Genomic DNA, 72,089 nt, shown 5'->3' with positions numbered 1-72,089 from the left:
AGGAGATTTTCCCAGTGAAGCTTGTTTTACAGCCTACAGTGAAGAGGGAATGGGAGGAGGGGGAGGAAACAGGGAGTGAGGTGGAGACCCCCCTCTTGCAATCAGCTTTTCTGGCCTCGGGTGATGAGGTCGCCAGTTCTCTGGGCCCAAGGAGGAGACAAATGAGAGCGAATGATGGGTTGGGTTTGGAAGATGATCACTAAAAAAGTTATGATGGCTTGTATGGCTTCCTTTTTCTTTGTGATGGCTTTAAAGAGGAAGTAAAGCCTCTTAAAAAAAAATAGCATACTAGCTCATTATGAATTACTTACCTGAGATCAAAGACCCCGCAGCGGTCCTCGGTCACCGCCTCCGTTGCCACCATGATACACAGAGTGACTTACGGGTATCACAGCTTTGGCACTGTGACTGGCTGGAGCCGCAATTACTTCACTCCTGCGCATACAAGCTGGTGCCGCCACTAACGGCATGATCGCCATTAGAAATGGCATGCTCAGTGCCCCTGCGCCCGATGTCTATGGCGCATGCACCGTAGATATCTGTGCCACTATTCTTGAAAATATCTCCTAAACCTTTTAGGCTTACCTGTAGGTTAAAGTGGTTTTAAGGGGTTTACAACCACTTTAACCATCTGTTCTTTGAACATGAGAGAGATGAGATCGGGATGGAAGAATGCGGTGGTTCTGGATTACTTGAATGCTATCAGTGCGGATATTATATGCCTGCAGGAATGTGGACTGGATGGATCAGCTGGTATTTCGGAGTGGAGAGGTGGGACGGCTGTATGGGCACCTTGTTGTCGCTCAAGGGTGGAGGGGGTGGATATCCTAACTAAAACAGTAATGTCCAGCTGGTGTCCCATGAAATCTTGATCCCAGGAAGATGTTTGTCTGTGGTGTTAGAGTATGCTGGTGAAAGGATATGTTTGATAAATTGCTATGCTCTTGCAGACAGAAGTGAGTGTAAAGACTTTTTCGAGACCCTTAGGTTGCTACTTCCTGGTAGGATGGCTATGATTGTGGCTGGGGATTTTAATTGTGTCAGAAAGAGTGATGATTGGAGAGGGACAGGGGATGGGGGTGTGGATTCTACCTCAAGGTTCCTCAATAATCTCGTTGCGGATCTTCGGTTGAAAGATGCTGCTGTTTTGGTGCAGGGCAACACACCTTCACAAACTTACTTTTCTGATAGTGAGGCAATTTCATCCCATTTTCTGATAATGTGTTAGTATCTTGTAAGGTGGAGGTGGGAGTTGGAGTGAAGTTTGGTGGTGGGTTATGGAAATTAAACTGCTCTATCCTAGAAGATGAAGGTGTGTAGGAGGTTTGAAATTTTCTTTGAGGATTTGGTGCAGGGGAAAAAGGAATGTGAAAATATATTACTGTGGTTGGATTGGATGAAGGTTAGAGTGGCAGGGTTTTTTAAGCAGATATGTGCACAGAAAGTGAGAGAGCGGAGGGATGTGGAAGAGCAGCTGATGCAGAAGATTTATTTTTTGGACCAATGCAGAAGGATGGGATTGGTGGTTGCTGTGGAGCTTGAAGAGGTCAGGGCTGAAAGAGCTGCCGTATTGAAGGAAAAGGGAAAGAAAATCATTTTTTAAGCAAAAATTCAGGACATGGAGGAAGGGGAACGGTATTCCTGCTGCTTCTTTTAAAAAAGTGGTGGATACTAGGAAAGTGATTAGGTCAATTTTGGACAGAGAGGTGGAAGTGGAAGGGAAAAGACTGATGGAGGAGGTGGTGGCTTTTTACAGAGAACTTTATAGTGAGAAAAATGTGTTTCAAGAGGAAGAGTTGGTGGAGTATTGTGAGGTGGTGGAAGGGTGTTTAGGTAAGAAAGAGGCAGCAGGTTTGATTGACCCTGTGATGGAAAAGGAGGTGGAGTGTGTCCTGAAAAAGATGCCCAAAAACAAGACCTCTGGACGAGATGGTTTTCCTGTAGAGTTGTATGTGAGGTTTTGGGTGTCTTTTAAAGAACATCTGGTGGAATTGATGAGGTTCTACATAAGTACTGGAACAATCTCCCACTCCATGAAGGAGGGGGGATTACTTTGATTTTCAAAAAGGGAGAAAGGCGAGATATTAAAAAATGGCGCCCAATTACGCTACTTAAAGTGGACTACAAGCTGTTGGCTAAGCTGCTGGCAAGTAGGTTGAGTGTGGTGGTGGGGAAGTTGGTAGGCGAATGGCTGTGCAGTCCCTGGGTGTAGGATCATGGATAATTTGGTCTTGCTACGGGATTTGTCATATTATGCCCAGATCAATAATATGCCTTTGGCCCTTTTGGGTATTGACTTAGAAAAAGCCTATGATAAGATATTGCATGCCTTTTTATTCAAAGTCTTGGAGAGAATGGGCCTGCCTGGGCCATTCTTGAAAATGTTAAGGGGTTTGTACTCTGATGTGGTGAGTCAGGTTTTAGTTAATGGGAACCTGTCTGTCTTTTTTCCGGTTTTTTCGGGGGTTAGGCAGGGGTGCCCCCTCTCGCCTATTCTCTTATTTGCGCTCTAGAGCCAATGCAGAAGTACAAGAGACTGAAAGGGATGTTTATCCCTGGTAACAATGGTGGATGTGTGTTATATCTGTGTGTTATATGGATGACATTACTTTTACCTGTACATCAGAAGCGGATGTGAAAAGAGCGGAGCTGCAGTTGAGCTTTCTTAGCAGTGTATTTTGCCTGAACGTTAATTGGCATAAAAGGCAAGTATGCGTAATGAGTGGTACGTGCAAATTGGAGAATGTCAGGGTAAAAGTGACAGAGGATATTGTAATACTGGGAATGCACTTCGAAAGAGACCTGTTAAATCAAGTCAATGCCGAAAAAGTAATGGTAAAAATTTCTAAGAAATTGGACTTTTGGAGATCTAGACGTCTGACGTTGACTGCCAAAACATTAGTTGCCAAAGCAGCAGTGTTGCCATTACGTTTGTATTTCAGCTTGATCTTTCTGCCTAGAGTCAGGTGAGTCCATAAAGTGACACGTAGCCTTTTTATTTTCCTTTGGGGTGCAAGAATGGAGAGATTTGCTTGAGCCTTGGTTATTAAGAAGACAGAATTGGGGGGGGGGGGGGGTATGAATTCCCGGATGTCCCTACCTTCCTATGTATTCATTATTGGCTAGGCCATTATAAAACCTTTGTGAGTGACGGAAAAGTAGCATGTCTGATGCGGTACTTGGCCAGTTGATCCTTGGGCCCAGACTGACTGAGATATGCTGGAAGAAGTTCTCTATCTGTAGAGTTAAAAACAAACAGAAAGAAATTTCATGGATGGCCTTCCAGAGGTGTCTTTTTTAATAGGACCTTTAATAGGACCTTCCCTAGGGCCAGAGACCTGTCTAGAGTGGAGGTATGCCCAAGAGTGGGATGTGGTGGTTTGGAGACGGTGGAGCACTTTTGATTGCTCTTTTGTCCATAGGGCAGGGGCAGACTGACCATTGGGCAACTTGGGCACTGCCCGAGGGCCCCGTGCCACTAGGGGGCCCCATCAGGGTTGCCAGCCTCAGTAAAACCAGGGACAGTATGTAAAAATTTGTGTTTTTTTCTACATCTGTCTCTGAAATGTCCCTTAACGACATCCTTTTGGTCTAAAAATCCTGAGATTATAGCTGCCCCACCTCTCCTGTACCTTCTCAGCCAATAGAAACATGTCTGTGTATACTGTGTGATTGTATACTGTGTGTGTGTGTGTGTTTGTGTATACTGTGTGGCCCTCTCTGATTGCCTGGGGGCCCCATGAGTTGTCAGTCCGCCCCTGCCATAGGGTAAGGGGGAAGCTGGCTCCTATAGTGGACGTTATTCTTTGTGCTGAAGATATGGACTTTGTGTGTTGGTTTTTGGGTTGTTGGAGGGAAGTGTGGCTAGGCAAAGGAAGGTGTGGATTTTTATGGCCATTTTGATGGAGGTGTTGTGGGATGTGAAATGTTGGGAGGTGAGAGGAAGGCCGGCTGCATCTGAGGAAGACTGTGTTAATTTGTGTCTGGCTAAACTGTATGTGGCGCTGCTGATGGATAGGAGCAGGATGGCTGTGGAGGATGCGGATGACTTTTGGAGGTGGGGAAGATGGAAGGGTGGGAGGAGGGATATGAGGATTGTATTTTACTTACCTGTGTTTATTTTTTATGTGTTTTTAATGAGTTAATAAGAAAATTACTTACCTGGATGATGATTGAAGCGCAGTACTAGAAAGAATCAGTGGTTGGTTCTTGATGAAAGAGTATTGTACGCTGGAATCTGAAGAACAAAAAAAATCTGTTCTTATCAGTTGCCAGAGGAGGCGCTGTGCTACTCCCATAGGGGAGAGCTATGCGAATCCAATCGTGTAATTGTGCCTGGAAGGGCGGTTTCAGCAGGGACTACACCAGACCACCCGACAGATATTGGAGACCAGTCAATTGTTGAGTCTGAGCCGTCTGGAAGGGTTCTCCTGGCGAGGATGGGTGCTGCATTGGGCCTGGCCAGAGGGTCTGGTCTTCTGGCCTAGATTGGTGTACTCCTAGCTCCGGTCAGTTTTTTTGGGAGAGAACACTGGCTCCTCTTTAGCAACGGGGGAGAAGTTAGTACTTCCCAAATGTAATTAGGTAGGAGTGATGGAGCAATGGTTGGCCTTATGGGTCAGGGGCTCTCCCTAAGCTCTCAGAACTTCAGGCCTTCCTGGTAGGGGTGGGGGCTGCGCTGACTGGGCTGTTGATCAGGGTTGGGAGAAAAGCCTGTGGTGATTGTGCCCCGGAAGTGGCAGATCCTGTGAGTGAGGGCCACTTTTATTTATGGCACCATGGTCACTTCGTCACACACTTTTTTTCCCAGCTGCCTCTAGGGCTGAGCCTTTTGGCTAGGACCAGAGGAATTTTTTATTCCTGGCTGAAGGGCCAGTCATTGTACTGCACAATGCCAATTTTTTACTTCTCTCACTTCCTTCTCCCCACTTTCTATTTATTTGCCCCCACGTTTGTCACTTTTATGTATTTTTTTGTTTGATGTGTTGCACGTTTTGTCACAGTGTGAATAGTAGGGTATGAGTTCTCTGGCCTATCCTGAAAGTCTTGGGAGGGGGCGGACATGGCCTTCTGGCTTGGTTTGCGCTCTCGCATGGTGTCTCCCTTCGGGGGAGCCCCACCGAGTACTTGGGTGGGTCTGTTTTGGCAGACCTTCCAGAGAAAGGGGGTCCATCTGGTTTCTGCCAGATGGATCCAGTGAAGTACCTCAGTCCCCTTCTGAAGCCTAATGCCCCAGGGGAACAGGGTAAGGTCCTTCCTAAGAAGGACCGTGTAACACCCATTGCACATTTTGAGTCACTCTTTATGTGTGTGCACTTTTTTTGGCACCAGGTGGAGTTTTTGAGTGTGTTTCCCATGCAACGATGCATGATTTTTCGAGAAAAAATAAATAAAAATATTATTAATCTATTTACAGTGAAAGCAAACTGCTTGAGTACAGTTTTAGAAAATATAGTAAATTACCTTAAAAAATAAATATAATAATTATTTGTATATTACTTATGGTAATTGACCCCTTAACCCCTAGCACAGATAGATGCCTGGAGATCAAAAGCACAAATAAATAAATACGGAAGAGAAAAAAAAAGGCAGAAAGGGGAAGGTGCCAAGCATTTACATATAAAATTCAGTATGTTCCACTTACAATTAATGAAAGACTCCTGGCTTACTAGCGTGATATAGAAGACTCTTTGTGAAGTATCCAAAAAATAGATCTATATAGGTGGGTATACTACCCTACATTCATAAAAGAAACTTCAAAATCGAATGTCCCTAAAAGTAGATGGATAAATGCATAAAATGCCAACCATGCCACCATTTTTTTTCCCTTCCATGTTTATTTATATGTGCTTTTGATCTCCAGGCATCTATCTGTGTTTCTCCCGAAGAAGCGAGACTCTTCTCGTGTAACGCGTCAAGACCTAGCACAGCTATCCCTGACTACTGACAGTCATCTTTATGACATATCCAGGTCTCATGGAAAGGTTCATTACATTAATGTAACATTTACCAATATGTTGATTCCTAATATATTTTATTTTTTCTGTTTTACATGTTGTTTTTAAATGCGAAACAAATAATTGATACATTTTAGTTGAGTTGTGCTCTTTAAAAGTCCTATTAGCTTTTTTTTTTTGCTGTTTGTAACCCTATCCTAGCTTGTTCCACTGTCCCCCTTGTCATGTAGCCCTTCGCACATATATGTATATTTTTGCTTGGGCTTCTCTATATTTTAATTATGCAGAGACCCCAACCAACAGAAACCCCTAGAAATGTAACCACCTACTGGTGTAACTTTCCAACATACACAAAAAACTGAAAATCATTTGGGTGGACTGATCCTTCAATGTATTTGGTTGAAGAAGTTTTGAAGTGTTTAATAGCAGAGATTATCTGTATATATGGCTGTTAAGGCATGCATTAGTTAGCATGTATAAAGCAACTATTCACACAGTAATTCATAGCCCATGCCTTCTCTGGAATTAGGAGGCTTATTAGGCATGCAACTTTTCACAGCACAAATACCACAGGGATTTGACATTCTGAACATATTCTTGTGTGTTATTTCTGCTCCACAGCCTGTTGTATATACCTTAATCACCTATCAGTAATAGATGTAAAGTTATGAACATTGAATTGCTCCTTTTCTCAGAGAAGGTAGGCATTTGCAGTGGCTTGAAAAAGTGTTCACACTCCTTGAAATTTTCCACTTTTTGTCATGTTACAACCAAAAACGTAAATCAATTTTATTGGGATTTTATATGATAGACCAACACAAAGTGGCACATAATTGTGAATTGGAAGGAAAATGATAAATGGATTACAATTTTTTTTACAAACAAATATGTGAAAAGTGTGGCATGCATTTGTATTCAGCCCCCTGAGTCAATACTTTGTAGAACCACCTTTCACTGCAATCACAGCTGCAAGTCTTTTTGGGTATGCCTCTACCAGCTTTGCACATCTAGAGAGTGACATTTTTGCCCAATCTTCTTTGCAAAATAGCTCAAAATCTGTCAGATTGGATATAAAGCGTCTGTGAACAGCAATTTTCAAGTCTTGCCAAAGATTCTCAATTGGATTTAGGTCTGGATTTTGACTGGGCCATTCTAATTCATGAATATGCTTTGATCTAAACTATTCTATTGTAGCTCTGACTGTATGTCTAGGGCAGGGGTGGCCAACCTGCGGCTCTCGAGCCGCATGCGGCTCTTTGATCGGTTTCCTGCGGCTCTTGCGTTCGGGCTGGTTCGGGCTGTTTCATTGCGGTGACAGGCAGCCCAAGTCTCTGCACTCCTCCGCTCCTCCCACACATCAACAGCCAATCAGCATGTAGTGTCCCCAGCCCGCCACATTTGAATACATAGGCGCTGGAGTGAGGCTGAAGGGGGGCAGAGGAAGGAGAAACACGCTGTATCTGAAGCTGATGAGATACAAAAAGGTATGGCCACAAGTGTGCAGGTTACTGATCTGTCCTCCCTTCTCCCTCTGTCTTGCTCTGTACTTTTCTTTTTTTTTTAATAACAGTTTCACCTGAACACTGATAAGATCTGCTCAGCACATTCTCTGTCTGTTGATAGTGTGACACACTGCTGGCTGTTAACCATTTCAGCTTCTTTTCACTTATTTATCCAGAGCTCTGTGTGTGCTGCATGCTTTCTGTTATGTTTTTTGGAAGAATTTACTGCTAGTTCAGGCTAGAAGACCCATTAACTGTTTATTGTTATCCTGACCAGTTCACTGTTTGTAAGACAATTTGTATTTTGGAAATTAGATGAGCTGCTGTCTTCTGTCACATGGATGTACTTTCAAAGGAAGATTACTGACCTGTGGTCTTTGTAGTGTTAAAACAGTGTGTGACATTTACAATAAATCCAGCTGAGCAAAAGTATGTGTGTATGAGGAAGGGATGGGGTGATGTTCATGTGTGCCCATGCGTATGATGTGGCTCTTTGCGGTAACTCGGTAAAAAATGTGGCTCTTGGTCTTCGTCTGGTTGGCCACCCCTGGTCTAGGGTCATTGTCCTGCTGGAAGGTGAACCTCCGCCCCTGTCTCAAGTCCTTTGCAGACTCTAACAGGTTTTCTTCTAAGCCCCTGTACACACGGTCAGAGATTTCGACAACCAAATCCGTTGGATTTTGTCCGTCGGATCTTGTCCGAAACTGTTGCATACACACCGTCGAACTAAGTTGTCAAAAAATTTGATCATTCAGAACGTGATGACGTAATTTCGTTACGATGGGACTACGTTTAGGCTAGTAGCCAATAGCTTTGATGCAGGAATTTGATCTGAGCATGCATGGCACTTGGTCCGATCAAAATTCTCTACACATGATCGGAGTATGTCCGATCGAACCAGTTGGTCGGGAAATATTTCCAACATGTTGGAAAATTGGGTCCGACGGATATTCCGACGGAATCAGTCCGATGCATACCACACACAGTCGGATTATCCGATGACACGGTCCGATAGGACACGTTCCGACGGATTCTCCGACCATGTGTACAAGGGCTTAGATTGCCCTGTATATGGCTCCAACAATCTTTCCATCAAGTCTGACCAGCTTCCCTGTCCCTGCTGAAGAAAAGCATCCCCACAACATTATCTGCCACCACCATGTTCCATGGTGGGGATGGTGTGATCAGGATGATGTGCAGTATTAGTTTTCCATCACACATAGCGTTTGGCTTTTACACCAAAAAGTTCAAATTTGGCCTCATCTGACCAGAGCACCTTCTTAGCCCTTGTACATGTTTCCTATCGGACGGCTTTGTCAGATATTCCGACTGTGTGTGGTCTGCATCGTACTGTTTCCGTCGGAATATCCGACGGACCAATTTTTCCAACTTGCCAGTAAGATTTTCCGACAAAATTCTCCTATCGGACATACTCCGATCATGTGTAGCCTACTCCGACGGACAAAGTGCCACGCATGCTCAGATCAAATTCCTAGATCAAAGCTATTGGCTACTAGCCTGAATGTAGTCCCGTCGTAACGAAATAACGTCATCACGTTATGTACAATCGGATTTTCCGACAACTTAGTCCGACCGTGTGTATGCAACATCACTTCCGGACCTCTTCCGGAATTATCTTAAACTTATGGCTTTCTTTCAACAATGGCTTTCTTCTTACCACTCTTCCATAAAGGCCAGATTTGTGGAGTGCTCAATTAATAGTTGTCCCGGGGACAGATTCTCCCTCCTGAGCTGTGGATCTCTGCAGCTCCTCCAGAGCTATTATGGGCCTCTTGGCTGCTTCTCTGATAAATGCTCTCTTTGCCCGACCTGTCAGTTTAGGTGGACGGCCATGTCTTGATAGGTTTGCAGTTGTGTCATACTCTATCCATTTTTGGATGATGGATTTAACAGTGCTCCGTGAGATGTTCAAAGCTTGGGATATTTTTTTTATAACCTACCCCTGCTTTAATATCTCCACAACTTTATCCCTGACCTGTCAGGTGTGTTCCTTGGCCTTCATGATGCGGTTTGTGCATGAAGGTTCTCTAACAAACCTCTGAGGGCTTCACTGAACAGCTGAATTTATAGTGAGATTAAATTACACACAGGTGGACTCCAATTACTAATTAGGTGACTTCTGAAGGCAATTGGTTCCACTGGATTTTAGTTAGGGGTATCAGGTAAAGGGGGCTAAATACAAATGCACGCCACACTTTTCACATATTCATAAAAAAAAATTGAAAACCATTTATCATTTTCCTTCCACTTCACAATTATGTGCCACTTTGTGTTGGTCTGTCACATAAAATCCCAGTAAATTACATTTACGTTTTTAGTTGATACTTATGCAAGGCACTGTACCTGGCACATTGTTTTTCCAGTTTTGTGTAAAAAAATAAAAAAACCCATAATAAAAAAACAAAACAACAAAAACCATGCATAGTGCATCTCTGTTTCCTGACAGACTCCATGGCAGCAACGTGTGGGTTAAGTCCCGCCTCCACTACCCTATAGGACACTACTCCCATAAATCTTTGCTCCCTGCCCATGGCCGTGTTCTTTTTTTGTCCTCCTCCGTAGGACCCATTACAGTCTTTCTACCTGAAGATTGCTCCCACACGGTTCCGTTGTTGGTTTGGCCGAATATCGACTGTGGATGGAATTGTCGCATGACTCCGTTAAGCCCTAGCTACTAGCGGGGTATGGAGTGGGCATTGGATATAAGCGCTGGAGGAAGCCAGGAGCCTAGCCACTGGCAGGCAGGCTGCGCATTCGGTCGGATAGCCCAGCTAAATAGCAGGTGACCTATTTTGCCCTGAGAAGTCCGGTATGTATTGTTCTGACCTTTGGCCTGGAGACGATCGTGTGGGAGCGGTAAGATTGTTCCTCTTTTTCATGGCAGCAGTTTGTGTTTGTTCCTTGCCTTTTGCTTCATTTCCGTTCGTTTTTTGTGTGTCCATGTATGTGGGTATAGGCATGGCGGCTGGATTAGCCTGCGTTCCAGCCGCCGCTCACTTCCTGGTTTTCGTTAGATACGTTCGTTCTGCGCATGCACGAGTACGGCACAGGAACGAGGCTTGGTTTGCGCATGCGCGATAGCGGCAAAATGACGCTATTCGCACATGCGCAGTAGCGGCACACAGGACGCGGGGATGATGTCATTAAGGCGCCCTATTTAAACATAGAAAATAGCCTACAGGCTTTGGGAATGCTTGCAGGTTATTACGTGACTTCCCCTTGTCCAGGATTTCTTCTGTGGAGGTAGGTGGCCTTCTGGGAAGAGGGGGGTGGGCGTGTGTGTGTATGGTGCTCTCAGCCTTACTTATATGTCTTTGCAGCATTTATGGAAACCCCTAGAGATATGGACTCACCTCCACCTGTATGTGGCCAGCCCTCTCATAATAGGTACTGTCTGGGGGGGAAGTAGGGGGGGGGGTCCGGTATTAGTCAGTCTGTTATCTTTCCTTATCTGTATGTCTCTTCTATCTCTGTCTTAACCCATCTAGATCAGAACAGCAACGCAGCTCAACGCATAGAGGAAGCGATTCTTCTAAGTCTTACCACCGACATTCATATTCTAAGTCTAAACATCACGGCTCACCCTCAAGATCCGGGCGCCGTAGCGAGGATAGATCTCGCTCCTCCAGGGCTCATTCCAGCCGCTCAGTTATTAATACTTGCTGGGGATGCAGATCACAAGTTCCTATTGGGAAATCCCTGTGTGACCTCTGCTTTTCCAAAGCCTCTAGTGAGAGAGGGGGTACGGACCAGCAACTAAGATCCCTTGTGGAAAAAGTGGTAAAAGAATCCCTCAAGGGGATCGGGGCCAGTCAGACCCCTGTGCCTCAGTCAGAGTCACCTCAGTCACCAGTGAGGGAGTCGCATGTTCAAGAGCTCTGGGAGTCCTCTCTAAAAAGCCACCCTTCAGCTGCTGCATCAGACAGTGAATCTGAGGAAGATAGTCCCTGTGTGGGGTTTGACTTTGCCTTACTTTCCCCCTTGGTGAAGGCAATCAGAGAGGCTTTGAACTGGGAAGATGAGGTGGCTAATCCTTCCAAACAGAGGAAGTATTTTAAGCAACTTAAAAGGGAGCGCCTTAACTTTCCATTCCTGTCTGAACTTGATCCTCACGGATTAATGGAGTAAAGTTGAGAAAAATAATAGTATGCTCTCAAAAGTCCTAAGGTTATATCCCTTTAAGGAGGATGAGGTCAAGTATCTGGAATCAGCTCCACTCGTGGATGCAGCGGTGATGAGACTAGTAAAACATGTGACCCTTCCATTGGAAGATACAGTTTCATTCAAGGATGCCTTAGATAGGCGGATTGATTCCGATTTAAAGAGAGTCTACCTCACTGCTGGTATGGCATGCAAGCCAGCATTGGCTTTAGCGGCAATGTCCAAGGCCATGGAAGTCTGGACGGACGGTGTGGATGATACCCTCAGAAACATTTCGGATGAAGTCACTAAAAACTCTCCTATCCAGGAGTTACGGCTTGCATCAGCTTTTCTGGGGGAGGCTTCGATTGACATCATCCGCCTAGTGTCTCGGGTTATGCTTTCAGCTGTAACCGCCAAACGGGCCCTTTGGCTCCGTCCCTGGCTGGCTGATCCAGCGTCTAAACAGGTGTGGTGCCGTATCCCTTTCGAGGGTTCTTCCCTTTTTGGGAATAAATTGGTTAATGCCATAACCCGGGCCACTGGTGGTAAGTCAGGGTTTCTTCCTCAGGATAGACGTTTCAAAAGCCAGAGGAGATTTTTCCCAAAAAAGCAATATCAAGAGCAGGCCAGGCAGGCCCGTAGCTATAGACCGGGTCGGGAATATTCCAGATCATGGAAGTCAAGGCAGTCCTCCTTTAAGAAATCCACCAAGAGCAGTGCGACAGGAGAGAGGGAACCAACCAAATCTTTTTGAGATTGGGCCCGCTCAGATAGGCCAGGTGGGGGCTCGTCTTCTACATTTTCGGCATGTCTGGGCGGCCTCAATCCAGGACTTCTGGACCATCAGAACGGTCTCTTCAGGCAATTCTTGGACCTTCAGCAGGTCCCCAAGACTAAAGTATGTTCCCACCTCCTTTCCGGCCTCAGAAGAAAAAAGGCAGATCTTGTTGGCCTATGTGAAATCTTTATTGGCTCAAGGCGCTGCCGTACCTGTGCCAGACGATCAACGAGGGAGAGGAATTTATTCTCCTCTTTTTATGGTCCAAAAGAAAAACGGTTCTTGGAGGCCAATCATAGACCTTACACATCTGAATCGTTTTATCAAAAAGGAAAGGTTCAAGATGGAAACCTTGTCAACAATACAACAGTCAGTCCAGTCAGGCGACTGGATGATTTCAATAGACCTAAAGGACGCTTACTTTCATGTCCCTGTGGCAGAAGATTTTCAGCAGTTTCTGCGATTTTCAGTAGGAAAACTACATCTTCAGTTCGTATGTCTCCCGTTCGGGCTTTCAACATCCCCCCGAGTGTTTTCAAAGGTGTTGTTGGCCGTAGTGGCTCTATTGAGAACCAAGGGAATTCGTCTTCACCACTATTTGGACGATCTTCTGCTGCTAGCCCAGGACAGAGACCGTCTGTTATTGCACAAGGATCAGGTTATCTCCACTCTTCAAGAATTCGGTTGGATCCTGAATCTAGAAAAGAGTCAGTTAATTCCTTCCCAGTCTCTTGTATTCCTAGGCGCACTCTTCAACACAGTGAAGGGTACCATCTCATTACCCGAAGAGAAAGTGGCAGTAATTCGGGACAGAATTCGTCCGGCCCTCTCAGCCTCCCATCTCCCGGCTCTTCAGTGCCTGAGAATTATTGGCACTATGGTGGCCACGATTCCAATGGTGAAGTGGGCCCAATGGAAGATGAGACCGTTCCAAAAAGGGTTTCTTCACCAATGGCTAGGTGACAAGACTCAACCTATCCGGATCACATCTTCAATGAGAATCTCTCTGCCCTGGTGGCTTCGGAAGGAGAACCTATTCAATTGTCATTCCATTCTCCCCATCTCATGGGTAACAATAACTTTGGATGCCAGCAACAGGGGCTGGGGCGCCCACTGTTTGACGGAAGTAGCACAAGGCACCTGGGACTTCCCTTCCAGGAGGATGGTGTCGAATATTCTAGAATTGAGGGCAGCCTTCCAGGCGCTCCTAGCCTTTCGTCATCTGGTCTCAGGAACCCCGGTCCTACTCAGACTAGACAACACAACAGCAGTGGCATATATAAGGAGACAAGGAGGTACTCGGAGTCTGTCCCTTCTTCAGGAGGTAGAGCCAATCATGTCTTGGGCTCAGAAGAACCTGGTCAACATTACAGCAACTTATGTTCCAGGAACGCAGAACGTCCAAGCGGACTTTCTGTCTCGAGTCCATCTGGACAACAACGAATGGTCCCTTCACGAGGAAGTTTTCAGGTGGATTCTAATGTTGTGGTTCTCCCCAGAGGTCGACCTATTTGCCTCCCCTTGCAACAAGAAACTGGCAAGGTATTATTCCAGGTTTTCGGGATCCTCAGGCCTACGGAGTGGATGCTCTGACGGATCGATGGTGGTTGAACAAAGCTTACGCCTTTCCTCCAACTCCTATTATTCTACAGTTCCTGCGGAGACTCAAATCAGAAGCAGTAGAGGTGATAGCTGTAATACCTTATTGGCCCAACAGGCCATGGTTTCCGCTTCTAATGCTCCTCAGTGTCAGAGATCCGATTCCCTTACCTCTCAGACCCGATCTTCTATCCCAGGGCTCGAAGCTCCATCCCTGCCCGGCCCATCTATGTCTGAGTTTCTGGTTTTTGAGAGGGGAAGGTCAGAGGCTCTGGGTTGTCCAAAGGAGGCCATTCCTACTCTCATGAGTGCAAGGAGGAAAAGTACCAACCAGGTGAATGAGTGGATTTGGTCTAGATTCACAAGTCACTTGTCTTCCAGGTCTTGCTCCAATGGTAATTTGACGGTTCAGGATGTTTTGGGTTTCTTACAGTCCGGACTAGACATTCCCCTATCTGTCAGCGCTCTTCGTGTACAAGTCTCTGCAATTTCGGCCTTTTCTGGAGTATCCTGGGCTAAACATCCCTTGGTTCAGCAATTTTTTAAAGGAGCAATTAGACTTAGACCACAGAGGAAATCTAGATTCCCCAAGTGGGATTTACCGCTGGTTCTCGACTTCTTCTCTCAACTGGACAGAACACTTTCAGTCAAAGAATTGTCCCTAATGACATCTTTTTTGGTAGCCATATCCTCAGCAAAAAGAGTCTCTGAGATTCAGTCTTTAGGATCAAAGGAACCTTTCCTCACATTTTTCCCTGACAGAGTGGTCCTAGTGCCAATGCTGGGGTCGAACCCAAAGGTTACCTCAGTCTTCCACGAAAATCAGGATATTACTCTTCCTACCTTTAATTCTGCTGGGAGTCAGGTTCCTCATCCTCTCGACATGGGAGTTATTCTGAAACGATACCTTGAGACGACAGCTTCTTTCCGGCAATCAGATTATCTTTTTGTTCTTTTTCATGGTAAAAGCAAAGGCCTTAGGGCTTCGGTCAGATCCATCTCCACGTGGGTGGTTCAGGCGATCCAGTGGGCTTATAAAGAGAAGGGCTTGGCTCCTCCTGAGGCGGTTACGGCACATTCCACGAGAAGTCTCTCTACTTCTTGGGCAGCTTCACGTCATGTGGCTCCTGAGGTTATCTGCAAGGCTGCCTCTTGGTCATCCATTCATACATTTATGGCTCACTATTGTGTCGAACCTGCCAGTTTATCTTCCGTTGATTTTGGTTTAAAGGTGCTGTCGGTGGACAGTGTTAAATAAATTTTTGTTCAGCATTTTTGCCCACCCGAGTGTGTTTGGCGAGTTATTTCCCACACGTTGCTGCCATGGAGTCTGTCAGGAAAACGGAAAATTCCTATCAAAATACTTACCGTAATTTTACTTTCCTGATGGACTCTATGGCAGCAGGAGTTCCCTCCCAAAATGGCTGGAGTACCGTATATACTCGAGTATAGGCCGACCCGAATATAAGCCGAGGCCCCCAATTTACCCCCAAAAAAACTGGCAAACTTATTGACTCGTGTATAAGCCGAGGGTGAGACATGCCTGTCCATCCCTGTGTGTGTGTCCGTCCATCCCTGTGTGTCCGTCCATCCCTGTGTGTCCGTCCATCCCTGTGTGTCCGTCCATCCATCCCTGTGTGTGTGTGTGTGTCCATCCATCCCTGTGTGTGTGTGTCTCCATCCATCCATCCATCCATCCCTGTGTGTGTGTGTCTCCATCCATCCATCCATCCCTGTGTGTGTGTGTCTCCATCCATCCATCCATCCATCCCTGTGTGTGTGTGTATCCATCCCTGTGTGTGTGTGTGTCTCCATCCATCCATCCATCCGTGTGTGTGTGTCTCCATGTGTGTGTGTGTGTGTGTGTGTGTGTGTGTGTGTGTGTGTGTGTGTGTGTGTGTGTCCAGCCTACCTGTGTCCCGAGCCTTTGTCCCGTGTCGTGCCTTGCCTTCGTCCCGTCCCGTCCCGTCCTGTCCTGTCCCGTGCCGTGCCTTGCCTTGCCTCCGTCCCGTGCCCTCTTCGTCGGCGGCCATTGTAAAATTCAAAAGCCGCGCCTCCTCCTTCGCCTGTGATAGGCGGAACACTGAATTTCCCAGCAGCCTGTGTTCCGCCTATCACGGACGTCGTATCATCCTCGTCCGTAGTACGAGGATGAGAAGATGCCCGTGATAGGCGGAACACAGGCTGCTGGGAAATTCAGTGTTCCGCCTATCACAGGCGAAGGCGGAGCCGGAGGCGCGGCTTTTGAATCAGAATGGCCGCTGTCTGTCTGCTCGACACGCTGATCGAGCGGGCAGACAGCGATGACTCGAGTATAAGCCGAGGGGGGCACTTTCAGCCTCAAAAAAGAGGCTGAAAATCTCGGCTTATACTCGAGTATATACGGTAGGTTAGTTATCGAACACGGCCATGGGCAGGGAGCAAAGATTTATGGGAGTAGTGTCCTATAGGATAGTGGAGGCGGGACTTAACCCACACGTTGCTGCCATGGAGTCCATCAGGAAAGGAAAATTACGGTAAGTATTTTGATAGGAATTTTCCGTTTTCCCAATGTTTTTTTCTTTTATGAATCCTTGTTGATGTCTACTGATCCCAGAGATGAAAGGAGATCGTCTTGTGAATCACCGCCAGGAAGGAGATCAATCTATGATCAACAAGAACATTAAAAAATTACATTTAATATGACAGTGTCGCTGTTCCATTATTCCTATTACCCTTACTGCCCTAGAGGCCTTCAACGCTTCACAGGCTCTGCAAACACTCTAGAAACATCACAAAAGTTCGGTCCCAAAAGACAAACCCCATTAAAGTCTACGGGACCCAAACAGGAAAAGTGTACCCATGAAGGCTTATATGCAAGTTATTGGCCATAAAAAGGGTATGGGGGCCTGGGTACTGCCATTGGGGACATGTACCAATGAAAAAAAAACTTTTAAAAAAGATTGTTTTTAAATGAGCAGTGCTTTTAATTATGCTTAAAGTTAAACAATAAAAATGAAACATTCCTTTAAATATACTGTCTGGGGGTCCCCTTAGTCTGCCTGTAAAGCTGCAGCAAAAACTAACACTTATAAAGAAAAAAATGACATTTAAATGTATTTTCCCTGCAAGCTTGGAGATTTTTTGAATAAATTCTTTGGCAGACTTTGGATGGAAATAACAAAGTTTTGTACCACAGTTAGCAAGCTCTATGTGAAGAAGCCAAATTATAGTACAGAGGCCAAGATTACCAATTTTTTCAGATATACAAAATTAAATTTGATGCCTCTGTCACTCAGTTGCTGAAAAATTGGTATTTGGGTGTTGGTGGGGCCTTCACCCTGTAACCTTCTAGAGGTAGCCTTGATGAAAGCAAGAATTTACCTTGCTGTAAAGAATTTAAATTTGATGCCCTGTTACACAGTTGTGGAAAAATTGGTCTTTGGATGTTGGTGGTGCCTTCACCCTGTAACCTTCTAGAGGTAGTCTTGATAAAAGCAAGAATTGGCCTGGCTGTAAAAAAAAAAAAATTTGATGCCCCTGTCACACAGCTGAGGAAAAATTGTTTTTTGGGTGTTGGTGGTGCCTTCACCCTGGTAACCTTCTAGAGGTAGTCTTGATAAAAGCTAGAATTGGTCTGGCTGTAAAAAAAAATTATTTGATGCCCCTGTCACCCAGTTGCAGAAAATATTGGTCTTCGGGTGTTGGTGGTGCCTTCACTCTGTAACCTTCTATAGGTAGTCTTGATGAAAGCAAGAATTGCCCTTGCTGTAAAAATTAGAAATTTGACACTCATGTCAAACAGGTGCAGATAAATTGGTCTTTGGGTGTTTTTGGTGCCTTCACCTCATAACCTTCTAGAGGTACTCTTAATGATAACAAGAATTGGCCTTGCTGTAAAAAAATGTGATGCTCCTGTCACACAGTTGTGGAAAAATAGGTCTTTGGGTGTTGGTGGTGCCTTTGCTCCATAACTTTCTAGTACTTTTGATGAAAGCAAGATTTGGCCTTGCTGTAAAAAATCATTCATCATGATCATTAATCAGAAACCCAGAGGATCATCTATTGGAAATCTCTCCATGTCTGTTTTCGCCCCTAGATAACGTTCCACTATATGATGCAGACACTGTTGATGGGGTATGGAAGCTGACAGCCCTGGGTGCTGAGGACTAAAAAATTTTTGAAATGCATCACTGAGGTGGCCCCCTTCTCCACCACTCCTCTTTTGACCAACAGTCAGCTAGTAACCTAAAAGAATCTGTAAAGGTGTTACTGTCCTCAAGATATTTCATCCTGTGCTCCCTGCGAGGGCTGGATGAGTTCCGAGACTTTCCTCTTGATTTTTCGCTGGAGGACTTATTTTTTTGTTATTTGTTAGTATTAAGTGTTTATAGTTTCACCCCCATAACAAATGTAGCATGAAATTTTAAATTGGATAGAGGGCTTTGGGGCAAAACTGAATATTTTTTGTAGTAACGCACTAATACATAGGCCCAGTGGCGGCTAGTGTTTTTTTTTGGGGGGGGGGGGTGCGGCAAACAATTACCTCCCCAGTCAGCAGGTAGTGCCATAATGGCACCCCCCCGGCTCCTGCTCAGTCGGGTCACCTGCACTTGGTCTTTCAGTCGGTCATTCACTTACCCAATCTAGGTTCTGGGCGGACGCCGTGTGCTTCCTCCCTCCTCCTCCTAGGCGTCCAATAGGATCGCTTGTCCTTTCAGCCAATCGGACCCGTTTCCTGATTGGCCAGGAGGAGGATCAGTGTAAGAATAGTAAATATTAATTTGCTATTGTCACACAACTGGGTGCCCTTGGAGTGCAGTGCTCTCCTCCCCAAGCCCACCCTTTTTTTGAAGCCTATCAGAGCCTCTGACTTTAATCATGTGCTTCAAAAAAACCTCACCCCAATTGGAATCCATGCGCTGAGGCCCTGCATGTAGACTAGTGGGAGGCCTGCCCCATTGTGTCATTGTATCATGAGCCAGACCAATTAATAAACATTGGAATAGTTCTATAATTCTGTTTGTGAAATGTTTACAGCCTGTCCAAAATACTTGTTGTCATATATGGGAAAGTAGACTGCATCATTTTCTCCACTATAGTGCATCAGCAAGTATTTTTATAGCTGACACACACTGCTGATTAACCTACTATGAATCACCTTTGAAGTAATTGTATTTAGTTACTTCAAAGTTAAACTCCTTTTTCATGTGGTGTTTACATTATTTTATCCAGCTCCTGAAGACATGAAAGCGCAAGCTTTGTTTTCTCCAAGAATACAAGTGAATATTGCATTATTTGCTAAAAAAGAGGATGTTTAGAAAGATACTGTTGTTAATCAAAGAACCTATTCACATCAGAGAGCTGCAGCAATGCAAACAATGTACAGTAATGTGAATTATGCGTGTTGATACGATGCAGTGCATTCATTCTGAATGGCATCCCATTTTTCCAGTGCACCACAATAACCATGCATTTTCTTACACTACCAAACCTTTTTTTTTTTTGAATAGTAGGGAAGGATTAGAGCCACAGTCTAGTTTAACTGCTATCTGGGACTTAGAAAGGAAAATTCTACATTATGGCCACTAGATGGAGCTGACAATCATAGGAACTAAGCATATTACACACATTATGGCAATTATTTATGACAGCTGTGTGAAAGTTTGAGACAAAGTATTTTGACAGTGCATAAATGGCTACAGTGATATTGTAGGATTGTTAGCTTGTTGGTACATGGGCCCACTTCCTGGCCACTCAATAGGGGTTCTGCTGGCACCTCAGGCTCTCCCACTCCTTTGAGACCCCCAGATTATCTCAGTCCCATGGACTGGCCTATTCATCCTGGCCTCTCCCATTCTCCCAGACTTGCTTAGCTGCCTCGACTCTCATAGTCCTATGGACATGGGATCTCTCCTACAGTATGGAATGCTGTCTCTTGAGTGGAGCAAACCTGTCTATTAATGGGGGCCCTGAGCTATGCCCGAGCCTATCATTATAAGAGCTGTCTTCAGCAAGACTTGGACAATGGGTTGGAGATTTCTTTCCCCTCAAAGCATTTAAAAAACTCCAAACTACGAAGCCCATTTCGGGAATACAAAAATCAAGAGAAAGCTGTAAAGACAGTTTTCTCTGCTCATAATTGATGATCAGGAATCCTGCACTCTGGAAACTTGCAAATGCTGTGTCCTTTTTACAACTATTTTTACAGTGGCAGGTCATCGCATTGTCACACCACCTATATTTATATTAAAAGGAATATCTGACTGGTTATTATTAGTTATTATTAGTTTATCCACTTTGGGAATGCTTAAAATGATGGCTTGGTGGCTAGCACTTCTGCTTTTCAGCATTGGGAGAGTGCATATGAGGTAGAGATGTAAATAAATCATATGTACACTGTAAAGAGATGCAGAGAACAGCTGTGTATTTGAATGAATAAATGAAGACAGTGCTTTATAAATGCAGACGTTTTTATTCTGGAGAATCTAATTTTGGCCAAACACCGCCAGATTGTGTTTAAGTTTTTTTTCTGTTATGCTACTTACACGATCGGAATTTCCGACGGGAAATGTTCGATGTGAGCTTGTTGTCGGAAAGTCCGACTGTGTGTATGCTCCATCAAACATTTGCTGTCGGAATTTCCGCACACAAATGTTTGAGAGCAGGTTTTCAAGTTTTCCGACAACAAACGAAAGTCCGATCGTGTGTAGACAAGTCTGACACACAAAATTCCACGCATGCTCGGAATCAAGTATGAGACGGAAACGCTCGGTCTTGTAAAACTAGCGCTCGTAATGGAGATAGCACATTCGTCACACTGCAAATTTTGAAATCTTTCAATGCAGCGCATTCTCTTCTTCTTTATAATGCTAGAATAATGAAGTTGCTTTGCTGCTGATATTCACACAGTTCTGACAAACTGATTTCTTATTATTTCTCCTGATCTCCTGAATAATCTTTCTTTTTTTTTTTTTTCTCAAGATCTCCAGAATAATCTTTTTTTTTTTGTTTTATAGTGATCTATTTTTGATTTTTTTTTTTTTCTCAAGATCTCCAGAAATTTTTAATTTTTTTTTATAGTGCTCTCCATAATAATTTTTGTCAGTTTGTGTGTCAAGTTACCACATTACCATTATTATCTTGAATGTTTAAACCTCAAAGAGGTTGGTTGGTGTCCCTTGTTAATTTGACATTGTATTTTTGAAATATACCTTCCTACTCACAAACAAACTGTTCTTTTTTAAGTAAAACACATAGCCAAGTATTTCTCAAAAACAAAATTGAAAATTAAAAATTAAATAGGGGTCATAACAAAATAAAGAGGAAGGCAATGCTGGAGAAACAGTTGGAATTGGTGAAGCCTTTGTACCCCAGGGCAGACATCAATTATTTGAGCATAATACGGTCCAGGACTCCGAAAGAATGAGAGCAGCGGCAGATGACATATGTCCTGAGGCTGTGGTATTACAACAGCTTGCGTCTTTTGCCAGACCACACCAAACCCAGGCCATCACTCTCAAGACTTCCTTGCATGCTTCCTTCCAGGCTGTGGCTGTGTTGTTGGAGTGTTGCTGGAGGTGATGGAGGAGTCATATGGTCCAACTCACAGTCATGGCTTTTATTGGTGAGTTGGCCCCTCACCCCCCTTATTTAGGGCCTGAAATATTACCTCCTCACAGATGAGGCGTTGGTCCTCCTCCATTCCTTGCATTTTACTGGTCGCCATAAAAGCAAAGGCCTCGTGGACACCAGGGGTGGTTGTAAGGACCACAGTAGCCTGCCAAACCGAAGCAGTCGCTGACTCCTCCATGTTCCTCGCCTTCCTGGTCCCTTTTGTTGAAAGGCGGAGGGGAGGAACTTGGGATTCGGTCAGGCTACTGGGCATGGCCACCTTCTGGCTGCCACTTTCCACTGCCACCTCCTGGCTGCCACTTTCCACTGCCACCTCCTGGCTGCCACTTTCCACGGCCACCTCCTGGCTGCCTCTTTCCATGGCCTCCTCCTGGCTGAGAGTTTCCACAGCCTCCTCCTGGCTGAGACTTTCCTGTATATGAAAATGGTACATAGTTTTCGTTTTTTGGTCATCAATCACACACAATTTTGAGCTCATGACTGTTGCAAATTGAATATTAACAAATAGAAAAGACTATCCTTCTGACCCCAGCATTTTTCCTTCTTGTCCATCATTTTTGGCTACTACTTTCTATTGATATGTTAACCACTTCAAGCTGGGCTCCTCCACATCCTGTGCCCTTGACCTTCTTTCTAGTGTATTTCGCACCCCTTCTCTTTCGGCGCAGTGGGAGAGCACATGGCGGAGAGACAACAGGTGCGTGAGAATAGCAGCAATGATGACTAAAGCTCAGAGCCAGAAATGTCCCAATCCAGGGGGAGATTTAAGGCCTCAAACCTGTCCTTTGTAGAGATGGTCGACATCTTGAAGAGGGCCGACTATGATGGGCAGTAGGGACTGTATGGAAACCCAAATGTGAGAAAAGCCAAGATCATGACTAAAGTTGGGAGAAGTCTGCAGAGGAATTTTGGGGTACGACGACTCAAGGAGCAATTGAGGAAACGCTGGTCAGACCTTAAAGTGAGGGAGCACGATCAGTACAGAAGGATCGGGAAACTGCTTCTAAAAAGTATTTGTTGTGAGTTCCTATTATGATTATTACTTGCATGCTGCTCCCTTTTCTTTACTGTTGTACAGTAAAATGGCAAGTTTCAGGTTAGTGGTCACAGTAATCGTTCATAGTAAACATTGCTCGCTCGCCCACTAATACAATGTTTTTGCCAGATGCAGGTTAACTACATTTGTTCATGTCTATTTGTATTAAAATAGTTTAGTACATTGTTGTCTGGATGGGTTTGTAACTATAATGAAATGCAAACTATATTAAGTGTAAGGAAAGGACACTCAGCAGCTGTTTACACATCTGGACACAGGAGCACTAGTGTGGGACACCAGAACACCCTTTTTAGGTCCAGTGGATACTAGGGGTCTCTCCATGTGTGATACTTTACCAAAAAGGTAAGTATTCCAGCTTTAGGAAAGGTAAAAAATCATGTCTTCAGCTTTAAACTCAGCCAAAACAGACAATTGTAGGTCACTTCCAAACAATGTTTCATATTCCTATTTCTTGCCTCAAATATCTGTGTGCTAAGTATACCTTTTTGTATTCACATATGGGAGAAAAGAATCTAGACATCTGAGGACACCAGGAACCCCACCCTCCTGAAGAAGGGGAACTCAACACACACCCTGAAGAAGATGTGGAGGGAGAGGTTCATGAAGTGGGCCAAATAGTGACCACAACAGGTCAGTGTCTGAGACCACAGCTTTGGGTAATAGATGTATGCCTGCATATTTATAATACATGGTGTGTTTTTTTCATTTTTAGGTGATGTGGATGTTGTGGAAGAAGAAACAAATTTCAACAGTGCAAGTGCACAAGTCCTCATCAGGGAGATAATGGTGTGCAATCGGGATTTAGAGAAGAACAAGGAAAACATCAATGATGTACAACAAAAAATTAAGAACATCATTGATTTTTTTTAGGCACAATCTAAAACACCCAAAAATTGAACAGTTTGTCATTGTATTTTTTATTTTAAAAAAGTAATTTGAAAGCCAAATTTTGAAGATGCACACAGTGAGTTAACATGTGCTATCTCCCATCACAGGATATCAATGTATGCATTTTGTGGGTGCAACACCTTCCTTGCAACTAAAGTAGATGAGAGGAAGAGGTTGCACCCCCAAAACATGTCCATTGATCCCCCATGATGGGAGCTAGCACATGTTGACATTAGGCATGGGATCAGGATGGAAATCCACATTTTCACTCCCAATTTGTGTGCATCTTCAAAATGTGGAACAGGAACTCATACGTCGCCGACACCACCACCAACAACACAATACTATTAAACCTCTTATAATTGTAATAGTATGACCCCAATTTGGGGGGTGGGACTATGTGGATGTGCTTCCCATCTATTGCCCCTCTGCAGTTGGGAAAGTCCCACTGCTGGGCAAACTGGGAGACCACAGTCTGCCATTCCTGTGGGTTTGAAGGAAACTGTGGAGTCAAACAAGAAAAATAAAAATGAGTACTTTTGCACATAACATTGCAAACAGATTAGACACAAACATTCTTGGCCAACATGAGTATAACATTTATTTTAAGGTGTATTTAAAGACAAAAGTATAAGGTCCACTTATCAGATTCCTCACCCCCTCTGATGGCCCATTGTAAAAATTTTAGGGGGGGATATGTTTTGGACAAGTAACCCTCTCCACTTCATTGAGAGCTGAATGCATAAATAATGTGTGTTACTTTGGCCAACCCCTCCTTACTTACACTATTGGCAGCCCACTGGACAGGTAAGAAGTGTCATAATCTAAAAATATGAATACACATTGTCCAATTTGAGGCACATTTTTACATTCTGCAATTACCTATCAAGATAACAAGAGAACAAAATTCGAAACAGTACCATTTGAATGTATTTGCACTACATGCTTTGGTGAATTCATCCATAAATTTGACCACAAAAGAGGTAGGTATAGTGTGTATAAGTTTGGCAAAGTCGGCAGATAGAGTATTGGTTGACTTAGCGGTTGGGGGGAGGGAGGGTTCCAAATGAGTTTTGGCCCCCCCTAAAAAAAAACCTCTTGCCCTCTGCCTGAATTTAAGGACAACAATAACATCTGGACACCGTTAGGGGGTGTTTAAGGTAAGCACTACAATGCAGTTGACAAAATACATTGTTAAGTGACTAGGCTAGGTGTGTATGGGCCCAGGATAGCATGCTGGGGAGGTTAATGAAGGCAAATATGCATGGAGGAAAAAAAAGAGCAGTAAAAGCATACAGCATGCATGAGGACAAAAAAGGACATTCACAGCAATCATGGTAAATTAGGGAATGATTAAATAAATACAATACATTAGCAAACATTAAATACATAGAATATGATGTTAAAGGATATGTGATATGTGATGTTAAAGGATAAAACTTACCTTAATATAATCCCTCTGCAAGACCTGAATAATGGCAGAATAGGTCTCTGGAATAATGATTCCCAGAGCCTGAGGGGAGATCCGAGACTTCTCCCCGTCACCAAGTACCTGTCAGAAGCCATGAATCAGACCAAGAAGTACAATTAAATCACACTTGTTTATTAATAAAAATAAAAAGGTAAATAGAGTAAGCGTATACAAAGCATAGCCAGAGTCCAATAACCGGATCGAGTAGTCAGTCAGTCCAGAGTTCAATAACCAGATCGGGTAATCAGCCAGGCCAGAAGTCAGGGATCCAAGTAGAGCAACAGCAAGAAGGATAAGGAGCCAGAAGGTATGTCAGCAATCCAGTCTTTAAACAGAACCGCAGGAGATGGTTTCTTGTGATGTGACCACGCCTGGCCGTCTGCATGGCACGGTAGGGACCGTGACAGTTCCCTCCCCTTAGGAATGCCCACAGAGCATGGAAAAGCCTATTTTTTTCTGGGCTTTCTTTGTTTTAGAAGTTCCAGCTGGGGAGACTTTCGTCGCTTGCAAGGCTCTTTCGAAAGTCTTCAGGTCCTGCTTACGGACTATGGTGCCATTTGAGGCATACTTACAGTCAGGTGGTAGTGGTGACACCAGCACAGGAACAAGTGGGGACACGTGCACAGGAACTTCAAGCGGGGATACCGGCACAGGAACTTCAAGCGGGGACACCGGCACAGGAACTGGGGACACAGGAACTTCCACTGGGGACACAGGAACTTCAACTGGGGACACAGGAATCGGAACTGCAATTGGGGACACAGGCACAGGAACTTAAAGCTGGATAGCAGGCAGAAATTCAGGAGTAGCAGGAAGGATCATAGTAGTACCCACTTGCTGAAACTTTGGCCGAGGTGGACGAGTTGGGCAGAGAGAGATAAGGTACCCTCTTACTCCACAATAGAAACAGAGTCCACAGCCTCTCCTCCGTTCTCTCTCTCCCTTAGACAGCTTGGACCGGATGGACCTGATCTCCATGGGTTCCACATCATCCAGGGTAGGAGCGGGTAAAACCTCAGGACTGTCCAGGCTTTGAGGGGTTAGGGCTTCATAACTTGGCACAGACTGGGATGGCTTGCAGTAGTATCTGTACAGGGTATTCCTGTCCCTGGGTACCCGTAGGCCACGTGAACTAGAAGCAGACTTGGGAACACTGGTTTTCTTAGAAATTGTAATTTAAGAGTCCAGAGCAGGGGTGGCCAACCAGACGAAGACCAAGAGCCACATTTTTACCAAGTTACCGCAAAGAGCCACATCATACGCATGGGCACACATGAACATCACCCCATCCCTTCCTCATACACACATACTTTTGCTCAGCTGGATTTATTGTAAATGTCACACACTGTTTTAACACTACAAAGACCACAGGCCAGTCATTTTCATCAAGTCAGTAATCTTCCTTTGAAAGTACATCCATGTGACAGAAGACAGCAGCTCATCTAATTTCCAAAATACAAATTGTCTTACAAACAGGGAACTGGTCAGGATAACAATAAACAGTTAATGGGTCTTCTAGCCTGAACTAGCAGTAAATTCTTCCAAAAAACATCACAGAAAGCATGCAGCACACACAGAGCTCTGGATAAATAAGTGAAAAGAAGCTGAAATGGTTAACAGCCAGCCGTGTGTCACACTATCAATAGACAGAGAATGTGCTGAGCAGATCTTATCAGTGTTCAGATGAAACAGTTATTAAAAAAAAAAAAAAAGTACAGAGCAAGACAGAGTGTCACGTACCTTTAAGCAGAGCCCGGAGTGCAGGGAGTGGCCTCTCATAGACCTCTGACTCGAGAGACCCTGGTAGTGGTGACAGGGGCTCAGGAGCACAGAGGGGCACAAGTGCCTGACTGGATAGCAGGTGGTAGAGGCAGAAGACCGTTGAAGGAGGAGGTGTATTGTAGTCCGGTGTCTGAATGCAGGCAAAGGTGAGATAAGGTCCAGCAGACAGCAGAAGGGTTCCTGTAGTCCAGCAACGGCATACAAGTGATTGCAGGAAGTGACAAACAACGGAGGGGTATTGTAGTCCAACAACGGATGCAGGTGCAATGGATAAGCGGAAGCGGAAGAGTCCAGTAGTCTGCGGCCAGAGGTAGAAGGCTACAAACGCAGAAGGAGTACAGCCAAATATTGCGGAGGACTGGGAGGTGTCCTGTAGTACAACAGCAAGCAACTTACAGTTGACGGATGGTGTAACAGTCCAGGTCAGGCACAGGCGGGCAGATCAGGTACAGAAACGGAATCCAGAAGAGTAGTCGGGTACAAAGCCAAAGTCGGGGGGCAGGCAGCAAACAGCAGAGTCGGGAACAAGCCGGGTTCGATACGGATCAGGATACAGGTACAGGTACAGGTACAGGTTCAGGTTCAGATTCAGATACGGATCACCAGGAAGCACAGGAACGCTGTTGATCAGGCAGCAAAGCACTGAAGCATGGCTCCAGTTTAAATAGCGCTATTGGCGCCAATTTGCGTCAAACGGCCGCGCGCGCACCCGCGCACCGCTGATCGCGGTAACGCGCCTGAAACTGGGCAAAAGATCTTCTGCGACTTTCGCCGCTCGGACGTCCGTGAGGAGGATCTTCCTGACACAGAGGGAGAAGGGAGGACAGATCAGTAACCTACACACTTGTGGTCATACCTTTTTGTATCTCATCGGCTTCAGATACAGCGTGTTTCTCCTTCCTCTGCCCCCCTTCAGCCTCACTCCAGCGCCTATGTATTCAAATGTGGCGGGCTGGGGACACTACATGCTGATTGGCTGTTGATGTGTGGGAGGAGCGGAGGAGTGCAGAGACTCGGGCTGCCTGTCACTAAACCAGCCCACTGAACCATCGGCCCAGCCCGAACGCAAGAGCCACAGGAAACCGATCAAAGAGCTGCATGCGGCTCGAGAGCCGCGGGTTGGCCACCCCTGGTCCAGAGCAAACATGAAAGCTTCCCAGCTGTCCAAGACTGGGCTCCTCTCCTGTAATAGCTGAAAAACCCATATCTTGATTAGCCCAGTGAGCAGGTTGATGGACGCGCAAACCTTTATAAAAAGTCAGAGGCATAGGTCCTAGGCTTAAGAGCAAACAACAGCTCGCAATCCATCCTAAAGTTCAAGAATGATGCACGATTCCCATCAAACTTCTCAGGCATCACAACAAACGGTTTCGGACATGCAGGTTCCAGGGTTGGGCATACTGTGCCTTTAAACAAGCGGACTTCTTGCTGCAACTCAGCAACGGTCTGGCCCAGGCTGGAACAGGCTGGAGCAAGGGAGGTGAGCATCCTGTACATCTCTGTGGACTCCATGTTGGTCAGTTCATTATGTGAGGGCTTAACTAGGTTTGAGTCCATGGCACAGAGATGTAGGCTCACCCTTGCGAATAGACCCAGCCCACGGGAACAAAGAGATAAGCTACCTGGGCTGTGAATCTGTGCACGGGGGCTTGACAGGAATTTGCCAAAGGATTGTCCAGGTAAAGCCGTAGTCACGGATCCCAGAAGTCAGAATAAACGATGTACAAGCTGGGGTCAGTCTTGGAACACTGTAACTTAAACACAGGAACATAGGAACCTTTGGCAACGATAGAGACAAGAGACAATGAACTGACAAAGCCCTTAGAGTGAGGCAGTGCTTTATACCCTGCTGATTGGATAAATTGCCTCAGCTGAACCAGGAGTGAAAGGCACTAATTGCAACAAGATCCAGAGTATGGTCCTAATATTTTATGCAGAACTGTACAAAGAGGTGTGGCTCAGAGTCAAGGTAACAGGCGCACTCAACATGCAGTCATAGGTTCAATACCTCTTTGAGCCACTTGGGGTGGGGACTACAAAGCTTAAGCCCCGTACACACGGGCGGACTGTCTGGCCAACTTAGTCCGTCGAAACACATTTCAGCGGACAGTCCGCTCGTGTGTGGGCTTCAGCGGACTTTTTCAGCGTGCAGTCTGGCGGACTAAGTATTTCGGAATTTCCGTAATATTGTCCGTCAGACTTTGGTTTCAGCGGACAATCCGCTCGTGAGTAGGCTAGTTGGACGGACTAAGTATGGCGCATGCTCAGAAAGGATTTACACGGCGGAAGGTTGCATTGCTGTGTATTGGACGTCCTATTTCTAGTCCCGTCGTACGTGCTGTACACGTCATCGCGCAAGCTTTCGACGGACTGTTTGTTCATCGTGTGTGGTCAAGTCCGTTCATTCGAAAGTAGGACGGACTGTCCGTCGGATTGTCTGACGGACTAAGTTGGCCATACAGTCCGCCCGTGTGTACGCGTCTTTAGAGGCAAATGTACAGGAGGCTTCCGCAAGCGCTCCTTAAGAGAAAGTCTTTCTCTGAGTCTGGAGTCAATGAGGATGGCAAACAAGATCAAGCTCTCCAGATCAGTGGGTATATCTCAGACTGCTATCTCATCCATGATGGAATCCAAGAGACCATGAGAAAAAGCAGCCACATTGTACCAAGCAACCTCTGCTGCCAGAGTACGGAATTCAATGGCGTAGTCAGCAACAGTTCTCGTACTCTGTTTGATGGACATGAGGCACTTGGCAGCAGAAGAGGAGCATGCGGGAATGTCAAACACCCTTTTAAAGGAGGCCACAAACTCAGGGTAACTCAAGACAACAGGTTTTTGCATCCCCCATAGAGGGTTAGCCCAGGCCAAGGCTCTCTCAGAAAGCAAAGATATCACGAAACCTACTTTGCTTCTGTCTGTGGGAAACGCCTGGAGTAGAATCTCAAAGTATTTCTCAACCTGATTGAGAAACCCTCTGCATTTAATTGGATCGCCCCCAAACCGTTGGGGAAGCGGAGCGAAACCAGACATACCTCTTATAGAGGTAGTACTCGAGGCGGGTGCCTGCACAGAGACTGGCGCAGCAGCAGGGACCGCCTGCGACTTAGGTTGTACCGGAGCAGCCACAGTGGGGGATTTCAGGTGAGCCGTGCGACTCAGGAGCATTTGTAACGCCAAGGCAAACTGATCCATGCGGTGATCTTGCTCATGCAATCTGGAAAAAATATTACCAATAAGTGGATTGACTGTATCTTCTGAATTCATGGCCTTTGCCTACTGTCAGAAACCATGAATCAGACCGAGACAGAAGTAAAATTAAATTATGCTTGTTTATTAATAAAAATAAAAAGGTAAATAGAGTGAGCGTATACAAAGCATAGCCAGAGTCCAGTAACTGGATCGAGTAGTCAGCAAGTCCAGAGTTCAATAACCAGATCGGGTAATCAGCCAGGCCAGAAGTCAGAGATCCAAGTAGAGCAACATCAAGCAGGATAAGGAGCCAGAAGGGATGCCAGCAATCCAGTCTTTAAACAGAACCGCAGGAGATGTTATCTTGTGATGTGACCACGCCTGGCCGTCTGCATGGCACGGTAGCGACCGTGACAGTACCGCAAAGGGGCGACAAGCCTCTGCTTGGGAGTGATGGCTTGCCGCATGCAGGTGTCCTGCTTCATAATATAAGGGGACAGCAAAGCCAACAGACTGTGAAAAACGGGGTCCGTCATCCGGAGATAACTCCAGAAAATCATCAGAATTATTCTCCCGGATCTCCTGCAGCAAAGGCATGTGTGAGAATTGGTCACGTCCATGAACTCCTCCTCTCCCTGTTCATGGACTGGACTTGGATCAAAGCAAGAACTTAAACACCAAGCCCAGCACGAACTCACAACATGGGTAGAAAATGGTTGGCTGGTCAGAACGAACTAACAGAACACACTGAAAATCAGAAAGAACCTGAGAAGAACGATCTGAAAATCAGAAACGAGCCTACAAGAATACACTGAAAAACAGATGCAAACTATTAAATATAATGCACTGAAAGACTGGACCAAACTGACAACATGCACTGAAGAACAGATACGAACCCACAAGCACAAACTAACAAGCAGTAACGAACTGAAAATCACAAGGCTGAAAAGTGCGAGTCGTCTCTCACCAAACTTCTACTAACACGAGATAAACACAAGATTAGCAGAAGGAGCCCAAAAGGTGGCGCACTGGCTATTGAACTTCCTTTTTATAGTCCCGTCGTACGTGTTGTATGTCACTGCATTCCTGACGTTTGGAATTTCCGACAACATTTGTGTGACAGTGTGTATGCATGACAAGTTTGAGCCAACATCCTTTGGAAAAAATCCAAGGTTTTATTGTCGGAAAATCCGATCGTGTGTACAGGACATTAGAGTGTCACATTTTACATCAGCTCCAACATGAGACTCTACCTAACTAATATAATCTGAATGGATTGGTAAACTAGCCCTCATGCTACATCATAGGTCAATTCTTAGCGTTCTTTCCTGGCTGCAAAATAGTTAGCATTTTTAACTCCAGGTGCAGAGTTTGGCTGGTGGTACCAACATTGTGTTTAAGCCCCTGTACACACGGTCGGACATTCTGCCAACCAAATCCCTTGGATTTTGTCCGACGAATTTTGTCAGACGGATTTTGTCCGAAACTGTTGCATACACACGGTCGGACCAAGTTGTCGGATTTTGCGGTTGCCAAGAATGCGGTGATGTAAGCCGTGTACGGCAGGACTAGAAAAGGGAAGTTCAGCACCACGTCCGGCACCCTTTGGGCTCCTTCTGCTGATCTCGTGTTAGTAGAAGTTTGGGGAGAGACGATTCATGCTTTTCACATTAGTGATTCAGATCGCTACTGCTCTTCGGTTTGTGCTTGTCTTTGCGTATCTGATAATCAGTGCGTGCAGTCATTAAGTATTTGTTTCTCATTGTGGACTATATCTTAGTATAGTACGCTTTGAAAGGTATTTTTTATTGTCTGCTTGCTTCTGCTATTCAGGTCGTTCTTTCAGGCCTTGCTGTTTATCGGTGCTTTCTGGTGTCTGTTCTGACGAGCCGACCATTTTCAAACCATGTTTCGTCTACGTACTCGACGTAGAGTTTGTGCTGTGCAGGGGCTTCATGTTGGGGTTCTTACTTTGACACAAGCCCGGTCCATGAACAGGGAGGGGAGGCGTTTGTGGACCAAGAATTGGTTGCACCAGCGTGACCGGTTCTCGCACATGCCTTTGCTCCGTGAGATCTGCGAGAATAATCCTGATCATTTCATGAATTATGACGGACCCCGTTTTTCACCGTCTGCTGGCTTTGCTGACCCCTTATATCACCAGGCAGGATACCTGCATGTGGCAAGCCATCACTCCAGAGCAGAGGCTCATCGCCACATTGCGCTACTTGGCGACAGGGAGAAGTCTTCAGGACCTCAAGTTCTCTACAGGCATCTCCCCCAGGCTCTGGGGATCATTATTCCAGAGACCTGTTCTGCCATCATTCAGGTCCTGCAGAAGGACTATATGAAGCTAAGTTTTATCCTTAAACATCACACTCTATGTATTTTATGATTGCTAATGTCTTGCATTTCTTTCCTCATTCCCTAATTACCATCATTGCAACATGCTCTAATTCATATGCTCTGCCCCTTTGTCCTCATGCATATTTGCCTCACTAACTTCCCCACCATGCTCTTCTTGGCCCATCAAACTATAGTCTAGTCACTTAACAATGTTTTTTGTCAGCTCCATAGTATTGCTTTCGCCTAAACACCTCCTAAAATGTCTACAAATGTGATGTGTGTGCTTCAATTCATGCAAAGTGACCTTTTTTTTAATTTTTGGGGTTGTGCCAAACTCATTAGGAACCCCCCTCCCCCCCAACTTCTAGCTCAGCTGATAGCAATTCTCTATCTGCTGACTTTACCAAACCCAATAAACACTATACCTACCTTTTTGATGGTCACATTTATGGATGAATTCACCAAAGCATGTAGTGTAAGGGCCTGCCTCAATACTTTCAAATGCAATTTTTTTTTAACACATAAATTTTCTTGCTATGTAATAGCAGAATGTCAAAATGTGCTTCCATTTTGTTTTCATTTTGTTATTATGACACTTCTTACCTGTCACCTGCAGCCCACTGTTACCGTGGGCTGCCAATAATGTAAGTAAGGAGGGGCTTCACAAAGTATCACACATTATTTAGGCATTCAGCTCTCCATCAAGTGGAGAGGGTTACCTGTCCTAAACATCCCCCTCATTTTTTAGCAAGGGCCCATCATATGGGGGGATGGGGGGGTGATGACTCTCATAAGGGGACCTTATACTTTAGGCTTTAAATACTCAGTTCCCAAAATGTTATACTAATTTTGACCAAAAATGTGGGTGTCTAATCTGCTTGCAATGTTGATTTGTCAAATTACTAATTTTTGTTCTTGTTTCACTACACAGTGTCCTTCAACGCCACAGGAATGGCAGACTGTGGCCTCCCACTTTGCCATTTTTTTTAAGTTGTGCCTTTTTCACCAACAGTGCAAACCCAAGTTCAGAGCGAGATGAGGGGACAGTCTCTTCTTCAGATAATGTTCTTATGTTGTGGGTCTGCTACACACACACCTTCTTTTTGTAACTAATGTACGTAGTGCATTACTGACCAAAATCATGCTCATTTTCAGCACCATGGCAGGAAAATGGCATGATTGTCCAAATTTACACCTCACTGTGGGTGTTTTTTTTACTAAAGGCACATCCACTATGCGACAGCAGCTCATCTAATTTCCAAAATACAAATTGTCTTACAAACAGGGAACTGGTCAGGATAACAATAAACAGTTAATGGGTCTTCTAGCCTGAACTAGCAGTAAATTCTTCCAAAAAACATCACAGAAAGCATGCAGCACACACAGAGCTCTGGATAAATAAGTGAAAAGAAGCTGAAATGGTTAACAGCCAGCCGTGTGTCACACTATCAATAGACAGAGAATGTGCTGAGCAGATCTTATCAGTGTTCAGATGAAACAGTTATTAAAAAAAAAAAAAAAGTACAGAGCAAGACAGAGTGTCACGTACCTTTAAGCAGAGCCCGGAGTGCAGGGAGTGGCCTCTCATAGACCTCTGACTCGAGAGACCCTGGTAGTGGTGACAGGGGCTCAGGAGCACAGAGGGGCACAAGTGCCTGACTGGATAGCAGGTGGTAGAGGCAGAAGACCGTTGAAGGAGGAGGTGTATTGTAGTCCGGTGTCTGAATGCAGGCAAAGGTGAGATAAGGTCCAGCAGACAGCAGAAGGGTTCCTGTAGTCCAGCAACGGCATACAAGTGATTGCAGGAAGTGACAAACAACGGAGGGGTATTGTAGTCCAACAACGGATGCAGGTGCAATGGATAAGCGGAAGCGGAAGAGTCCAGTAGTCTGCGGCCAGAGGTAGAAGGCTACAAACGCAGAAGGAGTACAGCCAAATATTGCGGAGGACTGGGAGGTGTCCTGTAGTACAACAGCAAGCAACTTACAGTTGACGGATGGTGTAACAGTCCAGGTCAGGCACAGGCGGGCAGATCAGGTACAGAAACGGAATCCAGAAGAGTAGTCGGGTACAAAGCCAAAGTCGGGGGCAGGCAGCAAACAGCAGAGTCGGGAACAAGCCGGGTTCGATACGGATCAGGATACAGGTACAGGTACAGGTACAGGTTCAGGTTCAGATTCAGATACGGATCACCAGGAAGCACAGGAACGCTGTTGATCAGGCAGCAAAGCACTGAAGCATGGCTCCAGTTTAAATAGCGCTATTGGCGCCAATTTGCGTCAAACGGCCGCGCGCGCACCCGCGCACCGCTGATCGCGGTAACGCGCCTGAAACTGGGCAAAAGATCTTCTGCGACTTTCGCCGCTCGGACGTCCGTGAGGAGGATCTTCCTGACACAGAGGGAGAAGGGAGGACAGATCAGTAACCTACACACTTGTGGTCATACCTTTTTGTATCTCATCGGCTTCAGATACAGCGTGTTTCTCCTTCCTCTGCCCCCCTTCAGCCTCACTCCAGCGCCTATGTATTCAAATGTGGCGGGCTGGGGACACTACATGCTGATTGGCTGTTGATGTGTGGGAGGAGCGGAGGAGTGCAGAGACTCGGGCTGCCTGTCACTAAACCAGCCCACTGAACCATCGGCCCAGCCCGAACGCAAGAGCCACAGGAAACCGATCAAAGAGCTGCATGCGGCTCGAGAGCCGCGGGTTGGCCACCCCTGGTCCAGAGCAAACATGAAAGCTTCCCAGCTGTCCAAGACTGGGCTCCTCTCCTGTAATAGCTGAAAAACCCATATCTTGATTAGCCCAGTGAGCAGGTTGATGGACGCGCAAACCTTTATAAAAAGTCAGAGGCATAGGTCCTAGGCTTAAGAGCAAACAACAGCTCGCAATCCATCCTAAAGTTCAAGAATGATGCACGATTCCCATCAAACTTCTCAGGCATCACAACAAACGGTTTCGGACATGCAGGTTCCAGGGTTGGGCATACTGTGCCTTTAAACAAGCGGACTTCTTGCTGCAACTCAGCAACGGTCTGGCCCAGGCTGGAACAGGCTGGAGCAAGGGAGGTGAGCATCCTGTACATCTCTGTGGACTCCATGTTGGTCAGTTCATTATGTGAGGGCTTAACTAGGTTTGAGTCCATGGCACAGAGATGTAGGCTCACCCTTGCGAATAGACCCAGCCCACGGGAACAAAGAGATAAGCTACCTGGGCTGTGAATCTGTGCACGGGGGCTTGACAGGAATTTGCCAAAGGATTGTCCAGGTAAAGCCGTAGTCACGGATCCCAGAAGTCAGAATAAACGATGTACAAGCTGGGGTCAGTCTTGGAACACTGTAACTTAAACACAGGAACATAGGAACCTTTGGCAACGATAGAGACAAGAGACAATGAACTGACAAAGCCCTTAGAGTGAGGCAGTGCTTTATACCCTGCTGATTGGATAAATTGCCTCAGCTGAACCAGGAGTGAAAGGCACTAATTGCAACAAGATCCAGAGTATGGTCCTAATATTTTATGCAGAACTGTACAAAGAGGTGTGGCTCAGAGTCAAGGTAACAGGCGCACTCAACATGCAGTCATAGGTTCAATACCTCTTTGAGCCACTTGGGGTGGGGACTACAAAGCTTAAGCCCCGTACACACGGGCGGACTGTCTGGCCAACTTAGTCCGTCGAAACACATTTCAGCGGACAGTCCGCTCGTGTGTGGGCTTCAGCGGACTTTTTCAGCGTGCAGTCTGGCGGACTAAGTATTTCGGAATTTCCGTAATATTGTCCGTCAGACTTTGGTTTCAGCGGACAATCCGCTCGTGAGTAGGCTAGTTGGACGGACTAAGTATGGCGCATGCTCAGAAAGGATTTACACGGCGGAAGGTTGCATTGCTGTGTATTGGACGTCCTATTTCTAGTCCCGTCGTACGTGCTGTACACGTCATCGCGCAAGCTTTCGACGGACTGTTTGTTCATCGTGTGTGGTCAAGTCCGTTCATTCGAAAGTAGGACGGACTGTCCGTCGGATTGTCTGACGGACTAAGTTGGCCATACAGTCCGTCCGTGTGTACGCGTCTTTAGAGGCAAATGTACAGGAGGCTTCCGCAAGCGCTCCTTAAGAGAAAGTCTTTCTCTGAGTCTGGAGTCAATGAGGATGGCAAACAAGATCAAGCTCTCCAGATCAGTGGGTATATCTCAGACTGCTATCTCATCCATGATGGAATCCAAGAGACCATGAGAAAAAGCAGCCACATTGTACCAAGCAACCTCTGCTGCCAGAGTACGGAATTCAATGGCGTAGTCAGCAACAGTTCTCGTACTCTGTTTGATGGACATGAGGCACTTGGCAGCAGAAGAGGAGCATGCGGGAATGTCAAACACCCTTTTAAAGGAGGCCACAAACTCAGGGTAACTCAAGACAACAGGTTTTTGCATCCCCCATAGAGGGTTAGCCCAGGCCAAGGCTCTCTCAGAAAGCAAAGATATCACGAAACCTACTTTGCTTCTGTCTGTGGGAAACGCCTGGAGTAGAATCTCAAAGTATTTCTCAACCTGATTGAGAAACCCTCTGCATTTAATTGGATCGCCCCCAAACCGTTGGGGAAGCGGAGCGAAACCAGACATACCTCTTATAGAGGTAGTACTCGAGGCGGGTGCCTGCACAGAGACTGGCGCAGCAGCAGGGACCGCCTGCGACTTAGGTTGTACCGGAGCAGCCACAGTGGGGGATTTCAGGTGAGCCGTGCGACTCAGGAGCATTTGTAACGCCAAGGCAAACTGATCCATGCGGTGATCTTGCTCATGCAATCTGGAAAAAATATTACCAATAAGTGGATTGACTGTATCTTCTGAATTCATGGCCTTTGCCTACTGTCAGAAACCATGAATCAGACCGAGACAGAAGTAAAATTAAATTATGCTTGTTTATTAATAAAAATAAAAAGGTAAATAGAGTGAGCGTATACAAAGCATAGCCAGAGTCCAGTAACTGGATCGAGTAGTCAGCAAGTCCAGAGTTCAATAACCAGATCGGGTAATCAGCCAGGCCAGAAGTCAGAGATCCAAGTAGAGCAACATCAAGCAGGATAAGGAGCCAGAAGGGATGCCAGCAATCCAGTCTTTAAACAGAACCGCAGGAGATGTTATCTTGTGATGTGACCACGCCTGGCCGTCTGCATGGCACGGTAGCGACCGTGACAGTACCGCAAAGGGGCGACAAGCCTCTGCTTGGGAGTGATGGCTTGCCGCATGCAGGTGTCCTGCTTCATAATATAAGGGGACAGCAAAGCCAACAGACTGTGAAAAACGGGGTCCGTCATCCGGAGATAACTCCAGAAAATCATCAGAATTATTCTCCCGGATCTCCTGCAGCAAAGGCATGTGTGAGAATTGGTCACGTCCATGAACTCCTCCTCTCCCTGTTCATGGACTGGACTTGGATCAAAGCAAGAACTTAAACACCAAGCCCAGCACGAACTCACAACATGGGTAGAAAATGGTTGGCTGGTCAGAACGAACTAACAGAACACACTGAAAATCAGAAAGAACCTGAGAAGAACGATCTGAAAATCAGAAACGAGCCTACAAGAATACACTGAAAAACAGATGCAAACTATTAAATATAATGCACTGAAAGACTGGACCAAACTGACAACATGCACTGAAGAACAGATACGAACCCACAAGCACAAACTAACAAGCAGTAACGAACTGAAAATCACAAGGCTGAAAAGTGCGAGTCGTCTCTCACCAAACTTCTACTAACACGAGATAAACACAAGATTAGCAGAAGGAGCCCAAAAGGTGGCGCACTGGCTATTGAACTTCCTTTTTATAGTCCCGTCGTACGTGTTGTATGTCACTGCATTCCTGACGTTTGGAATTTCCGACAACATTTGTGTGACAGTGTGTATGCATGACAAGTTTGAGCCAACATCCTTTGGAAAAAATCCAAGGTTTTATTGTCGGAAAATCCGATCGTGTGTACAGGACATTAGAGTGTCACATTTTACATCAGCTCCAACATGAGACTCTACCTAACTAATATAATCTGAATGGATTGGTAAACTAGCCCTCATGCTACATCATAGGTCAATTCTTAGCGTTCTTTCCTGGCTGCAAAATAGTTAGCATTTTTAACTCCAGGTGCAGAGTTTGGCTGGTGGTACCAACATTGTGTTTAAGCCCCTGTACACACGGTCGGACATTCTGCCAACCAAATCCCTTGGATTTTGTCCGACGAATTTTGTCAGACGGATTTTGTCCGAAACTGTTGCATACACACGGTCGGACCAAGTTGTCGGATTTTGCGGTTGCCAAGAATGCGGTGATGTAAGCCGTGTACGGCAGGACTAGAAAAGGGAAGTTCAGCACCACGTCCGGCACCCTTTGGGCTCCTTCTGCTGATCTCGTGTTAGTAGAAGTTTGGGGAGAGACGATTCATGCTTTTCACATTAGTGATTCAGATCGCTACTGCTCTTCGGTTTGTGCTTGTCTTTGCGTATCTGATAATCAGTGCGTGCAGTCATTAAGTATTTGTTTCTCATTGTGGACTATATCTTGGTATAGTACGCTTTGAAAGGTATTTTTTATTGTCTGCTTGCTTCTGCTATTCAGGTCGTTCTTTCAGGCCTTGCTGTTTATCGGTGCTTTCTGGTGTCTGTTCTGACGAGCCGACCATTTTCAAACCATGTTTCGTCTACGTACTCGACGTAGAGTTTGTGCTGTGCAGGGGCTTCATGTTGGGGTTCTTACTTTGACACAAGCCCGGTCCATGAACAGGGAGGGGAGGCGTTTGTGGACCAAGAATTGGTTGCACCAGCGTGACCGGTTCTCGCACATGCCTTTGCTCCGTGAGATCTGCGAGAATAATCCTGATCATTTCATGAATTATGACGGACCCCGTTTTTCACCGTCTGCTGGCTTTGCTGACCCCTTATATCACCAGGCAGGATACCTGCATGTGGCAAGCCATCACTCCAGAGCAGAGGCTCATCGCCACATTGCGCTACTTGGCGACAGGGAGAAGTCTTCAGGACCTCAAGTTCTCTACAGGCATCTCCCCCAGGCTCTGGGGATCATTATTCCAGAGACCTGTTCTGCCATCATTCAGGTCCTGCAGAAGGACTATATGAAGCTAAGTTTTATCCTTAAACATCACACTCTATGTATTTTATGATTGCTAATGTCTTGCATTTCTTTCCTCATTCCCTAATTACCATCATTGCAACATGCTCTAATTCATATGCTCTGCCCCTTTGTCCTCATGCATATTTGCCTCACTAACTTCCCCACCATGCTCTTCTTGGCCCATCAAACTATAGTCTAGTCACTTAACAATGTTTTTTGTCAGCTCCATAGTATTGCTTTCGCCTAAACACCTCCTAAAATGTCTACAAATGTGATGTGTGTGCTTCAATTCATGCAAAGTGACCTTTTTTTTAATTTTTGGGGTTGTGCCAAACTCATTAGGAACCCCTCTCCCCCCCAACTTCTAGCTCAGCTGATAGCAATTCTCTATCTGCTGACTTTACCAAACCCAATAAACACTATACCTACCTTTTTGATGGTCACATTTATGGATGAATTCACCAAAGCATGTAGTGTAAGGGCCTGCCTCAATACTTTCAAATGCAATTTTTTTTTAACACATAAATTTTCTTGCTATGTAATAGCAGAATGTCAAAATGTGCTTCCATTTTGTTTTCATTTTGTTATTATGACACTTCTTACCTGTCACCTGCAGCCCACTGTTACCGTGGGCTGCCAATAATGTAAGTAAGGAGGGGCTTCACAAAGTATCACACATTATTTAGGCATTCAGCTCTCCATCAAGTGGAGAGGGTTACCTGTCCTAAACATCCCCCTCATTTTTTAGCAAGGGCCCATCATATGGGGGGATGGGGGGGTGATGACTCTCATAAGGGGACCTTATACTTTAGGCTTTAAATACTCAGTTCCCAAAATGTTATACTAATTTTGACCAAAAATGTGGGTGTCTAATCTGCTTGCAATGTTGATTTGTCAAATTACTAATTTTTGTTCTTGTTTCACTACACAGTGTCCTTCAACGCCACAGGAATGGCAGACTGTGGCCTCCCACTTTGCCATTTTTTTTAAGTTGTGCCTTTTTCACCAACAGTGCAAACCCAAGTTCAGAGCGAGATGAGGGGACAGTCTCTTCTTCAGATAATGTTCTTATGTTGTGGGTCTGCTACACACACACCTTCTTTTTGTAACTAATGTACGTAGTGCATTACTGACCAAAATCATGCTCATTTTCAGCACCATGGCAGGAAAATGGCATGATTGTCCAAATTTACACCTCACTGTGGGTGTTTTTTTTACTAAAGGCACATCCACTATGCACTACAAGTGCACTGCAAAAGTACACCTGAAACTGTACTTGGAGTGCAAAGTGGAGTTGCCTTTAGTAAATCACACTCCTTCTCAGCACAAACTAAAATTTGACTACAAATACATTTTATGCGCAATGAAAAAGGAAGCCACACATTGTTGATAATTAAACTTTTTAATACAAGCACATTCACATGTGCGTTTCGAAAAGGTTTTTACAACAAACCAAGAGATTGTGTGTATCCAAAACAGAGTTTTGTTTCCTTGTTGTTTTTGTGTAAACAGGCATGTATTAAACCGTAAAATACTGAACACAGGAACTTACAAAGTTCAACTTTGAAAAGTGAAGACAATATCAGACCTGAGTATGTACAAACCAGGCTGATATTGCCTTCATCACATGGGGTGTGACCCCTGAAAAATCCAAATTTGGAAGATGCACACAGTGTGTCAACATGTGCTATCTCCCATCATGGGGGATCAATGTACATGCTTTGGGGCTGCAACCCCTTCATCTCAGACACTTTCCACAAAACATTTACATTGATCCCCCATGATGGGAGATAGCGCATGTTTACACACTCTGTGCATTTTCCAAATTTGGAATTTCGATAAATACAACATTTTGTTTTTAAAATAGCAAAAATAAAACCCTATCTAGTTTTTGTTGTTACACACTCTCCCCAAAACATCAATGATGTTCTTCATTTTATTTTTTACATCATTGATGTTTTGTTGGATCATTTCCAAATCCCGATTGCACCCCATTATCTCCCCGTTCAAGATCTGGGCACTTTCACTGGTAAAATGGGAATCTTCTTCCACATCACCTACAAAACAAAGCAAAAAAACACATCATGTAATAAAAATATGGTGATATACATTGCTGAGCTTACCGGAAGTTGTGCTCTCCGACACTCACCTGTTGTGGTGACAATTTGTCCAACCTCCACGATCTCTCCTTCCTCCTCCTCCTCCTCCTGCTCCTGCTCCTCTGTTTGTACTTTTGGAAGTTGGCCTTCTTTGGGAGGGGTGTGGTCCCTGGTGTCCTCATACTTGCTGAGTCTTCTCTCCCCTATGAGAACATAAACAGAGAATAATTAGCACACAGAGGGCAGAAATAGGAATCTGAAACATTGTTTGGAAGTGTTGTACAATTGTGTTTTTGGGCCGACAAGGTGAGAACATTATTGGGTACACTTTGTTAAGCTGGAATACTTCCCTGCAGAACGATGTTTCTTACGAACGAATGAAACCATGAACTTGAAAGTGGCCATTTTAAAATGCACAACATGAAATCAAAGCACATGGAGCAGTATGCAAGCAAGAATAATCATATGAACGACAACTACAGTGGTGTGAAAAAGTGTTTGCCCCCTTCCTCATTTCCTGTTCCTTTGCATGTTTGTCACACTTAAGTGTTTCGGAACATCAAACCAATTTAAACAATAGTCAAGGACAACACAAGTAAACACAAAATGCAATTTGTAAATGAAGGTGTTTATTATTAAAGGTGAAAAAAAATCCAAACCATCATGGCCCTGTGTGAAAAAGTGATTGCCCCCTAAACCTAATAACTGGTTGGGCCACCCTTAGCAGCAACAACTGCAACCAAGCGTTTGCGATAACGTGCAATGAGGCTTTTACAGCGTCCTGGAGGAATTTTGGCCCACTCATCTTTGCAGAATTGTCCTAATTCAGTTACATTAGAGGGTTTTCGAGCATGAACGGCCTTTTTAAGGTCATACCACAACATCTCAATAGGATTCAGGTCAGGACTTTGGCTAGGCCACTCCAAAGTCTTCATTTTGTTTTTCTTCAGCCATTCGGTGGTGGACTTGCTGGTGTGTTTAGGATCATTGTCCTGCTGCAGAACCCAAGTTCGTTTCAGCTTGAGTACACGAACAGATGGTCGGACATTCTCCTTCAGGATCTCTTGGTAGACAGCAGAATTCATAGTTCCTTTTATCACGGCAAGTCTTCCAGGTCCTGAAGCAGCAAAACAGCCCCAGACCATCACACTACCACCACCATATTTTACGGTTGGTATAATGTTCTTTTTATGAAATGCAGTGTTCCTTCTACGCCAGATATACTTGGACACACACCTTCCAAAGAGTTCCACTTTTGTCTCATCGGTCCACAGAATGTTGTCCCAAAAGTCTTGGGGATCATCAAGATGTGTTGTGGAGAAATTGAGACGAGCTTTGATGTTCTTTTTGCTCAGCAGTGGTTTTCTCCTTGGAACTCTGCCATGCAGGCCATTTTTGCCCAGTCTTTTCCTGATGGTGGAGGCATGAACGCTGACCTTAACTGAGGCAAGTGAGGCCTGCAGTTCCTTGGACGTTGTTGTGGGGTCTTTTGTGACCTCTTGGATGAGTCGTCGCTGCGCTCTTGGGGTAATTTTGGGCAGCCGGCCACTCCTGGGAAGGTTCACCACTGTTCCATGTCTTCGCCATTTGTGGATAATGGCTCTCACTGTGGTTCGCTGGATTCCCAAAGCTTTGGAAATGGCTTTATAACCCTTTCCAGACTGATAGATCTCAATTACTTTCTTTCTCAATTGTTCCTGAATTTCTTTGGGTCTCGGCATGATGTGTAGCTTTTAAGGATCTTCTGGTGGACCTTACTGTGTCAAGCAGCTCCTATTTAAGTGATGCCTTGATTGTGAACAGGTGTGGCAATAATCAGGCCTGGGTGTGGCTAGAGAAATTGAACTCAGGTGTGGACAACCACAGTTATAGTATGTTTTAACAAGGGGGGCAATCACTTTTTCACACAGGGCCATGATGGTTTGGATTTTTTTTCACCTTTAATAATAAACACCTTCGTTTACAAATTGCATTTTGTGTTTACTTGTGTTGTCCTTGACTATTGTTTAAATTGGTTTGATGTTCCGATACACTTAAGTGTGACAAACATGCAAAGGAACAGGAAATGAGGAAGGGGGCAAACACTTTTTCACACCACTGTACTTACTTTTTTTAAGAACACGCTTGATCCTTAGGTACTGCTCGTGCTCCCTCAGTTTCAGGTCTGACCAGCGTTTTCTCAGTTGATCCTTGGATCGACGTACCCCAAAATTCTTCAGAAGACTCTTCACAACTTTATTCATGATCTTGGCCTTTCTGATATTTGGGCTTGGGTAAGGTCCATACTTCCCATCATAGTTGGTCCTGTTCAATATGTCGACCATCTCCAACATCTCTCCAAAAGATATATTTGAGGCCGTAAATCTTGTCTTCCTGGATTGGGACGTTTCAGGCTTTGGGCTTTCTTCACCCTCCTCCTCGTTAGTGGAACTATTATTAGTGCGCACCTGCGTTCTCTCCGCCATGTGCTCTCCCCACTGTGCTGGAAGCGAAGGGGCGGGGATTAGTCTAGAAAGAACGTCAGGGGCGGGCGGAGTTTCACGCATGCGCACTGTATATAAAACGCAACACGCGTGTATCGTCCATACGATCTGGGAAGAGAGTGAGGCGCGGACGTGACAAACGTGCAAACAAAGGTAAAATTTTTAACTTGGTGCTTCACTAGACTTGACTGTTTCTATATAGGCCGATGTTGGGACAAGATTAGGAGGGTTTTTAATGGCATTATTAGTATTTGAGGGTTTGTCTTGTGTTGTGTCTTGCAGACAAAATGGATCCATTCCAAAATGAAAATTTTATGGGGCTATTCCTAGAACCCTACAAGGAGATGCCCTGCCTGTGGCAGTTCCACAACAAGTTTTATGCCGACATAACAAAGAGGAACGCAGCGCTGGAGAAACTGCTTTCTTTGGTGCGGATCATGGTCCCCACGGCAGACATGGCCTATCTGAATAGGAAAATTGGGGCCATGAGGATTTCATATTTCAGGGAGAGAAAGAAGCACCTGGAGTCCTTGAGAGCAGGAGATACAGATGCCGTTTATTACCCCAGGATGGTTCACTTGACAGGCTGCATTTTCTGGTAGACCAGGGGGTACCCAGGCCACCACTCAGGCCACCACTCTCCAGTCTTCCTTCAAGGCATCCTTCACCCCCAGCTGAGGCTTCTGATGTCCAACCTGGGCCTTCCAGGCAGCAACATGTGGTGGGGCCCAACTTGAGACAGGTATTGCATTGTTGAACATATTTCTTGTGTTACATTTATTGATGTTAACTAGATGTTCTTATTGATCAGTAAGTTGTGATTTATCAAAGTGGTTTACATCTCAAGAGACAGTAGTGACCAAAAATGATTGGGACGGGAAAGAAAAATGCTGGGCTCAGAATGATAGTCTGTTCTATTTAGTAACATTCAATTTGCAAAAGCCAGGAGCACAAAATTATGTGATTGATGATCAAAAAACTAAAACTATGTCCCCTTTTCATACACAGGAAGACCTCAGTCGGGGGGAGGCTGTGGCAAGTGGCAGCCAGGAGGTCGACCTACGCCCTCCTCCTCGTGCCCCAACTACAGGAGCCCAGCCACAGCCTCGAAGGATGCCTGGAGGGAAGTGCCCAAGGAATACGAGTGAGTGATGGCCTGGGTTCAGTCTGGTCTGCCAGAAGATGCAGCCTCTTGAAGATCCACATCCTGGGGACATAAATGGCATCTGAATTTCCTGTTCTCTAGGACTTCGGGACCAGACTTCTCTCCCTGAGATATGTACTCCTCAGGCCACCAATTTTTTATATTCTAATTTGATCATGTCTGCCCTGGGGGCCAAAGGCTGCACCAAAGTAACACGTTTCTCCAGTGCTGCGTTCCTCTTTTTAGTTTATTGTGACCAAAATAACGTTTTTTTTGATTGATGAAATACTTGTGTGTGTGTTTTCCTTCCAAAAGGCCAGTTTATTTGTGAGCAGGCAGGTACATTTCACAAAAAATAAGTGAAATGAATAACAAGGGGTACCAACACTAAACAACCTCCTGTAGATTAAAAAATAAAAACAAAATCTCAAAAATACAATAATGTTGTGGTAAGTTTACACACAAAAAAACCCCCAAAAAAAGGATAAATGAGCAAACTGTCTTTAAAGGAGATTTTTAGGGAATCCAAAAAAAAAGCATCCAAAAAAGAATAAACAAAATCTAAAATTGTGTAGATGTGACGCAAACTAAAATTGTATTGCTGAAATGGTAAAAAAAAGAGTAATGAAATACGTTCGGGAGAAGTGTGTGTGACTATGAGCATCAAAAGAAGTTCGTTCTTGCAGCATTGTAAAGAACAAGAAAATGCGCTTGATAAAATAATTTTTAACATTGCAGGGTGACGAATGTGCTATATCGCTTACAAGCAGTAGTTTTACCTGAACGAGCGCTTCCGTGTCGGAATTTGAATGTGAGCATGCGTGGCACCTTGTCCGTCGGAGTAGGCTACACATGATCGGAGTATGTCCGATCGGACCAGTTTGTTGGAAAATATTTCCAGCAAGTTGGAAAACTTGGTCCGACGGATATTCGGACGGAATCAGTCCGATGCAAACCACACACAGTCGGATTATCCGACAACGCGGTCCGATAGGACACATTCCGATGGATTCTCCGACCGTGTGTACAAGGGCTAAGAGTGTTTTATCATAGGGTTAAATCTGGTGGTGAGGAGGTGTTATAATGCCTGTCAAATTCCCTCTGAAAAGCAATCCGAGTGCAGTTCTCTCCTCAGAGGACATAAAATGCACAAGATGAAACAACTCTTTAAATGTCAAAACAGCCCTCTTAAGGATAATCTTCTATGTAAACAGCATGTAAAATGGCCGCTATCAGACTTCTGGGCGTGATGATGTCTTCAGCTCTGCCTCCTCAAAGAGGCTTTTCATCTTGTGCATTGGAGATTTCAATGCACTTGCTTTGTGAGTAGTTTTTAGTCTTTGGGCTTAATAAAGTATTGGATCTTTATATACTACACCATGAGAGCTTTTATGCTTTCTTCCTCTTGTTATATTTGCTGAATCCTGAGTTCCAGCACGGATTGCTGATCTGCCAGAGGCTGTTTGGGAGTACACTTCATGATTAATACAGAGTATCTGGGAAATCATGATAGACCTTACCTTTGTGTAGGTCTATTTGGGAGGCAAGAGGCTGCAGTGAAAGGTGTTAGGCACTGTGGTGGAGCACTCTTCGCATGCAAATCAAGTGGATCACATATGAATGATATATATACAGTATATGAATGCCACAGATTGAACGTTATCAAACACATTTGTTTGGGTTTTACATGGACTTTATTTATTGATGGACTTTTTATTGATTATGGGATATTTCACTACTTTTTCATTTTGAGTTATTCACATTGTTGCACTGCACTCTTTGAATATGTTATGTAATGTATTGTAATGCATTCTTTCATTTCCAAGCATGCGTGTTCTTGGTCACATGATTTTTTACATTCAAATATTATACTAATTGCATGAAAATTGTTCGTTCTGTTATTGTACGAGAACATTTTTTGTGCTTATCCCTTTTTCATGAACTGGCTCTTGAAAGCTGTGTACTAACAAATAGATTATTGGATGATCTCACTTTGAATGCATTTTTTTTACCTGATATTCTCATTGTGTGTATAGGCATTAAGGCCTGGTTCACACCTATGCAGGTTGCAGTTTGCATATTCCAGGTGCATTTTGCATTTTTAAATACACATTTTTGAAGCATTGAAGTCTATGGAATCAAAAACCAGAAAAAAGTCCCTGGTTCCCATTCCATAAAATGCATAGATGTAAGCGTGACTCATAGGAAACCATGTTAAATGAACTGTAGTGTGTTTCTACAAAACAGAAAACGCACTGAAAAATGCTTAGGTATGAACCAGGCTTAAGAGAGTTATGTAAACCAAATTCTGTGTTTGATTAACTTGCTACAAACAAATTTGCATGCATGCAGGGTTAAACGACATTGGCAGTTTAATCTCATGCTATTGAATGATCACCAATCATCAAATTTGTAGCAAATTGTTTCAAAGTGTTGCAGTTAATAGTTAATAAGAATCAAGTTTCCTATGCAGTTCACACCTCACTACTTTGTAATGCAGAAGCAGGAAACTGACCCCTGCTGGTGAAATCTGACATTTTGGCCAAATACATATGATAAAATGGTTTTATTTAGAAACTGCTGTGTAAACCGCAGCATAATGGGGGTTCTGATATTGTGAAAGGTAAGAACCCCTATGTGTTACCTTGTGGTTCCATTATTTCCCCGTTATGTGTTTCCTTATTCTGTTAGAAGGCCAAAGCTCTAGCTGTGGGAGAAGTACATTAAGAAAGTTTAAAAAAATAAAAAACAACTCTGTATGAGCAATAGCATTTTTACATACTGTATATGGTTTAAAAGTAAAGTTTTGTAGCTTTGAAACTTGTGACACTTACTATGAAATGATTATGTGGCAGTTTTAACAACAACCCCAATGACTATGGGTCACTGTGTAAAATCTACATAATAACAGAATGCAATGATTTGCAAATCTCCTAAACTCATATTTTATTCACAATAGAAAAAAGAAAACAAATTAAATGTTTAAACTAAAATTTACTATTTTAAGAAAAAAATAAGGTCACTTTGAAATTGATGGAAGTAACACTTTTCAGAGAAGTTGGGACAGGGCAACAAAAACCTTGTGAAGAAGGTGGTACTAACAAATAAGAGCTGGAAGAACATTTTGCAACTAACTAGGCTACTTGATAACAGGTCAGTTACATGATTGGGTATGGGCAGAAACCAATCACCAATCTGTAAAAAGCTGCCTCTAAAAATTGTTGAACAATTTCAGAATAATGTTCTTTAACATACAATTGCAAATACTTTAAATATATCATCATCTACAGTACATAATATCATCAAAAGATTCAAAGAATCTGAAGAAATCATTTTGCGCAAGGCAAAAGGCAGAAACACAATATTGGATACCCATGATCTTCAGGCCCTCAGATGCATTCAAAAACAGTCATGATTCTGTGAAGGACATCCCTGCATGGGCTCAAGAATACTTTCTAAAAATTACTGTCTGATTGCGTATTAAGCTACCCTAGCTGTGAGCTGAAGACCTATGTATTATCTCTAAGGGTCTGTTGATCTAATTTGCTGACATATGTTATATAATGGGACTGAGGAGCCAGTATCCGTCAAAATGTAAGGACTTACATTTGCTATATCTGTGCAGTGGAATTACTGTTACTATGCTCATGTTCCAGCCTTGAACGGTTATGTGTGTCGTGCGTTGCCTAGTTGTCAGGCTGTCTTTAAATGTTCTGTATGTTTCTTTTTGTATTGCTACTGCAAAAAAAAAAATATATCACTGTCTCTGAACACAGTTCACCAAGCTATCCAAAAATGCATGATGAAGGCCTATCATGCAAGGAAGAAGCCATATCTGAACATGATCCAGAAATACCACCATCCTCTCTGTGCCAAAGCTCATTTAAAATAGTCTATTGCAATGTGGAAAATTGTTCTGTGGTCATATGAATCAAAATTTGACATTCTTTTTGGCAAACATGGGTGCAGCATCCTCCAGACTACAGAGGAGAGGGACCTTTACACAGCGGGCTAACTTTTTTAGATTTGGGGTTGTATTGGTAATAGGTAATCCATAGATTTATATAGTGGTGTTAATAGACAACGATCTTGAAACTGGCATTTTTTTATAATGAGGTGGATTAATGTACATGATTGTTTATATTATTCCTTTGATATTTTATTAATATAAATATGATAGTACTTTTAGCCAGTCAATATTTGATACTGATGATGATCATTTTTTTTTAGTAAAATGCCATGTGGTCAGGTTGGCTTAAGGATTCTTTTGTTATTCTATATGTACTAGTAAGCATTCTGTCATGCATAGATTATAATGTAAGACTATTTGTTATGCAGTTTCTCCTTTTGACTACAAGATGGAGATAGGGAGATGCTGACCTTTCCTTCCTGAACATGAAGGGATACAGATGACACAGGGAACTGAATTTTTTTTTTCAGGAATTGATACCCGGGGGTGTGAAGGAGTGTGAAAGGAGAACTGTGCATAAATGAGGGACAACCAGGTAGCCCAGCACAATCCCAGACAACAGAGCCCAAGCCACAAAAGCCTTTGGAGTTGTGCCAGCCTGGGCTCCTGAAACAGGGGAGAGATCTACGCTGCCCCAGCATCTTAAGGCTGCTGAGAACTGTACGGAGGACAGTGTGATGAGAGGATGAGTGCTGAGAGAGACTGAGCCAGAGAGGGGAGGCTGAACTGTGGCTGAGGGAATGCTAGCAGATAGAGAGAGGGATCAAGCCACTGAAGCCCCTTTGCTGTACCACAGTTTGTAACCGAAAGTGGAGAGAGACCCACACCACCAGAGGGAGAGAGGCTGAACCACCGCCGGGGTACCAACGTGCTGCATTACAGACTGGATTTGCCCAGGCAACTCAGAGTGAGCGCACATCCCGCCAGAGGGATCATTATTGCTGGGTCTGGTGAGAGGGCCTTGCGCTCATTATTTCTTATCGCTGCTATAGACTGAGTCATATAGACTGAGCCATTAGTAACTGCCTAATCTTCTACCTTAATACTGCCTGCTAGACATGTGCATACTGAAATATTTTGTTTCGGAATTTTGTTTTCGTCCAAAAAATAAATGTATTTAGTTACTCCTGGAATTCATTTTTATTTATTTTGTTTCATTAAAAAATGCATTCATCCGAAAATCCGAAATAATTAAGGTAGAATCTGTCATTGAAGGTTTATGGTGTCTGTCGAATGTTCTAAGAAGATTCAACGGAGCAGCTAAACTGTACGACGCCGCAATTGTACATTTTCCGCCTGCAAGCTATAGTAGAATTCTAAAGTTGTATGATATTAGTAATAATAATATTTATTAATTATTATTACTAGTCAACTAACATTAGAATTCTTCTATAGCCTATGGGCGGAGTATTTGACCATAAATTTCCGCTCGCGGCGACTGCTTCGTCGAATCTTCATGTCAAATCTTTTTTCTCTATGTCGAATAATCTTAGACTAATAGAGTTAGGTTAGGCACATTTGACCTTTTTTGCTATTGTCTCTATAATGTCGAATCTTTTCTCTCTATGTAGAATAATCTCAGACTAATAGAGCTTAGGTCAGGCGCATTCGACCACAGGTTCTATGGACACAGATAACTATTGTCAGTGTCATGTCCAATCTCCTACCTATATCGAACTGTTGTCGCAATGAAAACGAAAATAAAGCATTTGTTTATGTCGGATCTTTTGATTTTCAGATTCTGCACATTGTTTATGCATTTGAGTGCACTCAAAACACAGTGTAGGATTATATTCATCTTTGCTGTGTTTTGGCTAATGATATAAAACCGTATTTATTTAATTTCTATGTAGCGCCGGTACTCCTAATGAGTATGCGCTATATGTTTAAATGTAGTTTTTGCTCAAAACTCTAATGAGTTTTGGGACTAATTGTGCTAAATTGTATGTTGCCATCAGTTTGGCTCGGCTTATAGAAGTTCTGCCTGGTCATAGGTGGGGTTGTACACCTATGGGAGGCTATAGAATGCAGTCTGGTTGGACGCATTGGGTACCAATCTCTATCTCGGATCAGTGGGCGCTTTTGTCTCACTGCTTAATCCAGGAAGGGGTACTTAACCACTTCAGCCCGGACCAATTAACAGCCTAAGGACCAGAGGTCTTTTTACAATTTCGCACTGCACTGCTTTAACTGGTAATTGCGCGGTCATGCAATGTTGTACCCAAACGAAATTTTCTTCCCACAAATAGAGCTTTCTTTTGGTGGTATTTGATTGCCTCAGCGATTTTTTTTTTTTGCGATATAAATGGAAAAAGACCGAAAATTTTGAGAAAAAAATATATTTTCTACTTTTTGTTATAAGAAAAATCGAATAAACTAAATTTCAGTGATACATTTAGGGCAAAATGTATTCAGCCACATGTCTTTATTAAAAAAAATGTCAATAAGCGTATATTTTTTGGTTTGTGCAAAAGTTATAGCGTCTACAAACTAGAGTACATTTTCTGGAATTTACACAGCTTTTAATTTATGACTGCCTATCTCATTTCTTGAGGTGCTAAAATGGCAGGGCAGTACAACCCCCCCCCCCAAATGACCCCATTTTGGAAAGTAGACACCCCAAGGAAATTTCTGAGAGGCATGTTGAGCCCATTGAATATTTTTTTTTTGTCCCAAGTGATTGAATAATGACACAAAAAAAAAAAAGTTTACAAAAAGTTGTCACTAAATGATATATTGCTCACACATGCCATCGTTATATGTGGAATTGCACCCCAAAATATATTCTGCTGCTTCTCCTGAGTACGGGGATACCACATATGTGGGACTTTTTGGGAGTCTAGCCGCGTACGGCACCCCGAAAACCAATCACTGCCTTCAGGATTTCTAAGGGTGCAAATTTTTGATTTCACTCCTCACTACCTATCACAGTTTCGAAGGCCATAAAATGCCAAAATAACACAAAACCCCCCCAAATGACCCCATTTTGGAAAGTAGACACCCCAAGGAAATTTCTGAGAGGCATGTTGAGCCCATTGAATATTTTTTTTTGTCCCAAGTGATTGAATAATGACACAAAAAAAAAAAGTTTACAAAAAGTTGTCACTAAATGATATATTGCTCACACATGCCAGAGTCACCTGTAACACTTATACTGTGATCACTGGTGAAAGGGTTAACTAGGGGCAATCAGGGGGTTCAAATTTTTATTAGGTAGTATATGGGGGTCCCTGGCGCTATATAAAAACCTGACGGGGAACCTAAATAACTAACTGGCTAACCAGCGTCACCAGTGACACTTATACTGTGATCGCTGGTGAAAGGGTTAACTAGGGGCAATCAGGGGGTTAAAACCATTATTGGGTAGTATATGGGGGTACCTAGCGCTATAAAAACCTGGCGGTGAACCTAAAAAAATAACTAGCTACCTAGCGACACAAATGCAGCGATCAGAAAAATGATCGCTTAGTGACACTGGCAAAAGGGGGTGAAAGGGTTAACTAGGGGCAATCAGGGGGTTAAAACCATTATTGGGTAGTATATTGGGGTACCTAGCGCTATAAAAACCTGGCGGTGAACCTAACAAAATAACTAGCTACCTAGCGACACTAGCGACACTAATGCAGCGATCAGAAAAATGATCGCTTAGTGACACTGGCAAAAGGGGGTGAAATGGTTAATTAGGGGCAATCAGAGGGTTAAAACCGTTATTGGGTAGTATATCGGGGTACCTAGCGCTATAAAAACCTGGCGGTGAACCTAAAAAAATAACTAGCTACCTAGCGACACTAATGCAGCGATCAGAAAAATGATCGCTTAGTGACACTGGCAAAAGGGGGCGAAAGGGTTAATTAGGGGCAATCAGGGGGTTAAAACCATTATTGGGTAGTATATCGGGGTACCTAGCGCTATAAAAACCTGGCAGTGAACCTAAAAAAATAACTAGCTACCTAGCGACACTAATGCAGCGATCAGAAAAATGATCGCTTAGTGACACTGGCAAAAGGGGGTGAAAGGGTTAATTAGGGGCAATCAGGGGGTTAAAACCATTATTGGGTAGTATATCGGGGTACCTAGCGCTATAAAAACCTGGCGGTGAACCTAAAAAAATAACGAGCTACCTAGCGACACTAATGCAGCGATCAGAAAAATTATCGCTTAGTGACACTGGCAAAAGGGGGTGAAAGGGTTAATTAGGGGCAATCAGGGGGTTAAAACCATTATTGGGTAGTATATCGGGGTACCTAGCGCTATAAAAACCTGGCGGTGAACCTAAAAAAATAACTAGCTACCTAGCGACACTAATGCAGCGATCAGAAAAATGATCGCTTAGTGACACTGGCAAAAGGGGGTGAAAGGGTTAATTAGGGGCAATCAGGGGGTTAAAACCATTATTGGGTAGTATATCGGGGTACCTAGCGCTATAAAAACCTGGCGGTGAACCTAAAAAAATAACTAGCTACCTAGCGACACTAATGCAGCGATCAGAAAAATGATCGCTTAGTGACACTGGCAAAAGGGGGTGAAAGGGTTAATTAGGGGCAATCAGGGTGTTAAAACCATTATTGGGTAGTATATGGGGGTACCTAGCGCTATAAAAACCTGGCGGTGAACCTAAAAAAATAACTAGCTACCTAGCGACACTAATGCAGCGATCAGAAAAATGATCGCTTAGTGACACTGGCAAAAGGGGGTGAACGGGTTAACTAGGGGCAATCAGGGGGTTAAAACCATTATCGGGTAGTATATGGGGGTACCTAGCGCTATAAAAACCTGGCGGTGAACCTAACAAAATAACTAGCTACCTAGCAACACTAGCCACACTAATGCAGCGATCAGAAAAATTATCGCTTAGTGACACTGGCAAAAGGGGGTGAAAGGGTTAACTAGGGGCAATCAGAGGGTTAAAACCGTTATTGGGTAGTATATCGGGGTACCTAGCGCTATAAAAACCTGGCGGTGAACCTAAAAAATAACTAGCTACCTAGAGACACTAATGCAGCGATCAGAAAAATGATCGCTTAGTGACACTGGCAAAAGGGGGTGAAAGGGTTAATTAGGGGCAATCAGGGGGTTAAAACCATTATTGGGTAGTATATGGGGGTACCTAGCGCTATAAAAACCTGGCGGTGAACCTAAAAAAATAACTAGCTACCTAGCAACACTAGCGACACTAATGCAGCGATCAGAAAAATGATTGCTTAGTGACACTGGCAAAAGGGGGTGAAAGGGTTAACTCTAAGGACAATCAGGGGGTTAAATCTTTATTGGGGGGTGGTAGGGGGCTACCCTGGACCTAACACTAACTGCCCTGACAGTTTTTACTTTTACAACTGACACTGAATGCAGTGATCAGTAAATAAATGATCACTGCAATCAGTGACACTGTGACTGGGGGGGGGGGGGGGGCGGGGGGGCATCGGGGGCAATCGGGGGGGTGATCGGGGGGGGGGGTTTGTGTGCCTGTGTGTTATTTAGTGTCAGTGTAGTGTTTGGTGCAGACTTGCTGTGTCCTCTCCTCGTAGTCCGGTCAATAAGACTACCCCGAGGAGAATGACATCACTTCCTCCCTGCCTGTGTATACAATACACAGTGGGAGGAAGCTTCTCATTCACCAGGAGCGATCGAGGGGGGATGACCAGAAACCAACGGCCATCCCCTCATCCCGGATCGCTCCTGAAGCGAACCAGACCGCCGCATCCAGCGGGAGGGGGTCCGATCGGACCCCCCACCCGCTGGAAGGCAAGCACGTACATGTACGTGCTTGTGCCTGTACATGCCATTGTAATGACGTACAATGGCATGCGGCGGTCGTTAAGTGGTTAAGGTGCCGAAGTCACGTGGTTCTGGGTTCCGGTCCATAAGTTGTTGCTGATTCCGTGGTCCTGGTCCTCCTGACCAGCCCCCAGGGGCCCTCGTGGCCTGGGGTGCGGATTCATCCATTTCTGAGCCTCAGAACTGGCTAGTCCGAGGCGCAGTAACTGGAAGGAGGATTCTAAGGTGTTCCAGTGCTGCCTTGGGTTTGGAGAGGTCCAGCAACTCTACACGCGACCAGGGGAAGACTCTTCAGTGAGAGAGCCACGCACAAGGCTGGCTGCTCGATAAGAGCCTTGAAGCTGAGCTGCCATGGACATTGATTGAATCCACATTTCTTACAGTATCACCGGACAGGCTGAAAGATTCCGGTACAGTAAGAAAAGTTCCTACTTCTACCCTTCCAGTTGTAACCAAGTTTCCAACCAAGTCTGTGGGAGAGACTTTGAATGCTAGAATTAACTGTTGGCTGCTAAAACCAAACTTAAGGATTTATCCAACAGTTAAAGAGTCCAGGTGCGAGAGGCTGTTCCCTGGATTATGTACATAGAGAGAGACTTTTATTGAAGTCAGCAGTTCCAAGCACATGAGCTAAACTTTACCCTGATACCCTCTATTCCCAACTTAGAGACTGAGTTTGTTCAACCGTTTTATGCAAAATAAAAATCTTAACAAGGAATTCAAGTGTCAGTCTCTATAGTTACTGGGTTATCAGCCCTGGGAACCCCTAGACAAGGACAACGAGTACGAGCTGGAGGAGGTAATCGGTAATCCCAGAAAAATTCAGCAGCTCCTTCGGGGTTAGTGCTACATCTATTTGGTTTTTTTTTTTCTTGTTTAGCACCCTTTGTTCAAATTTGTCTGCTGTGTGAAATTTTGTTTACATTGATTTCTTATGTTAATCTGTATTAATAGATTAAGCATATTTACAACAAGACAGGTGTTTTTTTGTTTTGGGTCCGACGGGCAGTGTGATTGATGATGGATTTACATCAAGGGACATTTTTTTATTATTTAATAAAGGATTTGTTAAACTTGTCTACTGTTTTTATTTTTATACACTTTTTTGGTGAATGGGTAGGAGTACTATGTACCTGATACTCATTTGCATAGGGGGGCTGGGTTCTTGTTAAAGGGGGCTTCCAGATTCCGATAAGCCCCTGGCCCACAGACCGCCACAACCCCCGGCTACAGTTGTGGGGTTGAGGCCCTTGTCCCCATCAACATGTGGACAAGGTGCTTTGGGGTGGGGGGCAGAGCCCCAAAGCACCCACCCCTGCATATTGAGGGCATGTGGCCTGATGTGGTTCAGGGCACGCCCGTCCCCCCCTTTGCTTTCAGTGCAGTTTTAAAAAAAAAAATTTGCGTGGGGTTCTTCATAAAATCCATACCAGTGTTCAGCTTGAACTCATGCTCGGGTCGAACCATTTGCCCATAAAATGGGAGTAATTGGGCTTCCTACAAAAAATAATAAAGAATAACTCTACTTGCATTAATGAAAAACTCTCTTCTGGTCAGTAATATAATTTGCAAGGATTTCAGGAAACCTAATTGTTGTCGTATGAATTCCATGCACACCCTGCTGTCATTTCATACTTCCCTAAAAAAAATGGGGGTTTCTGCCTTCAGTGAGAGGAAAGACTGCTGATCATAGACGTAACCCAGTTGTGTGAGCATGCGATTGCATTTCTGGTTCCAGGGAATCCATATATAAAGGCTCATATTTTTAGAATATGGTAGTTGTCTGCATATTGAGTTGGAATGTATAGCTAGTACTTATATAACTTGTTTTTTAAATAAAGTGAAATTATCTTATTAAATAAAAACATTTTACAGGAATCTGTCATGAAACAAAACACCTTTCCCACACGTGGGATTAGGCTGAAATGAGGTAGACATCAGGTCCCACATATTATTTCCGACGTGGGCAGGCAAAGCTTAATCATTGAATCATTGCCCACAATTAAAGTGTGAGACATGAGTCACACAGGTCCTTAGTCTCATTGCGAGGCCCATTATAATATATGCATTGTTTTTACTTTTTTTGTTTTGACATATTTAATTACTACAAGTAAAAAAAAGGAACATTATGCCTTTAAAGATTTGCAGTTGGGTTTATAATGTTTTGACATACAAGATATTGATTATTAGAACACGACTAAAATATTACTCTGATTTAAGTCCTGGAATGCCAAAAAAAGCTCCTGGAATAAAATGAGAAAGGGTGTGTTAGGTTCCTTCCTTCTGACCAATTGTAGCTAGAGGCGTACCCACGATGGGTCAGGTTGTATGCTCCTAATCAGGTAAAGCCAACTTCAGAGTGCGCTTGTAGAAGAGGGTAGTTGTCCTGGGTTAATGACACTTGTTAATTACTGTTATGCATTGGTCCTTGCTAGGGATGAGCATTGTGTTCGAGTCGAACATACGTTCGACTCGAACATCGGCTGTCCACACGTTCGGTATTCGCGCCTAATTCGTGTGGCGCTCAAAGCCCACAATGCACTGCGCCATTGCAGTGCATTGCTGGCTCATGATTGGCCAAACATGCACTGTGACCCCGCATGCTATAGCTATATTGTTCTTTTGTAATAGAGCTTGCAGTCAGTTGTAGGAGATTGTGCCTGTTGTCTGCGTGCCCTGACCGCAGTATACACCGTTATATCCACCTATATAGCTCTTCTCTAATTGAGCCACCTGCAGGAGTTAGTGGGTGTTGAGTGCCTCCAGCACAATATACACTACCCAATTGCTGGTTTTCCCATCTCCCTTCAGGCCATTACTATGTCTGGAATGCCAACAAGGAGAGGCAGACAGGAGCAAGCCTATAAAAGAGGGCAAGCAGGCTCTGTATCTAGAGACAACAGTGCTGGTCGTGGATGCGGTGCATCGTCATCATCAGCACATGGCCATGGGACACGCTTGTCCTTCTTTTCGGCAGCTGGACGTGTTGAACCGCATCATGCCGAAAACTTGGTAGAGTGGATGACCAAGCCCTCTTCATCCTCCTCATCCTCTCTCACCAAGGCTCAGGGTACTAGCAAAGTAGCTGCCAACGCATCGTCTTCGCTCCTCTCAATGTCATCATCAGTGACTCCTTCCCTAGACCCACCACGTCCTCCTGAGGAGTCCCCTGAACTCTTTGAGCACAGTGTTGGGTACATGCTCCAGGAGGATGCCCAGTGTTCTGTAGGCTCTGATGATGATACTCAGCTAGAGGAAGGCAGTAGCGTGAGCGCAGAGAGAGGGGATGTTGAAGAATGACAGCAATCTGGCAGTCATGTTCCACAAGCTGCAGCATACTGCCAGGTTTGCTCCAGCGATGAAGAGGGAGGGGATGATGAGGGCACTGACTCCACGTGGGTGCCTGGTAGGAGAGAGGAGGAGGAGGCACATGTCCAACGAGGCAGGAGGCCCTCCGGGGGCCAACTTAGGGGCAGCACACCGACTGAATCACAAGGCAGAGCTCCGTCTGTGCAGGGCGCTGCCTCTGCACGTTATTATAAAAGTTCTTTGGTGTGGGCCTTTTTTGAGACGAGTGCATCAGATCGCACCGCTGCTATTTGCAATGTATGTCTCAAGCATATCTCGCGTGGCCAAAACATCAGTCGCTTGGGCACCACATGCTTGACCAGACATATGTTGACCTGCCATGCAGCTCGTTGGCAAGCGTACCTCAAAGACCCACACCAAAGAACAAAGCAGACCTCTCCTTGCTCCTCATCAGCTGGGATCTCCAACCCCACTAGACCTTCAGTCCTCTCTGAAACCTGCTCTGAGAGGAATGAAGGTGTAGCATTAGGTGTGTCACAGCCAAGTGCTTCTGGGCACTCTGCTAGCAGTATACCCACGTCCGATTATAGCAGGCAAATTTCCCTGCCCCAGCTGCTGGACCATCAAAAGAAGTTCACTCCCAGCCATCCACATGCCCAGCGGTTGAATGCTAGCTTGGCTAAATTGCTAGCACTTCAACTGCTGCCTTTTCAGTTGGTAGACTCGGCCCCCTTCTGTGAGTTTGTGCAATGTGCGGTTCCTCAGTGGCAGGTCCCCAAACGCCACTTTTTCTCACGGAAGGCGATTCCGGCTCTCTACCGGCATGTGGAAGGCAATGTCCTTGGCTCGCTAGACAGGGCGGTCAGCGGTAAGGTGCATATTACCGCTGACTCATGGTCCAGCAGGCATGGACAGGGACGTTACCTGTCTTTCACGGCCCATTGGGTCACTCTTCTGGCAGCTGGGAAGGATGCAGGACAAGGTGCAGTAGTGTTGGAGGTTGTTCCGCCACCACGCCTCCAAAATGCTACTACTGGTTGTGACACACCTCTCTCCTCCACCCCCTCCTCTTCTTCTTCCTCCATGGCCTCTTCCAGTGCTCTGTCCTCAGAACCAGCGGTGCTCTGTAGGCGTTCCAGGGGCTACGCAAGTACGCAGGCAAAACGATGCCATGCCGTGCTTGCGCTGGTTTGTTTGGGGGACAGGAGCCACACTGGGGCAGATATTTTGTCAGCTCTGCAGGGGCAAGCCGAGAGGTGGTTGACGCCATGCCAGCTTAAGCCAGGAATGATGGTTTGCGACAATGGCACCAAACTCCTCTTCGCCCTCCGACAGGGACAACTGACCCATGTGCCCTGTGTGGCTCACGTCCTTAACCTGGTGGTGCAGCGGTTCTTGGGCAGATACCCAGGCTTACAGGATGTCCTGAAGCAGGCCAGGAAAGTCTGTGTGCATTTCCGCCGATCATTTAATGCCTGTGCTCAGCTAGCTGAGCTCCAAAAGGAGTTGAACCTGCCCAAGAACCACTTTACATGTGACATGCCCACCAGGTGGAACTCAACGTTGGCCATGCTGCAGCGGCTGCACACACAGCAGAGGGCCATCAATGAGTACCTGTCCGACTACGGCACCAGGACAGGGTCAGGGGAGCTCGGTTTTTTCTCACCATGCCAGTGGCGCATGATCAGGGATGCATGCACTGTCCTGTCACCGTTTGAGGAGGCCACAAGGATGGTGATCAGTGACAGTGCATGCATCAGTGACACTGTACCTCTTTTCCACCTGTTGGAGCATACGCTGCGTGGAATAATGGACAGGGCACTTGAGGCAGAACAGAGGCAGGAAGAGGAGGACTTCCTTGCCTCTCAAGGCCCCCTTTATCCAGACAGTGTTCCTGCTGTCCCACTCATCACACAGGAAGAGGATGAGAAGGAGGAGGATGATTGTGTCAGCATGGAGGTGGAGGCTGGCACTCAGCATCAGCAGCAGCAGCAGTCTTGTAGGGATGATTTACAGTCCCAAGAAACCCGTGGACTTGTACGTGGCTGGGGGGAGGTAGCTGCGGATCATGTTGTCCTTAGTGACCCAGAGGACTCCAGACCAAATGCCTCAGCTAACCTACGCTGCATGGCCTCCCTAATCCTGCAAAGCCTGCGGAAGGATACTCGTATTCTTCAGATCAAGGAGAGGGACCATTACTGGCTGGCCACTCTCCTTGATTCACGGTACAAGGGTAAGGTTGCCGACCTTATCTTGCCATCGCAGAGGGAGCAGAGGATGAGACATCTCCGGGAGGCCTTGCAGAAAGGTCTGTGCAACGCGTTCCCAGAGACTGGGAGGTTACAAACTCCTGGTCCTGGACAACGTGTTGCTGAGGCATCGGTCAGAAGGAGCGGTGGAGAAGGTGGCTGTCTGACTGATGCGTTCAGACAATTTTTTAGTCCGCAGCCCCAAGGTATGATCGGTTCCAGCAACCATCGCCAGCGTCTGATTTACATGGTGCAGGAATACCTAGGGGCAAGGTCAGACTTGGACACCTTTCCCACCGAAAATCCTCTGGCTTACTGGGTCTTGAGGATGGATCACTGGCCAGAGCTTGCACAGTATGCAATTGAGCTACTGGCCTGTCCTGCATCCAGCGTTCTTTCGGAACGCACCTTCAGTGCTGCTGGTGGCTTTGTTACCGATCACAGGGTGCGCCTGTCCACCGACTCAGTTGATCGACTGACCTTCATCAAGATGAATCAGTCTTGGATCACCCACAGCTACCAAGCACCTGAAGCTGATGTAACCAAATCATTTTTTTTTAAATATCACATCCCTTCAAGACTGCCTATGCTGATGCTGAGTTACTGTCCTGTTATGTTGATTGTCTATCCTCTTCCTCCTCCGCTGATATGTTGGAAGAACATTTTTGGTTCTGGGTAATGCCACCAGCCCAATTTTTCAGCCCCTGTTTAACAGGGGCGTTTAATTACAATTTTTGATGCAATGCTTTGCAGCAGGGCTCATTCCTGCACCACAAGTAGAGTATATGGGAGAGGTTGCAGTGTCATGGCACCAGAACCAGTGCCTAAGGCCCAATTTTTCTGCCCCTGTTTAACAGGGGCGTTTAATTACAATTTTTGATGCAATGCTTTGCAGCAGGGCTCATTCCTGCACCACAACTAGAGTATATGGGAGAGGTTGCAGTGTCGTGGCACCAGCACCAGTGCCTAAGGCCCAATTTTTCAGCCCCTGTTTAACAGGGGCGTTTAATTACAATTTTTGATGCAATGCTTTGCAGCAGGGCTAATTCCTGCACCACAACTAGAGTATATGGGAGAGGTTGCATTGTCATGGCACCAGCACCAGTGCCTAAGGCCCAATTTTTCAGCCCCTGTTTAACAGGGGCATGTAATTACAATTCTTGATATAATATTTCACAGCAGGGCCCGTTCCTGTGCCCACCGAGAGTAACTGTGAGGACTTATAGTGTTTTGGCACCAGCACCACAACCACCAAAAGGCCCAATTTTTCTACCACTGTTCAACAATGGCATGTAATTACAATTCTTGATATAACCATTCACAGCAGGGCGCTCCAGCGCCCACCAAGAGTCACTTTGAGGGCTTACAATGTTGTGGCAACACCAACACCTTGTTCCGCCATTTCTGCAGAGCATATAGGGCAGGCCCCTACTTTCAAACATCCAACTTAGGCCGCGTACACACGGGCGGACTGTCTGACGGACTTGGTCCGCTGAAACGTGTTTCAGCGGACAATCCGCTCGTGTGTGGGCTTCAGCTGACTTTTTCAGCGGACAGTCTGGCGGACTAAGTCTTTCAGAATTTCCGTAATATTGTCCGTCCAAACTTGGTTTCAGCGGACAGTCCGCTCGTGAGTAGGCAAGTTGGACGGACTAAGTATGGCGCATGCTCAGAAAGGATTTACACGGCCGAAGGTTGCATTGCAGTGTATTGGACGTCGTATTTCTAGTCCCGTCGTACGTGCTGTACACGTCATCGCGCAAGCTTTCGGCGGACTGTCTGTTCATCGTGTGTGGTCAAGTCCGTTCATTCGAAAGTAGGACGGACTGTCTGTCGGATTGTCTGACGGACTTAGTTGGACGGATAGTCCGCCCGTGTGTACGCGGCCTTACAAACGTCTCCTACTTGCAAACGGAAGGAGACAACAGGAAGGGAGATGAAAAAAGACGGACGGCAAAACAAATTATACAGGGGTGATAACCCTTCCCTATGTTTTCCAAAAAGCTTAAAAATCGATTTTTTGACTGGAGCTACACTTTAAAAATGTACCAGTTCAAAATTACACACAGATTCTACTTAACACAACAAATCTACACAGTCCCTGTCTTGTTTGCACTGCCTGTATACTTCTGTTCTGAGTATATAGGGCCTGGGGGCCCCATGTCTTTCCTTTTTTTAATATATGTACGGGGTTCCCCTTAATATCCGTACAAGACCCAAAGGGGATGGTAATGGGCAGGGGGGGCTACCCATGCCATTTTTCTCAATGATTTTCATCCATATTGCCGGAACCAGATATTACATTAAAAACGCAAGCAGTTTTAAATGACTTTTTTTCCGTTAAATGTAATTTTGTGCAGGGACTGTTATAAACACGGGAAACATGTGGCACTTCACAGGCATACTATAGACACCCCCAGGCACGATATTTAAAGGAATATTTCACTTTTTTTTCCCCCTTTAATCGTCATTAAAATCATTGCTCCCGCCAAAACGGCCATTTTTAAAAACATTTTAGGCATTGAGCAATGTCCCCTGAGGCAGGAGCCAGGTCCCCAAACCCTTTTTAGGACAGTATCTTGCATATTAGCCATTAAAATTAGCACTTTTTATTTCGAACGTTCGAGTCCCATAGACTTCAATGGGGTTCTAACGTTCGTACGAATTTGCGGTCCGTTCAAAAGTTCGGCTCATCCCTAGTCCTTGCAACATGGAAAAAGGAGTGTAGTTGTTTCCTGAATAAACTTTTTTGAAGTTTGGTTATATTTTACATTCATGCCGTCTAAATATTTGTATACTATGAAAAGCCCAGAACTTATAGCTATTAAAGATTTTCGTAAAGCTGATCAGTATAAACAGAATGATATGCAGTTGAGATGCATAACATTCATACATGTTTTTTATTTTAGATTGCTACTAGATATTAGATAATTGGGATGAAATTATAATAAATCTTGTATCTATATACTTTCAGTGCATTTCATAAACTGCTCTAACCCAGAATGACCTGTAACTGACTGTGACCTCTGCCATATAATCAGAGACATAAATAGCAGGCAATTCCTCTAAGGTTATATTAGGATGCTTGATACACTTGTGTGTTCCAGCTGGCATGAACGTTTAAAATACATTACAAATTTTTATTCAGTCATCTTCTCAAATAAAGTATTGTGATATGAAAATTTTATCCAAGATATACCAGTGGAAAGTAGTGAAAAACTACTGTCTAAGCAAAACATGTTTTATCCCAATAATAATATAATTCTCTTGTTACTACTTATTTACACTTTCATTACCTGTCAGTAAAAAGTTCGATTTCCATGCGTCCAATACAACATGACAACAATGCCAGTAAATGGGAGTTCATTATTTAAAGAGTAATACTACTTTTGTTGAGAAAAAAAAAACACTTCTCTCTGGGTACATTGCAACGATTTAGAAAAAAACTTTGCTGCAGAGTCCTAACTGTTTCTGTTTTGAAGAAAAAGCAGTTCATTGTCTGCAGAGTAAGTATAAATGGTAGTGACCGTTTCATTATTAAACAGCTGATGCACTCACAGTGTTCTAGATGTGATTAAACATTTGAGAACATTTCACAAAAAAAAAAGAAAATGTTGCAGAGGATGCCTAAAATTTGTTTTTTTAACTTTTGGTAAAATTAGTTAGCCAATCGCATTAACAGGAAATTACATTTCTGGGGGGTGTTCCATATACCAATGGCAATAGAGGGGGCTTTTGGGACTTTAAATGAGATGCACGGTAACATGCCTCTCTATCCCTATTCAAGTATTCAAGTACCCAAAAAGGGTCGGGACTTTAAATGAGGTGTCTATGTTGTAGCTAATCGAAGGAGTCAAAGTAAAACATGAACAAGTATTTATTTGTTTGCCATGATTGAGTAGGTACATGGCAGATAATACATGCAATAATGGCACATAATATAACAAATCATGTATCCAAAAACATTTACATGTTAAAAAATATGAATAGAATATACAATATACAATAGTATTGTCCTCAATAATAAAAATCATTGTAATATGACAGTTATAATCCATGGCATTGCCTGAATCCAAAGGGTATGTATACATTGCATCTAGGTTAGGATCAACGTGTTTCATGGGATCTATCCAATCATCAGGGGCGGATGCATGATACATCTATAAAAAGAGGTAAATATATCAACATCAACCATTCGTGGACAAGAAATGAACATACATACAGGGAGGATAAGGTGGTCATCCCTGTAAAACTCATGTATCTGCTTAGTGTGAAGCAAACACACTAAGCACACTTACCAACTTGGTTCCTCTGAGATCACTATTCAAGGTTGGAGATTTGGACGCTTTGCTCTGTCATGACACGTTGTCCAAGGCACTGTCTAATATATATAAACAGTTCTTTTTTTTCGTACATCCACGCTCACTAACACATGGACTTGATTGTATGTAAAAAAATTTTTTTTGGGGTTTCTTGTAAGAAGTTATCCTCAGATTTGGGGTCAGGTTTTATAAGTAAGATATATTCACATTGACACTCTTTATTTTTACTTCTGTTCTTTTGCACATATATTGTTCATTATTTTATGTGTTTTGTTTTGCTGTTTGTTTGTTTTTTTTGGAGGTTAAATTCCCTTGAACATCACAGTAATATATGTTTAGCGCCTACACTTTACATTTTTGATGTTTTTATAGCTAAAAAATCCCACTTTTAGTGTGTTGGCAGCTTCCTCTTTTGTATATTTTTTTGCGCAGTGTTTATTTGTTTATATACAGTTTATTGATATAGGCAAGGTTCTCACACCTTGTAGGGGTGCCTGGTTGGTTGACTTCTATCAGTTGGATGGGGATGATTGGGAAGATCTCTGGGAGGTTCCATTTTCTAGACTGGTGTCAGCCCAGGACCATCTTATCCAGTTTATGCATAGAATATATCTCACCCCAACCAGATTGGCTAAGATCTTCTCCACCCAATCATCCAGCTGTTGGCAGTGTATCTCCTCTCAGGCAGATTTCATGTAGGTGTTTTGTTTGCCCCCCCTCCCCAAAATATACAGAACTAGCCGTCATTGATTGGAGCCAATAAAACATTACAGATTTGGTGTGCGTGTTCTATTCATTACAGGTTCCTAGACAAACATGTCCCCTTTCATCAATACTGTTCAAATGATCCCTGTGTAACCACTTGGACTTTTCATTAGCGAAACGTAGGACATTAAGGACATTGGACATATAGGTGTAAACTGAATTAATTGGCAGATGACATGCTTCTGACCTTGAGGCAACCCTATATATCGCTCCTAAATTTTATGAAAACCCTGGGTGAGGTCTAAGTGGGTTTGGGCCTGTTTACCAATACAGAAAAATCAATCACTATTAAGACCCAACCATGGCTCTCATCTGCAAAAATGTTTCCCTTTCAGTGGTCTAATTCATGCCTAATATTTCTAGGGATAAAAAACACCACCTTATTTGACACCATATAGTCCACCAATTACCACAAATTCTTCAAAGCTCTGACACATTTATTCTGCTCCTGGGTGTCTTTAAACAGTCATGGCTGGGCCATATTTGAGCTATCTATAAAAAAGGTAATTAGACCTTGGTTTTCAAAAACTGCATGGCGAGGCATATACATCTTCATATGCTCCATCAACATACAGGTATACTTGATCCAAGGATCATATACATTTTATTGAGATGGAAACTTGTACAACACAACACTGCCCACAATTTGCCAAAATCATTTGGTGGACAGGAAAATCTCTTTCCACCTCTAGAGTGGTTGTGACAAATTTGACTTTCTAAAGAAGGGCCCTTCCAGGAAGTAAACAAAAGAGGAGAAGGCCCAAGCCAGGTTATGTAATATGGAGTGTCCACATCTGACAGGCACCGACATGGACTCCTAAAGAAGGGCCCTTCCAGGAAGTAAACAAAAGAGGAGAAGGCCCAGGTTGGGACATGTAATATGGAGTGTCCACATCTGACAGGCAGTGACAAGGACACCTAAAGAAGGGCCCTTCCAGGAAGTAAAAAAAAGAGAAGGCCCGGGCCAGGTCATGTAATATGGAGTGTCCAAATCTGACAGGCAGTGACATGGACACCTAAAGAAGGGCCCTTCCAGGAAGTAAACAAAAGAGGAGAAGGCCCGGGCCAGGTCATGTAATATGGAGTGTCAACATTTGACAGGCACCGACACGGACTCCTAAAGAAGGGCCCTTACAGGAAGTAAACAAAAGAGGAGAAGGCCCAGGCCAGGTCATGTAATATGGTGTGTCCACATCTGACAGGCACTGACATGGACTCCTAAAGAAGGGCCCTTCCAGGAAGTAAACAAAAGAGGAGAAGGCCCCGGTGAGGTCATGTAATATGGAGTGTCCAAATCTGACAGGCACTAACATGAACTCCTAAAGAAGGGCCCTTCCAGGAAGAAAACAAAAGAGGAGAAGGCCCGGGCCAGGTCATGTAATATGGAGTGTCCACATCTGACAGGCAGTGGCACGGACTCCTAAAGAAGGGCCTATCCAGGAAGTAAACAAAAGAGGAGAATGCCTGGGTCAGGTCATGTAATATGGAGTGTCCACATCTGACAGGCACTGACCTGAACACCTAAAGAAGGGCCCTTCCAGGAAGTAAACAAAAGAGGAGGAGCGGGTCAGGTCATGTAATAAGGAGTGTCCACATCTGACAGGCAGCGACATGGACTCCTAAAGAAGGTCCCTTCCAGGAAGTAAACAAAAGAGGAGAAGGCCTGGGCCAGGTCATGAAATATGGAGTGTCCAAATCTGACAGGCACCAACATGAACTCCTAAAGAAGGGCCCTTCCAGGAAGTAAGCAAAAGAGGAGAAGGCCCAGGTCGGGTCATGTAATATGGAGTGTCCACATTTGACAGGCAGTGACAAGGACACCTAAAGAAGGGCCCTTCCAGGAAGTAAACAAAAGAGGAGAAGGCCCGGGCCAGGTCATGTAAAATGGAGTGTCCACATCTGACAGGCAGTGACATGGACACCTAAAGAAGGGCCTTTCCAGGACGTAAACAAAAGAGGAGAAGGCCTGGATCAGGTCATGTTATATAGAGTGAACACATCTGACAGGCAGTGACATGGACACCTAAAGAAGGGCCCTTCCAGGAAGTAAACAAAAGAGGAGAAGGCCCAAGCCAGGTTATGTAATATGGAGTGTCCACATCTGACAGGCACCGACATGGACTCCTAAAGAAGGGCCCTTCCAGGAAGTAAACAAAAGAGGAGAAGGCCCAGGTTGGGACATGTAATATGGAGTGTCCACATCTGACAGGCAGTGACAAGGACACCTAAAGAAGGGCCCTTCCAGGAAGTAAAAAAAAGAGAAGGCCCGGGCCAGGTCATGTAATATGGAGTGTCCAAATCTGACAGGCAGTGACATGGACACCTAAAGAAGGGCCCTTCCAGGAAGTAAACAAAAGAGGAGAAGGCCTGGGCCAAGCCATGTAATATGGAGCGTTCACAAATGACAGGCAGTGACCTGGACACCTAAAGAAGGGCCCTTCAAAGAAGTTAACAAAAGAGGAGAAGACCCCGGCCAGGTCATATAATATGGAGTGTCCACATCTGACAGGCAGCGGCACGGACTCCTAAAGAAGAGCCCTTCAAGGAAGTAAACAAAAGAGGAGAACTCCTGGGCCATGCCATGTAATATGGAGTGTTCACATCTGACAGGCAGTGACCTGGACACCTAAAGAAGGGACCTTCCAGGAAGTAAACAAAAGAGGAGAAGGCCTGGGTCAGGTCATGTAATATGTAGTGCAAACATCTTACAGGCAGTGACATGGACACCTAAAAAAGGGCCCTTCCAGGAAGTAAACAAAAGAGGAGAAGGCCCGGGCAAGGTCATGTAATATGGAGTGTCTACATTTGACAGGCACCGACATAGACTCCTAAGGAAGGACCCTTCCAGGAAGTAAACAAAAGAGGAGAAGGCCCGGGCCAGGTCATGTAATATGGAGTGTCCACACCTGACAGGCACCGACATTGACTCCTAAAGAAGGGCCCTTCAAGGAAGTAAACAAAAGAGGAGAAGGCCCGGGCCAGGTCATGTAATATGGAGTGTCCACACCTGACAGGCAGTGACCTGAACACCTAAAGAAGGGCCCTTCCAGGAAGTAAACAAAAGAGAAGGAGCAGGTCAGGTCATGTAATATGGAGTGTCCACATCTGACAGGCAGCGACATGGACTCCTAAAGATGGGTCCTTCCAGGAAGTAAGCAAAAGAGGAGAAGGCCTGGGCCAGGCCATGTAATACAGAGTTTTGACATCTGACAGGCAGTGACCTGGACACCTAAAGACAGGCCCTTCCAGGAAGTAAACAAAAGAGGAGAAGGTCTGGGTCAGGGCATCTAATATGGAGTGTCCACATCTGACAGGCAGTGACATGGACACCTAAAGAAGGGCCTTTCCAGGAAGTAAACAAACGAGGAGAAGGCCCGGACAAGGTCATGTAATATGGAGTGTTCACATTTGACAGGCACCGACATGGACTCCTAAAGAAGGGCCCTTCCAGGAAGTAAACAAAAGAGGAGAAGGCCCCGGCCAGGCCATGTAAAATGGAGTGTCCAAATCTGACAGGCACTGACATGAACTCCTAAAGAAGGGCCCTTTCAGGAAGAAAACAAAAGAGGAGAAGGCCCAGATCGGGTCATGTAATATGGTGTGTCCACATCTGACAGGCACTGACATTGACTCCTAAAGAAGGGGCCTTCCAGGAAGTAAACAAAAGAGGAGAAGGCCTGGGTCAGGTCATGTAATATGGAGTGTCCACATCTGACAGGCAGTGACATGGACACCTAAAAAAGGGCCTTTCCAGGAAGTAAACAAATGAGGAGAAGGCCCCGGCAAGGTCATGTAATATGGAGTGTTTACATTTGACAGGCACCGACATGGACTCCTAAAGAAGGGCCCTTCCAGGAAGTAAACAAAAGAGGAGAAGGCCCCGGCCAGGTCATGTAAAATGGAGTGTCCAAATCTGACAGGCACTGACATGAACTTCTAAAGAAGGGCCCTTCCAGGAAGAAAACAAAAGAGAAGACGGCCCAGATCGGGTCATGTAATATGGTGTGTCCACATCTGGCAGGCACTGACATGGACTCCTAAAGAAGGTCCTTTCCAGGAAGTAAACAAAAGAGGAGAAGGCCCGGGCCAGGTCATGTAATATGGAGTGTCCACATCTGAAAGGCAGCGACATGGACTCCTAAAGATGGGTACTTCCAGGAAGTAAACAAAAGAGGAGAAGGCATTGGCCAGGCCATGTAATATGGAGTGTTGACATCTGACAGGCAGTGACCTGGACACCTAAAGAAGGGCCCTTCCAGGAAATAAACAAAAGAGGAGAAGGCCTGGGTCAGGTCATGTAATATGGAGTGTCCACATCTGACAGGCAGTGACATGGACACCTAAAGAAGGGCCCTTCCAGGAAGTAAACAAAAGAGGAGAAGGCCCGGGCCAGGTCATGTAATATGGAGTGTCCACATCTGACAGGCACCGACATAGACTCCTAAAGAATGGCCCTTCCAGGAAGTAAACAAAAGAGGAGAAGGCCCGGGCCAGGTCATGTAATATGGAGTGTCCACATCTGACAGGCAGCGACCTGAACACCTAAAGAAGGGCCCTTCCAGGAAGTAAACAAAAGAGAAGGAGCGGGTCAGGTCATGTAATATGGAGTGTCCACATCTGACAGGCAGTGACATGGACACCTAAAGAAGGGCCCTTCCAGGAAGTAAACAAAAGAGGAGAAGGCCTGGGTCAGGTCATATAATATGGATTGTCCAAATCTGACAGGCAGCGACATGGACTCCTAAAGAAGGGCCCTTCCAGGAAGTAAACAAAAGAGGAGAAGGCCTGGGCCAGGCCATGTAATACAGAGTTTTGACATCTGACAGGCAGTGACCTGGACACCTAAAGACAGGCCCTTCCAGGAAGTAAACAAAAGAGGAGAAGGTCTGGGTCAGGGCATGTAATATGGAGTGTCCACATCTGACAGGCAGTGACATGGACACCTAAAGAAGGGCCTTTCCAGGAAGTAAACAAACGAGGAGAAGGCCCGGACAAGGTCATGTAATATGGAGTGTTCACATTTGACAGGCACCGACATGGACTCCTAAAGAAGGGCCCTTCCAGGAAGTAAACAAAAGAGGAGAAGGCCCCGGCCAGGCCATGTAAAATGGAGCGTCCAAATCGGACAGGCACTGACATGAACTCCTAAAGAAGGGCCCTTTCAGGAAGAAAACAAAAGAGGAGAAGGCCCAGATCGGGTCATGTAATATGGTGTGTCCACATCTGACAGGCACTGACATTGACTCCTAAAGAAGGGGCCTTCCAGGAAGTAAACAAAAGAGGAGAAGGCCTGGGTCAGGTCATGTAATATGGAGTGTCCACATCTGACAGGCAGTGACATGGACACCTAAAAAAGGGCCTTTCCAGGAAGTAAACAAATGAGGAGAAGGCCCCGGCAAGGTCATGTAATATGGAGTGTTCACATTTGACAGGCACCGACATGGACTCCTAAAGAAGGGCCCTTCCAGGAAGTAAACAAAGAGGAGAAGGCCCCGGCCAGGTCATGTAAAATGGAGTGTCCAAATCTGACAGGCACTGACATGAACTTCTAAAGAAGGGCCCTTCCAGGAAGAAAACAAAAGAGAAGACGGCCCAGATTGGGTCATGTAATATGGTGTGTCCACATCTGGCAGGCACTGACATGGACTCCTAAAGAAGGTCCCTTCCAGGAAGTAAACAAAAGAGGAGAAGGCCCGGGCCAGGTCATGTAATATGGAGTGTCCACATCTGAAAGGCAGCGACATGGACTCCTAAAGATGGGTACTTCTAGGAAGTAAACAAAAGAGGAGAAGGCATTGGCCAGGCCATGTAATATGGAGTGTTGACATCTGACAGGCAGTGACCTGGACACCTAAAGAAGGGCCCTTCCAGGAAATAAACAAAAGAGGAGAAGGCCTGGGTCAGGTCATGTAATATGGAGTGTCCACATCTGACAGGCAGTGACATGGACACCTAAAGAAGGGCCCTTCCAGGAAGTAAACAAAAGAGGAGAAGGCCCGGGCCAGGTCATGTAATATGGAGTGTCCACGTCTGACAGGCACCGACATAGACTCCTAAAGAATGGCCCTTCCAGGAAGTAAACAAAAGAGGAGAAGGCCCGGGCCAGGTCATGTAATATGGAGTGTCCACATCTGACAGGCAGCGACCTGAACACCTAAAGAAGGGCCCTTCCAGGAAGTAAACAAAAGAGAAGGAGCGGGTCAGGTCATGTAATATGGAGTGTCCACATCTGACAGGCAGTGACATGGACACCTAAAGAAGGGCCTTTCCAGGAAGTAAACAAACAAGGAGAAGGCCCCGGGCAAGGTCATGTAATATGGAGTGTTCACATTTGACAGGCACCGACATGGACTCCTAAAGAAGGGCCCTTCCAGGAAGTAAACAAAAGAGGAGAAGGCCCCGGCCAGGCCATGTAAAATGGAGTGTCCAAATCTGACAGGCACTTACATGAACTCCTAAAGAAGGGCCCTTTCAGGAAGAAAACAAAAGAGGAGAAGGCCC

This window comes from Lithobates pipiens, unplaced genomic scaffold (assembly GCF_037356315.1).
Source record: "Lithobates pipiens isolate NorthernLeopardFrog02 unplaced genomic scaffold, aLitPip1_a1.2 Scaffold_8, whole genome shotgun sequence".
NCBI lineage: Eukaryota > Metazoa > Chordata > Amphibia > Anura > Ranidae > Lithobates > Lithobates pipiens.
This window is presented reverse-complemented; position numbering follows the sequence as displayed.